We start from the raw sequence: 71,460 nt of genomic DNA on the forward strand, positions 1-71,460 counted from the left end.
ACCTTATTACTTTTAAATTTAATGTTTGCTAAATAAATATTTAACTGAAGTACCAAATTTAAAACAAAATCAATAGTCAAGAGACCATTTATGGTACAATTAAAAATTGTCAAGTATGAAAATTGGTACATGTTAACAATTAAGCGAGTATTTATGCTGGAATTAACTCTTTTGCGAATCTTGATTTAATTTTTATTCCTTTAAAGTAAATTTTGTAACAAATTATGTACTAGGGGGGGAGACAACGCAAATACGCAATGAACGCATGCTTTAGCTTTTTGCAACAATAAAAAAGGAACAACAACATTTTCGTTTCCTCAATTCCTCCATTCTCCTCTCCTTCATCGTCCTCCAATTTCAACAATCACTCGTAAAATGTCGTCGCGGCTTCAACCTCGTCTGCTATTCTTCCTCTTCCTTGTCTCCTTAATCCTAAGACCTCAGCTATCATCTTCCGCTTCATGCACAAACCACAAGTTCTCGCGCAACAGATCGTACGAGAAATGCACCGACCTTCAGTACCTAAACTCGTACATACATTGGACCTATGATTCCGAGAAATCTCTGTTGCGTTTCGCGTTTCTCGCGCCGCCCGGCGCGCCGGAGGGGTGGGTTTCGTGGGCGATTAACCCGAACGGGACGGGAATGGTGGGGGCGCAGTCTCTGATCGCGTTCAAACGGCTCGACGGCTCCATGGCGGTGAAGACGTACAGCCTCAACTCCTATAGGGACATTCGAGAAGGGGAGCTTTCGTTCGAGGTTTCGGATATGGAGGGGGAGTATAGCGGTGGGGTGATGACGATTTTCGCGACGGTGAAGCTGCCGGAAGGGAGTGATGGTAACGTGAATCAGGTGTGGCAGGTCGGGAATAGTGTGGTGAATGGGGAATCGCCGGCGAAACATGAATTCCAGGAGGAGAATCTGAAGGCTTTGGGAAAGCTTGATCTGGTGAAAGGGGAGAGTTTTCGGGACGACGACAGTGGGAATTCCAAACTCCGGAATAAGAATGTAAGTTGAAGGCCGGACTTTAATTATATTCCCATTTCATGGTTGAGCCCGTGTATGTAAATAATAAATTTGGGGCTTTAATTTGCCGGACTAGGTCAAGTGGTAGACCACCTGCTGCCACTCAGCGGTAGAGTATGGGTTTGATTCACACCAGCATCTTAGAGTTAGGGTTCTCCAAGTTAGAGTTTGAGCTCTTGGCTTCCTAGATTAAAGATTAGGCTATCCAAAAGATTGACTAGGAGAGTGCGGCTCCCTGGATTGGAGAATGGGCTTCTGAAGAGACTAATTAGGAAACTGCTAGGGCACTCTTAGTAGGCTTTCTAGAAAACTTTTTTATTTTTTTACTATGTAGTACAAAAAAAATTAGGTGAATTTTTTACTTTCTTGTACATTAAAAGTTAGGCGGTAGATCCAACCTAGGGTTAGTAGGGTACGTAATATCAAATTGAGCATTCTAATAGGTATAGATTTTGCCGGGAAAAAGAAAATGTAAGGGAAGGGAAAAAGGGAAAAAAGAATAGTTGCAGATTAACACGTCCACCGAGACGTGTGGTGTGCACGCGTCTGGATTGGGTGCATTTTGGTGTTTTTCACGTGGTAAGCGGCACTTGTCTTTTTTTTTTTTTGGGCGGGTCCTACTTGGAAGACAAAAAGGTTCTTGTACAAGGACCCATTTCCTTCTCTCCTCCACACATAAGAGCATTACAACTTCAAAAACCTCCTTAAAAATCATTATTGTGGTTACCCTTATTATTAGATGAGACCCTTCATAAAGAAGACTAGCTCAAGCTTTTGTTATATGTTTGCATATTGTAATTGGACAAAATTTTGTTGACATAATTTCCTTGTTTTCATTATAATACTATCTATTCTATTATTAACATTTTTTGTTTTGGGTAAAATTGTGTGAACAGATACATGGAATACTGAACGTTGTGAGTTGGGGGATTTTGTTTCCAGTTGGAATAATAATGGCAAGGTATGTTAAGACATTTTCAGATCCTGCGTGGTTTTATGCTCATGTGACCTGCCAACTGTCTTCATACGTTGTTGGAGTTGGTGGTTGGGGAACTGGAATGAAGCTTGGGAGTCAATCCACTGGGATTGTGTACTCAATCCATAGGAACCTTGGAATTACCCTCTTCTGTTTTGCTACTCTCCAGGTACATCCATCTTTACCACCAATTTTAGGCTTAATTCATTTAATTAATTGGTATGTAAAAATTGTGTTAGGATATATATATATAATGAAATATTGATTATAATTATTTTCTCATACTTTTTTCATAATTTATTGGTATGGTCATTCCATTTATATTGTGATTCTTCAACGACACACATTTCACAATTGTTTTCTTTTACTATACATGCATAATGAATGGTGATTCATAATCATAATTATATATATATTTGTACATTTTATTCACTCTTTATAATTATTCATAACCTGTTCACCTTAATTAATTGACGTTAATAATATGAAATCAAATAATTAGAAGCAATCAGGAAAAATGTAATAATATAATTTTAAGAAAAAATGTAATACTTTAAATAAAAATGTAAAAGTATTATATTTTCTTCAAAAGTATTACAGTAACAAACATTTTATTCCTGATTTAGTATTATATTTTTCAAATAAGTATTACATTTTCATCTTGATCTGCCCTTTTTCACTAACAGGGATCCGTGCAGTGAGACAGTTTCACATAAGTTTTTGGTTTTGTTTGGTAAAATAGTTAGCATATTAGTCAATTTTAGCTTGTTTGACCACTATTAGCTGTTTGACTTGGTTAAACAATCAGTATAAGTATTTGATTAATTAGCTTTTTGTAACAGCTTATTGCTCCAAAACACTAAAATTCAAAAAGCTACTCAAAACAACTTTTTTGATCAGCTTTTAATTTTCAGAAAGTCATTTTGTATATAATCAGCTAACAGCTAATTTACCAAACAATCTTTCTACAATTAGCTAATGTTATCAACTAATCAAACTCACTAACCTAATCAGCTAACAACTAATTAATCTATATATGTTCAGGTATTTGCACTATTTCTACGGCCAAATAAGAATCACAAGTACAGATTGTACTGGAACATATACCACCAAGGGATAGGATATGGAGTGCTCATTCTTGGCATCATCAATGTGTTCAAAGGATTTGAGATACTGCAGCCACAAAGGAAATGGAAGGTGGCATATATCAGCTTGCTTTCAGTGCTTGGAGGAATTGCTCTTGTGTTAGAACTTGTCACATGGACTGTAGTTCTCAAGAGGAAGAAGATGATCAATGATGCTAATAATAATTGATCCACTTGTAGGAATTAACACCCATACTCACCTCCTAATTTGGGTTTATTTTCCTTCAATTATTTTTTACTGTAATGTAATTTTTATCTATACATTTTCCCCCAGCTTGTTGGGTTAAAAGTGTTGAAAAATTAACAAATGTCATGCGAGTAGTCATTTTGAGGCAATATTTTAAATGAGATCCACTTTCATTGGAATCAGGTAGGTCAAAATGGATTAGAATTCTCATAGTTCAGATGTTGAATTTCATATATTTATACACTCAAAATGGATAATAGATGAATGGAAATTTAATTTTTAAGTATACTTGTAAAGTTTAGAAAATAGAGTCTTGAAATGACTAATATAAATATATTTCAACATTTAAAGAGGTTTAAAAATTCCTATGAAATTTGACAGAAAAATACATTCTCTTTTTGGTGTAAGGTTCACCTGTTGCAGCCATGATTAATGTTACACATTGTGGCAAATCGATTTTGGCCTCTAATTCATTGCTCATGTTTGGTGTGTTTATTTTTTCATAATTAATCATGATTTCTTGAGAATCATCATTTGATTTCGATCACACATAATTTCTAAACTTCTTTCACTATATTAATAATTGTAATTGAATACGGGAACATAATATAGTTTTTAATAAAAAATAATTATCAAATTAAATGATATTTATTTTAGGATATGTTATTTGTATCCTCTTAGTATTTTGATTTTTGAAACTAGAACTTAAGTTTTAAATTTTATTATTAATATTATTATTAAAAATTACAATAATTTAACACTTTAACTAATAGTTGACCGAGACGAAAAATCTTCATCCCCACCTAATTTCCTGTGAAGACATGAATGAGAAATATTTTCAATTTCATACCAAGACGGAGACAAAGACTCGGAGAGTATACTCTCATCCCGCGCCGTTGTCATCCCTATTAAAATCTATTAACATACAATTCTCCTATGAAATGAGCTAGACCACCACTTTTGGCCCACAGGAGACCCATGAAATTTAAAAAAAAAAATGATTTAAGTTGTAAATACTCTATTTGATGTATGGCTATTATCCCACTTCTCCTAGTATAATGCTGCTAATATACAATTGTCCCTTTGTATACATATTTACGGTAAATATGCAATCGTTATACCATACACCACGTTGCACGTAGGTCTATGCGCTTACGTGCAAAATGGTGGCGTTTTAATATTACTCCGTTAGTGGATATTTGACGGGACGGGCGCCTCTCCGTCCGTCCAATCACATTTAAAATATATATATATATATATATATATATATATATATATATATATATATATATATATATATATATCAAACCTTTCTTCTTCACGAAGCCTTTCAATTACCACTCCCTGCAATTCAAATTAAAACGATCACATTTTTTCCGCGAACTACGCCAAAAACCGCAAAAACTTCACCACATTCTTCTGCAAAAGGGCATACAACATCGCAAAGTTACAAGTAAGCATAACTACTATTACTTCTCATTCTAAACATTCATGCTATTACTTCATTGTGTTAATACAGCAACGATACCTAGGGTTACATATTACTTAGACTTGTGTATATTCTGGTATAAGATTATGTACATTACTGTTTTCAGGTCCTATGCCTTATCATTGATAACCGCTATTTTTATACTCCATATTATGTGTATTCCTGATATATGTTATGTGTATTCATGGTATATGTTATGTGTATTCATTCATTATATTATGTACATTGGTGTTCTCAGTTGCTATACCTCATCATAGATAGTCATTATTCTTCTATTCCAAAATTATGTGTATCATGGTTATATGTTATGTGTATTTCTTCATAGCATTATGTACATTACACATTTGCATCCCTGCAAACTTCTCAATCCCAGTATATTGTCTGTCTGGTGTTAATATTAGTGTTACCTAATACTTAAAACTGTTATTATGTGTATTATGTTATTATGTCAACTAGGGTTACATATTACTTATACTTGTGTTTATTCTGATATAATATTAAGTACATTAATGTTCTCAGTTCCTATACCTCATCATAGATAACCATTTTTCTTATATTCAACATTATGTGTATCCTAGTTATATATTATGTGTATTCATTCATTAGATTATGTACATTGTATATTTGCACCCCTGTAAAATTCTCAATCCCAATCTACTGCCTGTTTGGTGTTAATATTAGTGTTACGTATTCCTTATATTTGTATTTATGTGTATTGTGTTGTTACAGATATGTCAACCCCTACACCCACTAATCCCCGGAGATCTCCCAGAAAAAGGAATGTTGCACCTACATCAACACCTACAACCACGTCTGATCCTACACTACTACAAATTGCCAGAGAGGGTAAACGAAAGAAAAATACCGCTGCTTCGTCAAAGGGTGCTGAAACATGTTCTGAATCACCAAATGTTGAAACCAGTACAAATGCCGGTGATGCCCCCAAACAGCCTGCTGCCAAAAAACAAAAGAAAACCCATGCCAGTGCAGCTGCTGAACCTGCCAAAAAACAAAAGAAAACCCATGCCAGTGCAGCTGCTGAACCTGCCAAAGCCCCAAAGAGCATAAGAAGTAATGAAAAACAGAAGAGGAGAAAACCAAGAAACAATGATTATTTATCTGTACGGACCTCCCCAAAGCAGCTCTGTGCACTCGTCAGTAGTCTGAGCCCAGAACAGCACCAAGCTGTTCGAGATATGGGATTTGGATCCCTTTTAAATGCAACACTGTCCTTGTGTGATTGTGAACTTCTGAGATACCTTCTAGAGCGCTTTGATGTTGGTAGATGCTCAATACTTCTGGAAGAGGAGGAGCTCCTTCTAGGAGATGATGATGTACAGAAAACACTTGGCATCCCCAGAGGCCAACAGACTGTTGTGGAGGCTGAAATAACAAACAAGGACCCACAGTTCACTGGCTTGGTTGCACTTTGGAGACAGCGGTGGAGAGTGAAGACAGGCACACCAACTACAAGCCAGATGCTGAATGGCATTATTGAGAGGCGTGATCATGGAGACATGTTCAAACGTGACTTCATAATCTATTTTGTTTCCACATTGATAAGAGGCTTCAAGAACATGTTCTACAACTACAGGCTCCTGTATTCACTGCAAGATGTCAGCAAGATCCAAGACTTCAACTGGTGTGCTTACACGATACGATCTCTTGTTGACACCACCACAACATGGAGGGGCAAACGTGATGCAGCCTTCACTGGTCCTGCAACTTTCCTGATGGTATGCACTCTGTATATTGACCTATAACCTTATGTGTATTCATGATATACATTATGTACATTGTAGACTATAATTATGTACATCTTTTAATAACTTTATGTGTATCCTACTCTGCCAACCTAAACATAAACTGATACTGATTTTGAATGGTTTATCTTCTTCTTCTTTTTTTTTTCTTTTTGTTTTGTTTCTCTATTTCAAGCTGGCATACCTAGACAAAGTGCAGGTTAGAGGAGAAATAGTCAGAAAGAGAATTCCCACAATCACTTCATGGACTTCAAGTGATTTGAGGGCAAGGGTCAAGGTTGAAAGAGACATAGGCGGCTTTGGAAAGGGCAAAGTCGTTGAATATATCCCAGATGCACATCAGCCACCACCTCCTCAACTGCCACTGCCCCGTGAACTGCCACAAGGTCAGGAAGTTGAAAAGGTCACCACCGCATTGAAAAAGATGACCACGAGCATTATGGAGTTCGGTGAGGTCATGGCAGGTGTTGGGGCAAACACCTCTGTTGTTGAGATTATAAAAAATGTGTTCAGCAACTTATCCGCCACTACCAACCTCACCCCAAGCCCGAATCCAACCCCACCGGAAAACTTACTGCGAGAGGATGATATCTACAACCAACCCAGTTTCTTGGATGCGGTTGTTGAACTTGAAGCGGCATTCCTGGCAACATTGAAGAACATGACAACTGCTGATATACCCGCACCAACTTTTAATCTCCTGACGCCAACTAGCCGTGATGCTACTCCCGAAGAGGCCCCAAGAAATGCAACTCCACCTGAAACAACACCACCTCCGCCCAAACCCACATCTGAACCCCGAGCAGCAACTCTATCAGCATCACCCACCACACCACCACCACAAACAACCGAAGGAAATACAGCAGCAGCAACACTTACCCCAATTGCAACACTCTTGGAGAATATCGTTGATGACATAGCTGATGGTTCACCCCAATCACTACCAGCAACTGAACAGAGAACTCCAGAACAAATTGAATTTGATAGGTAAAACTCACATATCACTTAACAATATCCTTATGTGCATTTATCCTTGTTAATTATTTAATCATGTTGTTATGCCTACTGCTTAACACATTAAAACATGTTCCTAATTACTTTTCTGTCTCGATAAAGCATCATTGCTGAATCTGAAGATGTCAATGTCCGGAAGAGGCCACAGCGAAAGTTCAAAAACCTCTCTCTGGCTTGTCGATCCCCGTACTGGACAAGCAACATTTCAAAGCTCAAGAATGTTTCCGCCAGGGAAAAACTGATCTCAGACTATGCATTCCTGCCATCAGATGAAACTGAGTACCCTTCTTAGTATGTATTTCATTTATAACTTGTTATAACATATGCTTTCAGTTGATATACCACATTATGTGTATTCATGATATATGTTATGTGTATTCATTCATAATATTATGTACAATGGTGTTCTCAATTGATATACCACATTATGTGTATTCCTGATATATGTTATGTGAATTCATTCATGATATTATGTACATTGGTGTATCCTAGTTATATGTTATGTGTATTACTTCATGACATTATATTACTTTAAATTGTGAAATGTTTATTTTGTAATATCAACTTGTTTTGTTTGTTTCCAGTGAAATGTTGTTTTCTGCCCATGATCTGTTTGCAACGAGGGAGGACATTGCAACATTGGCAAATGGACAACTAGCTACAAATATCCTGCAAATCTGGGCACACAGATTGACGGTGCTTGATATGAAAAGATCAATTGATCAACCAAAAAGGATCTTCTTCTCGGAAGCTGCTTACGTAAGTACACATCTAGAACTAACACATTTTTTAAAACAATGTACTATATGACACACAACCTCTTCTTTACAGATGACGCTTGAAAATGTTGAAATAAAAGCAAGGAATATGGATATAGGTGACTTCTGTGCAAATATTGACTACCAGTTGAGGGAGATTGCAATTGATATCACAGATGCAAGTCTTGTAAGTAAAACAAGTATATATATATATATATATATATATATATATATATATATATATATATATATATATATATATATATATATATATATATGAATTCTAAGATTATTGAATTGATGTCTGTATTTGACACAGTTTGTTAAATACCTTTTAATTATTCATTTCAGGTTTTCTTTACAATCTTGAGGCACAATCACTACTACTTGATGTGCTTTAACATCCCCAAGTCAAAACTTCAGATCATTGATAACAAGCTAATGCCCAAGGGAATACCAAATACGAACAGATATGAGAACTGCCCGGCTAAGTTGGTAAGATAAACTAATACTCCTATTAAATATCTATACCCTATAGTTTAATATTTACATTACTTAAATTAATTAAACACTGCAATTACTATAATGTGCAGAAAACAGCTTTCTACAAATACCTCCAATCGAAGAAAAACCCCCTTGCAAGAAAAGTGAAGAATATCGAAGCTGAGTGCATTCACATGCCATGGCAAGATGAAGAGAACACAACAGATTGTGGTGTGTATTGCATGCGCCACATGGAAACTTACAAAGGGACTGTAGTAGACAAATGGGAAACTGGTTTCGTAGGGGGTGATAGTGATGTAAGTAATAATCAACTTTGTTCTACATTACACATGTTATCTCTTGTTTCTTCTAATTTTAACATGTATCTTTTGTTTACTGTAGGCTGCTTTCATTACATCGCTTAGAGAAAAATATGCAGCAAACATCATCATGTGGAAGAAAAACGAATACATGGAAACAGTCATGCAATCAGCAAGGGACAACTACAAGAAAGAGAAGTGAAACTACTAACCACAATCTGTAAAAATCAGTTCTGCTAATCCAAACACATGGTTACTTGTATTTTTGGTTCAATTTCTAGAAGTTTCAGTTGATAAACAATTATCAGAAATTTGTATATGCTCCTTTTGGTAATCCAATCTAATGTTTACTTGTATTCTATATTTTTCATATTCCCCAATATGATTTTGTGCATAATCAATGCATATACTACACAAACTGTGAACTATCAAAAATTGTACATAATCATATGAAGTAATACACATAACCCATATAATGAATACACATAAACTTTCAAACAGTGCACATACTACTAAAAAAAGTCTAACAAATATTTTGTTTCTGCTAATATATATAATCAAACATCCTACTGAATGTAAACATGTACATAATACACATATGACCAAGCATATCATTTCCCTATATTGATAACTGCAAACCTAAAAAAGAAATGTACATAAATAAATAAAAGTAATTAACACAAATAAAAATGTACATAATCATATGAAGTAATACACATAAAGTATATAAGGAATACACATAAAGTATATAATTAATACACATAAACTTTTAAAACAGCACATATCATAATAAAAGTCTATTTTATTACTGCTGAGTTATGTGATTTAACATCGTTCTGTACGTGATACATATTACTACGATGATTAACACTAACATGTGCTTTAATTATCATCCATGCTTGACATTGTGCTAACGTGACAAAAACTAGAACCTCCGGAACTTGGGTGCACAAGATATCCATCGCATGCAATATTTAAAATATCACCATCAACTTGAGACTGAACAAGTGAACAGCAGATTTTATTTTGGAAGCAACCATATTTACAAGATGCTTCCGTCCCCTTGCTTTGTTATATTTCTTTGAAGTAACGCTGCTCACCCTCCTATTCCGCAACCCTTTCATCCGCCTAGTAGATGGATCCTTTATAACACCACTTGTCGATCCTATGTCACAATCTTCAAATAAACTGCCACCACATTCAGCTTCAAGTCTTCTCTTTGCATCTGCAATTGCTTCTTTACAAATCTTCCGTCCTTCGATATTTTCCTGACTATAAACAGCAAGCCTCTGAAATTTCCTAATGATTTCTAATAACCAAACAGAAGATGCACCATTACCACTATCAACTCTAGACATTATATCAACATTATCAACTTCAACAACTTTTTTAGTCCACCTCTTCAAAATATACTTCTCGGGGACTTCAGAAACACAATGCACATTTAGAATGCGTAAGCAATGACAACACAAAATCCCCAATTCAGTAAACAACTTGCAACTACATCCAATGTCCATTTGTCTACTGTTAAACACCACTTCATGCCTAATAATATCAACATCAGGCCTCCAGACATGATACTTATACACACCATCTTCCAACATCACACACTCTTGATAGCATGATCCACCTTTCAAAAATTGTTCTTCAAACAAATAGTATATCTCAATTGTATAAATTTCCCTAGCATGCAACAGAATCTTAACATTATCCATCACCATTGTGGGTACACCTTGTGAACACCGAACATCTTCCCCATTCTCTCTACTTCTCCACTCTGATATGACCCCAACAAAAGAGTTATAAAAATCACACAAACCAGATGTCTTGGACAACCTTCTAGAAATAGAGTGATTGGTGGTCTCACTCCTTTGAGAAGATAAAATCCCACCCGAAAAATAATCTTTATTAAAAGCAAGACACCATTTTTCTCTACACCCATACAACTTTTCAATCCAGTGATTATTGTGACATTTGTATGTTGTAACCATCCTGAAATAACATGCCATAGATATATTAAAGTAAACCTACAAGCATGTCAGTATATAACATACAGAACAGACTAATGTACATAATCTTATACATGAATACACATAAACTATCAAACAGATACACATAAACTTGATCCAGAAAAATAATTCTGTATTCTGTATAATATAATCTACAACTATTCATTCAATGATAATCCATATGTAAACTAATAATAAAAACAAACAAAAAAAAAAAAAAACAAAACAAAATAACGAAGCATACATCAGACACGTACCTCGTCCAGTAAAATTCAAACTCTGCCTCTGTATCCGTATACTTCAACAAGCAATTGAATATATCTAGGAAATCTTTTTGATTTCTTAACCCTTTAATGTGCTTCTTTGAGTTCTCGCCAATATGCCATATACATAGCCGATGTCGTGAACTTGGAAAAACTTGAACAATTGCAGCAGCCATAGCAGCACATTGATCAGTCATTATGCTTTGTGGACTTTTGTAATCCATAGATCTCAAAAATGTCTTAAACAACCATACAAATGACTCAATCTTCTCATTCATCAAAAAACCGCATCCAAACATAACATTCATGCAATGGTTATTCGTGCCAACAAAAGTTCCACAAATCATGTCATATTTGTTAGTACGATATGTTGTATCGTGAACTAGCAAATCCCCGAACAAATCATAGTCTCTCCTCATCCGTCCATCCCTCCAAAAAAAACTACACAACCTTGACTCCAAATCCACCTCAAAATCAAAGTAAAAATCCCTTTCACTTGACTGCCTCCGTTTGAATATTTCAATCAATGTGTTTGAATCGGTACCATCCAATCTGTTCAATGCATCGGTACATAGAGAGTTATATGCATCCCTACTTGTAAACCCAACAAGTGGTGATCCCCCTGATTGTGTTTTAAGGAATCTTACACCATCTGCAACAGACACACCACTGCTCTTCAAATCAGTAAGATATGATATATGATTCCTAGACACCATCCTATGTGACCTTAGAAGGTAACTCTTGCTTGGTGGAACCAATTCATGATTATGCAACTTCTCATGCTTCGAAACAATCCACATCCCATTCTCATGTAAATCGAATTGGACAAATGCACCACAACCTGTACGACCATCAATTTTAGAATAACACCCTTTTCCTGTACTCCTTTTAAATCCATCCTTCGAACAATGGAACATCTTCGTCTTCATTGTTTTTGTAGCAGAACTATATCTTTGCTTACCCCTCCTCACGCTAAAACCTACTCTAAAGGCATAATCATTATACATGTCATATGCTTCATCAACCGAACACACTGACATCCCTACCAAATCCTGATCAGCTGCAAATCACATACATTTTGACTACCCATACTGTTAATGTACATAATCCATATCTACAATACACATAAACATATGGCACAATACACATAATCATTAAAATACATAAAACCTATATCGCATACTGTTAATGTACATAATCCATAACTACAATACACATACACATATGGCACAATACACATAATCATAAAACCAAACAAATCAAACCATATAATACACGTACAACCTCACTGAAACAACAACTTCAAATCAAACCATACTAACATCCAAAACAACCACAATCAAACAGAAATTCTATATCAATTCTTATATAATTCAACAGCGAGTCCAATATATTCATCATACATCAAACACAAATACAAAATAAAATCTTAAAAATCAAATACCTGGATTAGCATCCTCTGTATCTACCACTCCAACAGGATCAGTTGTATGCTCTGTCTCCGCCACATCTTGCTGCGCAATCGAATTAGACATGGCTTCCATCCAACAATTGCAGAATACGACGCAAATCGAACAATCAGGTCGCTTTCGTGTTCTCTAATCCAATATGCATGATCGGCGCGACGACACCATGTCTTTAGAGCCGCTCTCTCACTTCCCTCTTCTTACCGTTTGACGGCGTTAACAGACTAATAAAAAAAATCCGTTACATAACAATTCCATACGGCGTCGTTTTGATGCTGGGCGTACATAGCTCTATACACCGGGGTGTATGGTATAAATTGCCGTAAATATGTTACCGGAGATATAATATTATAAGAATAGCGAATTGTTGTATTGCAAGTGTTTCAGTACAAAATGTTGAACGTGTCCCTCCTAGCTGAGGTGAGGTCCTATTTATATCAAGCCCTAACGGTAATGACATGATGAGACATAATGAGGAGCCATTATTTCTCTCTCTTCAATGTCACAGTAAATGACCCGTGGTAACGTTCCACCCATTAGTATTCTGCCCGTTGGGTTTCCATGTGGTGCCGGGTCAGGTACCCGTTGACAACCCGGGTCGGGTGCTGGCACCATTACTCTGTCACCAGCCCCCTACTCCCGAGTCTGGGATATTCTTGAGCTGGCTTGGGAGTAAAACTAAATTACTTCGACACTGCATGGAATTCTAGACAATCTAAAATATATGATTTTGTTTTCCAAATCATATATGATTGTAGTTTCCAAATCCTTCTCTGCTTCTAAAATATATGATGGTATTCTCTAAATCATTTTTGCTTCTAAATTATTTACTTTACTTTTTTTATCACGTACATTCATCCCATATAAACCTCAGCATTCAGAGCAGTTTGGACACCTCTCTACCAGCTCTTGTCACCACTTCTGTAAGTTCTCGCACTCTATTTTTATTATTAATTTTCTTTTCTCTTTTTTTTTTTTTTTTTTTTTTTTTGCTTGGCCGAGACGGGCTTCGGCCTAGACTGGCCGAGGTGCGTGCCTCGGCCGATTGTGGCCGAGGCGTGCGTGTAACACCACAATTTTCTAAAACCTTATAATTAAACGCTTAATTAACTTAAATAACACAACTAATCAATCACATTAACTTACTAAGCATCAAAACAAAGGGATGCCACCGCCACAATCACCGTACCCGGTGACTGCACAGGCTAAAAAGGTACTAACTATCTAGAACTTACTACATTAAATTAAACTTGGGGAAAAAATACCCAGGCGTCTATCACCAACAAAACAACAGGTGTCTACATCTATAATCTCAAAAACATCAATAATAAATCAGAGAGTTTAGACTAATAGCAACTAACTACACTAGTCTAACTCGAGCACTCTCAAAAGCTGGGCCCACCTGAAAGGGGTTTTACAAATAGACAAATAGAAAACACCCGTTAGCACGAAGCTAAGTATAACTCCACTCAACCCTATAAAATACTACAGTATATACTTTGAAAAAACATTTGTTCACATTCCAAAATTAAGCAATCTCAATCACTTAGACAAAACCTTAATATAAACCACAAAGCTTTCTATATGCTCACAACCTAAAATATCAAATAGGCATACTTCAACGATATCAAACCTAACAACATGCTCATCATACTTAACATAGCAAAACTCCACCCTGTATAACAACTCAAAAACAATCTCATGCTAACACATAAGCTTAACAAACAATCTCATGTTATCAACTTCTCATCATGCAATTAAGTGTAATCAAATATCCATTATATGATCTATCATGTACATATCATACACACTCGCACAAACATTCTCGATATGCAATCTCGTGCAATACTATACTCAAATGCAATAAGATGCTATAGAATAAATATACATAGATGTACATATACACTCGTTTGTAAATAGAATACTTTTCTGTGGAGGTTTCTTAGAGTCACAATGACTCGCTTTCTTTCTCTTGAGTCTCTTGACTCGATTTCTTTCTTGCTCAAACTTTCTCATACTTCTCGTTTCTCTTATTGTGCGAGGTAGGTACTCCGCCGCAGCGAAGCCCTATCGTACGGTGCAATCTCGTGCATCCACCACATCCGTAGCTACGGAACCTCTATCTCGTGGGGGGAGGTGGGACCTTCACACTCATGAATGGACCTAAACATGCTTGGAAATCTAGCCGGCTTAATACTCAACTCACCCACAGAACCACTCTCTTGGTTCTTAATCTTTCTTTCTTGTTTGCTTTCTCTGTGGAATCAGATATCATACTTTTAGTGTGCAAACCCCCTAACCAGGATTCCAAGCCTGGCGAGCAGTCTCCAACCTTGTAACGTGGGAATACACCGCGTTACATGATAAATCTGTTGAATCGCAATGTCCGTTACTTTACCTTTTACTCCGAAAGGACATAGTCCCAACGGGTCCTCCAAAACCTCACTTATATTGATAACATATATATCTCATGCAATTCCTCTACTTATGCAAACTTATGCACGTAACTTCTCAACAAATTCTCAATGCAACAAGATAATGACTTTCCACATGCTTATGAGTTTTGGAAAATAATACTTAGGCTCACGTTGGCCACTTATGCCCTTTTAAAACATGATATGCTTGGAATGCAATTTACTGTGCAACATACTTCAATTCTGTATTACTGTGAACTCTCAAAAGACACATAATCATGCTTGAAATTCATAATCTGACAAATAACCTCATCAAACACTTATCAATCATTCATCATGCATTTGGAACTCAACTACATCAACTTAGACTCATTCTCTAGATGATAACATTCAAGACTAACATGCTCTGTACACTTCAATACTTGGAATTTGACAAATAATCTCTATGAATCATAACATACACCTTAGGCATGCTTTTCTAACAAGACTTAATCAATTAATGATCATGCTTCTCAATTTAACAATCAAATAGTATCAAGCAGTTCACATAGGCAAAACCAAGTCTGATACTTCTCATTTTCAAACACCGAAACATTACTGTGACACAAATGCTTCACAAAATCTATCATATAATGCTCATTTCTAATCCAAATTCAACGAAATCAAAGTCCAAACGTGCGTCATGACAGCCCCAAGGTTCCGAGCCACAAGGGACCACGACTCCTGATCCGAAACAACATGTAGCTGAGCCACAAGGGCCTGGCCACTGCACAGACAAAATCAAACGGAGCTTACGGCGGGGCTAGAGGAGCCCCGTCGCCTAGGACCGCCTGGCGGCTGCCTAGGGTCGTCCCGTCACGGCTCTAGCCAGCGGCTCCCCTCGTGGGCCGTTGGCTAGGCCCGTGACTCTAGCTGGTGCGCACAGTGTTGTGCACCAGAGGCTTCTTCTTCACCTGTATAGCATTTTCAGACAAAAAATTCCATTTCCAAAACATCAACAACACATTATAAAATATCAGCAAGTCATCTAATAGCTCAAACACACAATATACTAGCATTTCTACACATTTTTATCTACATAACAGTGACTTCACAGAGTCAAAAAGATATTGGGAATCAATAGGGTTATACCTTTGTTGTTTCCTCTTCTTTCTCTTGTGTGCATTCTTCTTCATCTCTCTCTCTACTCAACTTCCACCACCATCACTTCCTAAACTCCTCAAACAAACCACATAAACAACACACAAGGAAAGAACCTCAGAGATTGAAACAAGAAGATGAAAACTAGAAGCAAAATGAGTGAATGAATGGATGAGAATGAGCTTGGGGAAACTTACTGTGATGTTTCTTTCTTCTAGCAGAGGACTCAGGGGAGGAGAGGCAAGGAAAGAGATCATGAAAACAAATGGATAGTGAGGCTTATAAAGGGTGCAAAACCGGATGATTCCCTATGATTGGTGGATGGCAAAGTTGTAAAAAGGACTTGGCAGAGAATGTTTCAGGCATTGTTTTGGATGGCTTGTGGTCCACCATACTCCATGGACCATGGACTAGATTTGCTATTTAAAATAGTTTGGGGTTGAAAGATAATTTTCTCAAAAATGTTTTCTAGTCAAACACTTGACTTAGGCTCCTCGGACTTCTCCTGGTTTCACTCAGATAGTTTTCTCGGTTTAAAACTTGGTACATGAAATACCCGAAAATTTAGAATTTTGGAATTAAAACTCTCGGTGTTGAATTTTTATTTAAAAAGTCACCCGAAATAATTTATTTAAACACCGTCCTTTTGCAAAAAAATTTAGGGAGTAAAAATGGTTATTTTGGAATTTCTTAAAATCGGATTTATAAAATTTTAAAAAATAGTGACAGATTTGTAGTTTGACAATTTTAATGAGGTTGTTTTCAACATTCAATCAAATAACACATCTAAATAAATGAAATAATGATAATTTATAAGTCATAACGTCATAATAATATTAAAATCAATAATTAATGAAAGACGACATCAGTCAAAATCAAACAAAATTGGTCAAAATCAGTCAAAATCGAACGAAATCGGTCAACTCGGCCGAGTTTGACCGTCCAGGTCGAGTTTGGCCGCCCAGGTGGCCGGCCAAGTTTTGGCCGCCTTTAGGCCAAAACGGCAAGGCTCGGTGCCGCCTAGCGCCTAGGTGCCTAGGCAGCCGAGTTTTGTAACCATGATTAATATTCTTTATTATTTAATTTTTTAATTTTAACTTATTAATTCAATTTTGGTCCTATGATTATGGGGGTCCTGTTAATTTCAGTCCACAACTTTCAAAAGTGTTAATTTAGTACTTGATTATGTAATTTTATCAATTTTGGTCAATTCGACCAAATTATATGTCAAATTTTGTCAAAAAATATTAATTAGCAAAATAATGAGGATATTTTTATTATTTCACATCTCATTTTTTTCTTCTCGGAGAGTCCATCTTTTCCGGAGATTCTTCCCTACCAAATTCTCCGATGAGCACACTGCAAAGTCTATTGAAGTAATTAAGGTTGTAATAACTCACCTTAATTTTTGTGAATTCTCGACGAAAAAATACTCGAATTCCGTTCAGATTCTCGGACACCGATCTCCAGCTTAATACCAATGTGATGAATCAAGAGAACCACTAAAATTCCTCATTATTTTTGCATTTTCTCGGTACTCTGCCCAATCTTATTTGTTGGAAAAATAAAGGATTTTGTTGTTTCAGTTGATTCAGAAGTCTTCTTGGTGGATATTAGCTAGCTTGCATTGCATATATTTTTGTTTTATTAGGTTTTTTTCCCATGGATTTTATCTTTTCGGGTTCTCTATGGGTTTGGGGATTTATGGGGAATTTTGATGCTCGGAAGGTGAAATTAGGATCCACATTCGCTGTTTCGTATTCTTGCTTGCTGTTTGTTATAATTTGTGGTGTGAATTGAAAAGATAATGACATTGTAGCTAATTGGTGGTAGTTTTTTATTGAGGAAGAAGCTTGATCAAGATAGTGTTCTGGATTTTTGGATATGGGTCATTGGTTTGGAACCCCGGGTTCGACTACGACGAGAAAATCATTGGTTACATCAAGGATTACAGGCGTGTTTTCGATCAGAGTACTGAGAATTTGGTCGGAGAAGAATAGCCGGAAAAAATAGACTCCTGGAGGAGAAGAAAAGAGGAGTGAAATGACTAAAATATCATCATTAATTTATTAATTAATATTTTTTGGTGAAAATTGACCGACAATTTGATCGGAGTGATCAAAATTAATAAAAATTACATAGTCAAGCTACTAAATTAACACTTTTAAAAGTTGTGGCTTGTAATTAATAAGACCATTATAGTCACAGGACCAAAATTGAAATTTACTCTTAAAAATTGTTAGAAAGATGTTCAATTCGCCATCCCTTTCTAGATTTTAACTTGTTTGGGACCAACACTTTTAGTTTTTCATTTCTACTTTTTTAACAATTGATTTTTTTTTTTACCAAGACTATGTGGTCTAATGGTACCCGAGTTGGACTTCCATTTGGAAGGTTATGAGTTTGAGCCTCAGTGGAGGTGTTCATATACTACAATGTAATAGGGCCAGTAACATTCAAAAACAAATGATTTTTTTTATTAATTAGTTATTTAAAAAAACAATTGATTTTTTTATTAATTAGTTATTTATTTTGAATTTTTTGATAAATCTTGAATGACTGATTTTTATTTTATTATTATCAAGTTAATACTTAAGTAGTTTTTTTTTGTTAATGCTACTAGCTCTATTACAATGTAGTATATGTTCATATACTTTCTCAACCTACTGAAACACAAAGAACCAGTAACGCCTCCACTGAGACTCGAACTCACAACCTTCTAAATAGAAGTCCAACCTGGGTACTTTAGTAGTTAAGTATTGACATATTCTATATTTTATACTTTTAATAATTGTCTACTCCATTCAAGATTAGGGATCTTGGTGAACAGTGAACCTGGATTTTTCCTTGGAATTGAAACAGTTAAATGTGATGATGGTATATTGTTTTCTTAGCAAAGATATATGACAGATATTTTAAAACGTGTTGGTATGACAGATTGTAAATCTCTAGCCACTCCTATTTATGTTTCAAAATCTATTCCTCCCAGCGCAGATTTGAATGATGATCCTACGCAATACATGAGTTTGGCTTGGGCGCTACAATACCTCACAGTCACATGACTTGATATGTCCTTTTGTAGTGAATCAGCTATGTGAACACATGTATGCTCCTACAGTTTCACATTGGGCTCAACTGAAGCAAGTATTGAGGTATGTTAAGGGGAGTATTACTTATGGTCTACGTATGAGAAAGTCTGTGACAAATGATCTACATGTTTTTTCTGATTCTGATTGGGCTGGATGTCCTAAAGACCGCAAGTCAACTAGTGGGTATGTTGTGTTTCTTGGGTTTGTAAGAAACAAAGAACTGTGGCTAGATCTTATATTGAGACCGAATATAAAGCTCCAGCTAATGTCTGTGCTAAGGTAATCTGGATTTTATCATTGCTGCGTGAGATTAATGTTCCAAATATTCATATTCTCAAGCTATGGTGTGATAATCTTGGTGCTACATATATGAGTGCAAATCCAATCTTTCATGCTCGCACAAAAAATGTAGAGATTGATTATCATTTTGTTAGAGACAAAGCTGTTTTTTGAGATATTCAAGTCAATTTTATTTCAACTAAAGATCAACTTGTTGATATTTTTACTAATGCTCTGCCTTATCATAGATTTTCTTTTCTTAGAGGCAAGCTACAGGTTACTAGTTTACCATGTGCTTGAGGGGAAGTATTAAGACTCTATGTATTTGAGTTATGTTAGGACTCTCTATCATAGCCTCCTTGAGATTCCTTCATTGTATATATTCATGTATTCTGTAACTTTATAATTAATTCATTCAATACAATACATTCAGTTCTCATCTAGACTGACATAAAATCAATATGCCATCAAAAATTTCTTTTACAAGCAAAGGGACAAATTTGGGGGTTAAAAGACAATAAATTCCTAATTTATTGTTTGTCTTTCAACTCTCAATCTAGATGCATGTCCATTACTTTTTATTTTTTCTTTTTTAAATGAAAATTGTAATCACTACATATATTCTCTAAAATTTTTGTAATTTTATGAGTTTATTTTAAGGTAAAAAAAATTAAATTGAGTTTATTGTTTAATTTTTCAATTATCATAACGTAGATTTACATTATTTAACTCAGTTATTTGTACCATTATATTGTTGTAAAATTAATTAAAATTTTTAGTATATCAAAGAATTTTTATGTACTTACTGAACACTTATTGTTAATTTATATAAACAATCATGTAATTGGCCAATCAAGTTTGATTCATTTTTTTTGAAGGGTTATGTGTAATATAATGTCGAGTTACTTCATATAATAATTACTTTATATAAGATCTATGTACTTTTACATTTATATTGATCAAGTTTAGCTTCATTTTCATTCATTAGAGATTTTATAATTGAAAAATGCACATATTTATAACTAGTTTATTAATTAAATATGAATCATGTATTCCCATATGGAATGATGAATTTTTTTCCTTATAACATAACCCTTACTCTTGTCACTTCCTACCTACTTACACTCACCCATATCTACATACATATTTATACGAAGAGGAAATTTCAATTTTGGTCCTATGACTATAGGGGTTTTGTTAATTTCAATCCCCGATTTTTAAAAGTGTCTTTTTAGTAGCTTGACTATGCAATTTTTATCAATTTTGGTCACTCCGGCCAAATTACCGGTCAAATAGTGAAAATTCAAGGTTTTTACAGTGAAATTCTGTCTAATACGTGAAGGGTTTCTGGTTTATTAACTTTGCAAGCAAGCTACCGGTGACTTTATTTGCTGTGTCAATTAGGGAGGAGCAGCGGCAATGGGGGGTGAGATGGAATCAACCTCGAATGACGCCGTAGCGAAAAACCCATCCATCGAGCTACTGTGCCTGTGGTGTGGGCCCAAACCCATCACCATCTTCTCTGACGAGAGCGGGGTGGTTGCTCCGCTGTCGACAGCCGACAAAGCACCAACATCAAGACCATCGAAGAAGTCGGAGTCAACGGAAACGCTGCGGAAATGGGTTGGCGATGACGTAGTGGTTGAAGTCTCCTACGACACCGTCGAGCATGATATCATCGTCCAAGTCTGCGAACTGGAAGGACTTGGACTGGGTCCGACGGTGGCCGGGTCGCGATTGGACCCTCCAGAAACCGACGCTGGTAAGTGTCTTCTCCGGCGAAATTTGCAGTATATTTGACGAAAAATGGGGGAGAAAGAAAAGAGAGGCAAGAAGACTAAAATACACTCAATATTTTAACTATAAAAATTTTTTGGTAAAATTTGGCCGACAATTTGACCGGAGTGATAAAAAATAATAAAAATTGCATAGTTAATGTACTAAATTTTGACACTTTTAAAATTCGGGGACTGAAATTAACAAAATCCTATAGTCATAGGACCGAAATTGAAAATTTTTCTTTATACGAATTAATAAGTACTAGTGTACTACTTTGATAAGAGTAATAAGGGTTATGCTATAAGAAAAATTCATCATTCGATATGACAATACATGATTCGTATTTAATTAATAAATAAAATGTGACACCCCAAAAATCCACACTCCAATCCATGAATTAATTGAGTAATTAATTCTATTTCTCTTGAGGAATTGATTCCTAAAATCCTGATTTTTTGATACTCAAGGACTAGTATTTGACTAGTCAATCTTTAAGTTGTGTTGTACCTTGTGCTTTGAGAGGAGTTCCCTTGTTCCTTACACTTTCTAAGAGTTAGTAAGGGTAGCCTTGTCTTTTCACCAAGAGTTAGTTTTGTAACCTAAACCTAGAAGACTTCTTCATTTTCATTCTTTACAATTCCTAGAAAATATCTCTACCTTCTCTCTAGAAAAGAAGAGTAGCTTGTTCTTCAAGCCAAGTGAGACTTTTGTCAAGATTCCAAGTTTTGCTTCCAAGATTCAATCTTTCACCTATTTGGGCATCTAGAAGGGTAAGATCTAAGCTTGTCTAGTCTTTTTGGTTCCATCTTAGTTGTCTTTTTCTTAAAGGTAGGATCTTTATGATCTTTTGGTTTGATCTTGAAGTGGGTTTGGCTAGTGAGCTTAGTGGAGAGCTTGTTGTGGTGTAAGAGGAGTCTTTTGGTCTTCAAGAGGTAACCCATGCTCTACAAAACCTATTTTGCTTATCTATATATGATTTCTTGGCTTCTATTTGTGTTTTGCTATGAAATGTGAGAGTTTATGCATTTATCTTGTGATATTGCATATCTAGAGCTTGTGTTTAGGATTCCTTCGTGCCATTGCTTGGCATGTTCCTTGGTTCAAGTCATTTTGTTGTGTTTGGTGAGATTTGGCATGTTTTGGACTTGAAGTTGTGTTTGGAGAAGAAAATCCCCGAAGGGATTTGTTGTTGTACAGGGATGTACCCGCGGGCGGAACGGCGGGCGGGGCACCACCCGCCGGCCTACCCGCGGGGAACATGTGCCTTGTGGGTAGTGTACCCGCGGGCGGGACCACGGGTGGGGCACTACCCGTGGGTCCACCCGCGGGGTACACGGTGGCGTTTGGTTCGGGATTTGTTCCCCGTGATTTGTTTGTCTCGGTGTTTGATCTTTTGGCTTCCCGTTGTTCTTTTGTGGAACTATTTGAGTGTCTTCTTGATGTTTCGTAGGTCTAGAGCTTTATGGTAGGTATCCATGTAGGATCTTTGGTGTCTTGAATCGTGCTAAGTGTTCAACATTGTGTTTCGTTGAACCAAGAAGTGTCTTGTGTGTTCCTCGGAACTATCTTGAGTTTTCCCGTTGATAAGCATGCTAGTTTGTTGTCTTAATGCTAGCGTGTGTGTTGTTCATACCTTCCGTTGGGTTGATGATAACTTGCGTTATTCATCGTTGTTGTTGTTGGGTGGTGACCCGTTCCTTGATTGAGTATGTTTCATACCTTCGTTGTAATCCGTTGCTTGACTTTCGTGTGAGTGGTGGTGCGTGTGTGGCTCTACCTGGATTGCACGATTAGTGGTATGGGACGCTAGTCACCAAGGTATTGCAGCGGTCCTCGTGGTGGCCGTGACGTGATTATGGAGCTGTGGCTGAGTCCACGTGATTGGGGGATAACATTGTGTTATCCGGGCATGTGTTGCCGTGATTTGTGGGTTTTCGTTGGTGGTTATAGGTGGGGGACGACGGTCCCGGCGGAATAAGGTTGGACTTGGCTGTACAGGGGTTTTCTAGAGGTAATGGTTGGCTTTGAAGGTACAAGGTTGGGGGTAGCCATAAGGTTGGAACAGGGCATAAGGAAGGCATATCAACTCGTGATGGGTGATGTCACAAGGGCTTGTGTAGCCGTTGTTGTGTGATCTTCTCTCGTGACGTGTGTAGTCACGGAGGCTTGTGTTGTTTGGCATGTGTTGCCGTTGGGTGAGTCTTTATCCTTGTGTGTGGTTAACCTTTGTGGTTGGGATGTGTTCCCGGTGTTATCCTTGCGAGTGGTGAGTCTTGTGTTGTCTTTTGATCTTGGCTTTTGACTTATATATATGTATTCTGTTTTGAAAATGGTTTTTATATCTTATATCTACCTATTTATGATACTTAACGGTATTGGTGGGTTACCAGCATCTTTCGCTGACCGGGCGTCGCCCCGATGTTTATCTTTGTGTTCTTTCAGGTGTTGAGTAGTCGAGCGCGATGTCTAGAGCCGGTAACTTAGTACCTGTACCTTTAGACTGTGTTTTTGTGGCCTGCGCGCCAATGGTTTTAGATTGTTCTTAGACTGATGTTTTGGGTTAGTGTGATACACTTGCAGATTGTCGCCTTAGCGTTACCTAGTGTGGTATACATGGCATAACACCCCTGTTTTGGATTTCTTTTATCCAGTTTCCGTTTATCTTCCACTGTGCTAGTTTTGTTGTTAATCTGCATGTGTTAAGACTTGTTTTTAGGTCTTGTTGTTTTGGGGGTGTTACATAAAATCATTTTTGAACGTGAAATGGGGCCCACTTATTCTTGGTAACTAATGAATAAATAAAATTATTACCACATTGGTGATGAAAATTTTGGTTAATTAAATTGTATTGTCCTGGTAGATATAGGGATTTATCGTATAACGCAAATAATTATACTATACATTATATATATGTGTAGACCAATAATTACTATATATTTTTCCGTATTTAATATATGTAGATAACGTAGGCAAACAAATTAAAAAATAGAGAAAAAAAAGTGAAAGGGAAAATATAAAATTCGTTGAATTATATTGTTTCACCATATGACATATATGTAAAATAACAACGAAGCAAATAAAACAATTAATCATTTCTTGATCTTTGAATTGTCATCACCTTAGACCGCCAAAGCTGTAGGTTTATTAATGTTATATCATCCCGTCTTGGCTTGATCAATAAAATTGCGATACAGGTTGAGGATGTCCTGACCCATGGGGGCTAGGACCAGAATTTGTGGGTCTCACATAGGTAAATTCATGATTTTCATGGCCAGTACTAAGATTCAACGCCACTTTGATTGCACTAGTTGTGAACTGATTCAAATCATGCGTCCATCTATTTCCTCTAGCATTAGTATCAGGGCCGGATTTTAGGCTGTGCAAGCTGGGCTACCGCACAGGGCTCCCAATTTTAGAGGGGCCCTAAATTTTAGAGGCTAAATATTTAATATTTACCTAGCTAATTTAGAAATAAAAATTAAAAGTTTTTAATTAAACTTAAAAGGTATCTTGAAGAGATAGTAGCAATGTGAATTTATTGTAATTTAACTTAGAGGGCAAAGGCTCAAAACTTGCATATGTTTGTTTTAAAAATTATGATTTTGGAGGGTCTCAGTTATTTACCAGAACAGGGCCACAAAAACCTAAAATCCCAAAAAGTATAATGAAACTAAAAACTCGAGGACTATTATTGGCCATATATAATTTGTTGAAAGAAAGAGTATTCTACTTTCAAAAAAAAAAAAAAAAGTATTCTAGTATTGAAAAGAGTTTGAAGTTAGTTTAATTATCTGTGCTCTACGTACTATTTATACTTGAAAAGATGGAGAAATTCCCTTAATTTTTATTTATTTTTATTTTTACAAAAAAAGTTACTCATAATTTTAAATTGGTAATTGTGATTACCGCATATTATTTTGTTGTTATTACTATATTGGCTTTACAAAAATCTCCAATTTGAGCCTATTTAGAATCTTAAAATTTATATAATTTCCAAAAAAGGAAAAATAAAATTTTGAAAATTAAATTTGATTGGTTTCTCAAATGGAAATAGAAAATTTAAAAAAGGAAAAAATCTGTTTTTTCTTTCAATCTAAAAGAGAAATTAATGATTTCTTTCAAATTACCATTTTCAAATTATTATTCATATACATACCACCAAAAAAAAAAAAAAAAAAAACATATGAACATAACTAATACAGTTTTTGAATTTTCATTCTCTATGTTTTTCTTTTATATATGTCATTATTTGCTTTATACTTTCCACTTTAGAAATTATATTTACTATCACATATTTTGACATTAATTGTCCAAATTTAATTTAGGAGTTATAACGTTGTAAAAGTAATTAAAATTAAAAAAATTGAGTAATCATTTAAATATTATATTCAAAATATTTTTAGATATATTCAATTTGAATGAACTATATACTTCTTAATTAGTTCTTTTTTTTTTTTTTTTGAATATAATAAATATTACATTTTAACATTTGATCATATTTAAAATAAGGGAAAATTGCACTTTTCTTCTCTAAGTTATAGGGAAATGGTAGAATTCGTCCTTAAGTATTGATCATGCTCACTTTTCGTTCCTAAGTTATTATTAGTGTTGCACTTTTCTTCCCTTCGTGTTCACTTTTCGCCCCTGGGTTATACTGAAATTGTAAATTTCGTCTCTAATGTTTTATTAGTAAAGGGACGAAAAATGCAACGTCAATGATAACTTAGGGACAAAAAGTGAGTATGATCAACACTTAGGGACAAATTTCACAATTACCTTATAACTTAGGTACAAAAATTGCAATTTTTCCTTAAAATAAATTAAAGTATGCGAACTTAACCAATAACATTTCGCCAAGCACCTTGTGCACAGATGGCACCCGGGTTGGACTCTCATATGGGAAGTTGTGAGTTTCAAGCCTTAGTGGAGGCATTATTGGATCTTTATGCTTCGGTAGGTTGAAAAAGTAGTTAGTAACATTTACTATGTTGTAAAAGAATCAGTAGCATTAAAACCAAAAACATTTCAATTTTTGGTTTAAATTTCATGTTTTAATATATGAATTGGTAGGTGGGTAGAAGTACAAAATTTGGGTTCAATTAGATGGGTTTACTAGTTTAACCCATATTTTAGACACTAGTTTTTTATGCGAATTGCGCGATTGGGATAATGCCCAATATATATATTTTTTAAATAAGTACTTTAAAGTATATCAAGACAAAATTATATAGGAATTGTTCATGCATATATAATTGAATGTTAAATTTGTGTACTTAAATAGGTAATTCTAAGTTTACAAATGCAAGATAATATAGTCAAGATTGATTATAATTATCAATAAAATAATTGTATATGTATAGTTGAAACCAAATACAGGACATAAGGGAGAGCAAAATAAAAATTAGGGCATAAAATATTAAATATATACTAATATTGGAGAGCTAACGGTTGATTGCCAAACAAGGACATTGTGCGATGTAGTTTCCCACTTCAATTTGTTGTGTGATTTGAATACTCTTTTTGTCAATAAATCCCCCAAGTAGTTAATATGATTGACTTAATTATATTTTTTTATTTTTTCAAAACAATTATTATTATTATTATTATTATTATTATTATTATTATTATTATTATTATTATTATTATTATTATTATTATTATTATTATTATTATTATTATTATTATTATTATTATTATTATTACTACTACTACTACTACTAGTATTTTCACCCGTGCGATGCACTGAATGAAATTGTTGTAATATATTAAGAATATTTAAATCGATATATAATTATTTAAGAGTTAATTTCACCAGAGGTCGCTTATCTTTCCTGACAATTTCAAATTTAATCCTAGACTATAGTTATTAATTATTACAATTTATTCTATGTTATAATTCTTACGTTAATATTCTTACTATTATTATTATTATTATTATTATTATTATTATTATTATTATTATTATTATTAACACTTAATTACTTTTAGATATTATTTTTACCACTTATATTATTATTATTATTATTATTATTATTATTATTATTATTATTATTATTATTATTATTATTAGTTTCTTTTCAAGTTCTGTTAGTATATAATGGTCGTGAGGCACAATAATAATATAATCATAATTAAATATTCTTATATTGTATTCCGTGAGTCACAATAATAATATAACAATAATTATATATTCTTTAATTCACCAAGATTATGTGGCTTAATGGTACCCAGGTTGGATTTTTATTTGGAAGGTTGTGAGTTCGAACCTCAATGGAGCTGTTATTAGCTCTTTGTGTTTCAGTAGGTTGAGAAAGTGTATGAATAGATACTACATTCTAATAGAGCTAGTAGCATTCAATTCTATATTTTTCTATTACCATCATTAATTATTCCCCTTTTTCTATTACCATCATTAATTATTTCCTAATTTACAATTATTAAATAATGCACGTGACAATTTTTTAATTAAAAATTTTAAAAATTCATTAATAAGACATAAGGTTCTCATAGTTTTTTCTTAGAAACTATATAATAAAGCATTTTTTTTAAGAAATTGGTGGGCCAAACCACCTAGGGCTGTTTGCGGTGGATAGATCTTGAAAAAATTCGCTATTTCAAAAAAATATTTGTCCAAAACGGATAACCGAGTCAAAAGTTATGCCTTGTCGAACTTTTGACACTTAACAACTTAAAAAAAAAAAAAAAAAAAAATTAATCGCCAGTTCAGCCGGTGAGGCGGCCGCGGAGGAGGCTGATTCTGGCCTTCCTCGCTGCGGTCAGCGGTCGCGATTTTTGCAACACTGATATATAGTATAGATAGAATAAGAATAGTATTACACAATTTAAAATTTATGAGATTTTTTAGGAATTGGGCGGGATTCTTTATAAAAATGAAGTTGAAAACCAACTTAATCGTAAGATTAAAAATGTTAGAAGCGATAGAGGTGGTGAGTACGAAACACCTATTGATGACTTCTGCACTAGTATTGGTATCGTACACGAGTGTACGACACCTTATGTACATCAATTGAATGGTGCTGCTGAATGTAATAATCTCACTTTGGAAGATATGATGAATTCAATGCTTATAAGTTTGGGTATACCTCGAAATATGTGGTGTGAGACGATTTTGCATAATTTTAGATCGTGGGTTTCGCGAATCGACTCGCAAAAAAGCTTATGGTGGGGCGGGCCTAATGAAATGGCCGGCGCGCCGCGCACATTAACACTCCTACTTTTGAACATGGTCCATTGTATAACGATGGAAAAATTATTCTGTGGACCCGCGTCCAAAAATACATAATTTATATACTGAATATTCATAATTTACATACTGAATACTCACAATTTACAAACTGAATGTCACAATTTTTTATACTAAATGTTCACAATTGACATATTGAATGTTCACAATTTACATACTGAATATTTACAATTTTATATACTAAATGTTCACAATTGACATATTGAATGTTCACAATTTACAATTCAAATTGTGAACATTCAGTATGTAAATTGTGAACATTTAGTATATAAATTGTGTATTTTGAAACCAGGTCCACATTGTAAGGTGGACCCGGGTCCATGGCATAACTGTTGATAACAATGGTATCAAGAAACAATCGTTATATCGTGCACCAGGGCGCACAATGCATTGTGCGCCCTGCCCTGCCAAAACGACGTTGTTTTGTTAAGTTGTGTGGGGAGTTGACGCGACAGTGTTTATGTATATTCTGTTATACAATCATGTACATTCTATTATACAATTATGTATATTTTATTATACAATTATGTACATTCGAAACATGAGATTTTTTTAAGAGTTAAGAGTTTATGTGTATTATGTTATGAGTTTATCGGCCCGTTTGGTTCACGGAATAGGCCGGGAATGGCATAACATTCCCAGTAATAAGCATATTTCTTTGTTTGGTAACCATGTCTATTACCATGAATAATATTCCTAGTAATAGCCTATTGCCTCAAATAGGGTAATAGTTATTACCAGCGCCCCCCCCCCCCCCCCACCCCCTCCCCCCTTCCTCCCTTTTGGTATTAACTCATTCCTGAGTCCTCAGGAATAGAATTTTTTTTTTTTTCAATTTTAACATTTACCATTCTCTGCGTTCTCTCCCTATGAATCATTCTACATCTACGATTCCTTCCCCGATTCCTTTCATCATCAGCATCAATCAAACAATTTCTTCCGCCATTCTACATCAATCTTTGCAATTCTTTCTACCATCTACATCAAATTAAAGCTTCAAACAAAGGTAATTTTCTGAATTTTATTTTTTACAAATTAATTATTTGGATATTTAGTTATATATATATATATATATATATATATATATATATATATATATATATATATATATATATATATATATACATATATATATATATATATATATATATATATACATATATATATATATATATATATATATATATATATATATATATATATATATATAAACACACACACAAACACACACACACACACACACACACACACACATATATATATATATATATATATATATATATATATATATATATATATATATATATATATATATTACTGTTGCGGCTGCGGCGCGGAGGGTTCCGCAGCCGCAGCAGTTTATTGTTTTATTTATTTTTATTTTTTAAATTTTTTTAGTTTATTGTTTATTGATTTTATATTTTATTTTATTTTATTGCTACAAAAGTGTTATTGTTTTTTTTTTTTGTCACAGTAGTGTTATTTTTTTTCAGTAGTGTTATTGTAATCTGTATAAGTTATTGTAAGTTTTAAATTAAATTTGCAGTTATGGCTCGATTGCGTTTAATTACTCGTACTGAAAGAAGGAAAAGATGTGTAGCTGAGTTGCGTGTATGATTGGATATGTGTGCTTCTGTAAGATTATTGTTTATAATGATGATGTCAACTTTGACAATTTTGTGTTCTAATATAAAACGAGTGAAATCTTATATTATTAATACTTTAGGGTCTCGAGAATATATGTTACGAACTGTGTATTCGTGTGATGAAAAATGCATATCTCAACTTAGGATGAATCGACATGCTTCTGCGAAGTTGTGTGCAATGTTACAAACTGTAGAAGGGTTAAGGCCAACAAGAAATATGCTTGTTGATGAGTAAGTATCAATATTTTTTTACATATTATTGCTCATCACATAAAAAAATATGATCATTCAAAATAATTTTCAAAGGTCGGGGGAAACTATTAGTCGATACTTTAATATAGTATTAAATGCTGTTTTGAAACTCCGAAATCATTTATTCAAAGATCCTGAACCAGTTCCAGCTACCTCTACAGATCATATATGGAAATGGTTTAAGGTAGTTAAACATATCCCCTACACTTGAGTTATAAGTTTAATTACAATGTAAATATATATTTAATAATATTTGATATTGTTTCTAGAATTGTCTAGGCGCTTTAGATGGAACTTTCATTGGAATACAAGTGCCCCTCAGAAGATAAGCCTAGACATCGATCTCACAAGTGTGAATGTACACCTAATATGTAATTTGTGTATGTTCTTGCGGGATGGGAAGGACCTGTAGCAGACAATAGAGTTCTTCGGGATGCATTATCTAGAAGGCATCTACTTAAGGTCCCTAATGGTAAGCATTATAATATTAAATTCCAAATATCATGTAATATAATATGCATTCTTATTAAACTATAAACTTGTGTTTCTAGGTTGTTACTACTTAGTTGACGGAGGATATGCTTATAGTGAAGGATTTTTGGCACCATTTAGAGGTCAAAGGTACAACTTAAATGAATGGCGTCAAGGTCATCAACCGGCAACTCCTCAAGAGTTCTTTAATATGAAACATGCAGCTGCTCACAATGTCATAGAACGTTGTTTTGGGTTATTGAAAATGAGATGGGCTATACTTAGAAGCGAATCATTTTATCCTGTTAGAATACATAACAGAATTATACTGCTTGCATGTTGTTTGCTGCATAATTTTATTAGAAATGAGATGACTGTTGATCTTATGAAAAATGAATTCGTACAATGTAACGACATACATGAAGATGATGATGTTACACAAATAGAGCCTTCAGAAGTTTGGAATAATTGGAGGACAGAATTAGCAAATGACATGTTCAATGAATGGACAACATCTAGAAATTAAGGACATGTGCAAGGCATGTCCGATGTAATGTGTTTGAGTTTGATTAATAATTTATTATTTCAATTTATTTGTAGTTAAGAATGGCTTCTCCCCCTACATTTGCAACCATCGGCTCTCAAAGTGTTAAGAAAACAAAAAGAAAGTGGACACCCGCAGAAGACATTATATTAGTGTCATGTTTGACCAAAATGCATAATGTAGGAAAATATAATTTCGATACATGGTTTAAGACAAGTTATTTATTAGAACTTGAAAGAATGATTTTGGACAAAATACCAAATTGTACCATAAAAGCTAACCCACATATTGAGAGTAGAATTAAAACTTTGAAAAAAGAATGTGGCATTATTCATGATATGGTGCAAGGTAAGAACACTAGTGGATTCGGTTGGAATGACCAAAAGCACATGGTGTATGCTGAAGATGCAATTTGGGAATCATACTTAATTGTAAATATTTACCTTTTTTTTGTACTTTCATTTATTTTTATTAATGTATACATACAAATAATTTATTTATGTTTATTATAGAGTCACAAAGAAGCTGCACCTTTTAGAACAGGAAGCTTTAGGTTTTATAATGAGTTATCTGGAATATATTCTAAAGATCGTGCAACTGGAAAAGATGCACAGACAACAGATGATGTAGTTGAAGAAATACAAGCTGAAGAACATAATGATATAAGAGCTGACACAGAAAATAGTGCATTTGTTGGTTTGGATGATATTGATTTAACGAGTATACAACCTGAGCCACAAAATGATGGTAGAAAAAGAAGCAATTCAAGTAAGATAAAGAGAAGTCATGATGAAGCTATTGAGATATGTGCTGATAATATGCTTAATGCTGCGAAACTAATAAGCAATACAATGTCAGAGGTTGGTAAGAATTTGTCCGATGGTCTTCAATATGATCGTGATATGGATATATTTCAGAAGTCTGAACGTGCATTAAAAGAGGTTGATGGTTTGACAAATGATGAAATGGACCTTGTTTCGTTGAAGCTCACTGATCATCCTAATAAAGTAGCTTTTTTTCTCAGTCTTGATCCTGATCGAAGACTGCCGTGGATCAGAATATTCCTTGCTATCAATTAATCATTCTTCTTCATAGTTATATTTTATGAACATTGTAACTTTCATTGAATTGTTTTGAGTATTTTGTTAAAAATAACATATGTTATGCTTCTTTTGAATATTGTTAAATGTTCTTTAAAAATTTTTGTTATTTATATGACTATTTTGTTTCATAATTTACATATTATTATTTTAATATTATTGATAAAGAATAATGGTGACATAATAATAATAATAATAATAATAATAATAATAATAATAATAATAATAATAATAATAATAATAATAATATTTTTTGTACAAGGGCATTTATGTCTTTTAAACATATATTCTATTCATATTCTTTAACCAACCAAACATTGAAATACAGTTCCTAATGTCTATTCTTTCAGCGAACCAAACAACAGAATACAATTCCTATTCTATTCTTACCTATTCTATTCCTTATGGAATATCATTCCTATTCCCTCCAAATTTATTCTGTGAACCAAACGGGCCATATGTGTATTAGGTTAAGAGTTTATGTGTATTAAATGTATAAGAGTTTATGTGTATTAAATGTATTATGTTAGATTATGTATATTATCCTTTCAAAAAAATTTATGTGTAATTTGTTATACAATTATGTATATTTTATTATACAATTATGTACATTCTATAATATAATTATGTACATTCAAAACATAATTTTTTTTAAGAAGTTAACAGTAAACATGGTGGGAAATGGAATTTCCAAAAAACTATTGGAAATATTTGTTGCATTTTGGGCCTGTTCATTGATCAACATAAAAAGAGGCAAATTATGCTGTGCATCCGTATGCATCATGCAATGGTGCATACGGATGCAAAAACGACGTCGTTTTATTAAAAACGCGCGTCTCCCCTTAAAAAAAAAATTCAGGTCCGATTCCCAGCAACAACATATGAACTAAAATTCCAGAATCGATGAACTATAATTCCAGAATCGATGAACTATAATTCCAGAATCTATGAACTAAAATTCCAGAATCTAATCTATGAACTAAAAATTCCAGAATGAATGAACTAAAATTCCAGAATCTATGAACTAAAATTTCAGAATCCATGAACTACAATTCCAGAATCGATGAACTATAATTCCATAATCTATGAACTAAAATTCCATAATCTATGAACTAAAATTCCATAATGAATGAACAACATAATACTGTTGCTGGGAATCGAACCTGATTTTTTTTTTTAAGGGGAGATGCGCGCTTTTAATAAAACGACGTCGTTTTTGCATCCGTATGCACCATGCATGGTGCATACGGATGCACAACATAAGTACTCAATAGCGCAAATTATGCTGTGCAACCGTGTGCACCATACATGTTAGATTATGTATATTATCCTTTCAAACAAATTTATGTACATTCAAAACATAATTTTTTTTTTTAAGAAGTTAACAGTAGACATGGGAAATGGAATTTCCAAAAAACTATTGGAAATATTTGTTGCATTTTGGGCCTGTTTATTGATCAACATAAAAAGAGGCAAAACGACGTCGTTTTATTAAAAACGCGTGTCTCCCCTTAAAAAAAAAAAAATTCAGGTCCGATTCCCAGCAACAACATATGAACTAAAATTCCAGAATCGATGAACTATAATTCCAGAATCGATGAACTATAATTCCAGAATCTATGAACTAAAATTCCAGAATCTAATCTATGAACTAAAAATTCCAGAATGAATGAACTAAAATTCCAGAATCTATGAACTAAAATTTCAGAATCCATGAACTACAATTCCAGAATCGATGAACTATAATTCCATAATCTATTAACTAAAATTCCATAATCTATGAACTAAAATTCCATAATGAATGAACAATATAATACTGTTGCTGGGAATCGAACCTGATTTTTTTTTAAGGGGAGATGCGCGCTTTTAATAAAACGACGTCGTTTTTGCATCCGTATGCACCATGCATGGTGCATACGGATGCACAACATAAGTACTCAATAGCGCAAATTATGCTGTGCAACCGTGTGCACCATACATGTTAGATTATGTATATTATCCTTTCAAACAAATTTATGTACATTCAAAACATAATTTTTTTTTAAGAAGTTAACAGTAGACATGGGAAATGGAATTTCCAAAAAACTATTGGAAATATTTGTTGCATTTTGGGCCTGTTTATTGATCAACATAAAAAGAGGCAAAACGACGTCGTTTTATTAAAAACGCGTGTCTCCCCTTAAAAAAAAAAAAAGTTCAGGTCCGATTCCCAGCAACAACATATGAACTAAAATTCCAGAATCGATGAACTATAATTCCAGAATCGATGAACTATAATTCCAGAATCTATGAACTAAAATTCCAGAATCTAATCTATGAACTAAAAATTCCAGAACGAATGAACTAAAATTCCAGAATCTATGAACTAAAATTTCAGAATCCATGAACTACAATTCCAGAATCGATGAACTATAATTCCATAATCTATGAACTAAAATTCCATAATGAATGAACAACATAATACTGTTGCTGGGAATCGAACCTGATTTTTTTTTTTAAGGGGAGATGCGCGTTTTTAATAAAACGACGTCGTTTTTGCATCCGTATGCACCATGCATGGTGCATACGGATGCACAACATAAGTACTCAATAGCGCAAATTATGCTGTGTAACCGTGTGCACCATACATGGTGCACACGGTTGTAAAAACGACGTCGTTTTAACTAAAAATGCGCGTTTCATTTAAAAATAATAATTCAGGTTCGATTCTCGGCAATAGTATTTTTTTGTGCATAATTTGAATTATATATTCACAAATTCATAACTATATATCCACTGTGAATGAATAACACAAAATCCACAATGAATGAACTAAATATTCACAATGAATGAACTAAAAATCCACAATGAATGAACAACATAATGCTGTTGAGGAATGAATGAACAACATAATGTTGTTGAGGGGAATCTAAACTGATTTTTTTTTTAAATGGGACGCGCGTTTTTAGTCAAAACGACGTCGTTTTGCAACCGTGTGCACCATGCATGGTCCACACGGTTGCACAACATAACTATTGTAGTAATAGGGCCATGACAGGAACTTGTGTAGGTTATGTTTGACAACCTAGATGAAAGCTGAAAAACTATAAGTTAGGAGCTGAAAATTGAAGAGTTATTAAAAGCTAGCTGTTATGATTGAAAGTATTTGATAAAAATTAACTTTTTGATAAGTTGATAAATGTAAAAATACAAAAAAGAACTTATTCATAAAATTTAAATTAGTGTCTTTATTTATTAAAATTTAACATTTTGAAATACAATTATTAGCATAATCATGATTTAACATTTCATAATGAAATAACAATATTGTTGCAAATTTCCTTCATCTAATAAAAATAAATATAATAATTGTGATGAAAGTTGTGAAGAATAGAAAATGATTTTAATTGGAAAGGATTTATTTTTTTAAAATAACAAGATAAAGATAGAAATAAAATTAGGAAACTACTCCGTATTATTTTATTTTGGAAACAATACCAAACAGAACTTATAAATAACTTAAAATAAGCTATAAACTCCTAACCTTTGCAAGCCAAACAGAGCCGTAGTAAAATATATTTATGACCAAGAGGGGAACGTCCAGGGAGGCCCACCGGCTGCGAGGAGCGGAAAACGGAAGTACTCGAGACGGCACAGGCGACGTCTAGGAATCGGAGCGGCAGTCGAGGAAGAAGTTGAAGAGGCATCGTTTCCGGAGAGTCATCTTCGGTTTCCCGGCGAGGCCGATATCTCTTCCCCAACCGCCGCCATAAAGGAAGTTGGGAACTCAATTGCCCTCCGATTGCCAATAATAGTTCCAGGTCAAAAGGGAATTCTGCGAATCCAAATTCGAATTGGAGCGGGAAAGGGATGAGAGGCTTAATTGGAAACGAATAATTCGGAGGAAGGATGAAATTGAATCTCTTTAGCTTCTTCTGATTGTATTTATACTGTACATGGCCAATCCCGATTCTCAACGTCGCTGTGTTTTTGGTTAGTTCTCTCTCTAGCTCCTTTGTGTTTCTATATTAGAGATGGTGATTTTGCTGTTTAAACTTTCCCTTTTGGGGAACACGGGATGGGAATGAGAATTGAATACTTCAGTTATGTTGTGTTGCAAATGTATAATATTTATAGTACTAAGGAAAGAAACAAACTTTTTGGTTAATTTGCAACCTCTTTGATGGTGATATGTAGTTGGGAATATACCATATGATGCTACTGAGGAGCAGCTAGTTCAAATCTGTGAGGAGGTTGGCCCTGTTGTTTCCTTCAGGTTAGTTTCCTAGTCCATTTCACTTCATTTTGTTAATCCACAATCCTGAGATTTGCACTTTAGATTTTATAGGTAAGGAGAATAGCAAAGTCTTTCAATGAGTTTTTGAATTCATGAAAAAAAAAAAAAGAATCAATTTTGTTAAGCTGTGTAAATATTTAATTGCAGTCATGTTATGTACCAGTCAGGTGTTTTGTGTAATGATGATCTTTCAATAGTTTATTGAATAAGAATATTATTACCCAATTAAGGAAACTGACAGGTTTTGCAAGTGCGACTGGAAATCATTAGGTTTTTCTTGTTGTCGTGTTATGAGTTATTTTACTAAGTGGCCAGGTCACAATCAATAATCTATAGAGCATTAGGGAATGCTTTTCTCTTCCCTCACCCCAAGGTTAATGCCATTGGAAAGTTCTGAGGGTGGCATCTCTAAGACTTCTCTCTAATAAATTCCTCTGTGTCATCTAATTCTTTATGATGGAAGTGATGCTTTCAAGAATGAAAATTGCTGTTATTCTCTATGTGGTTTCTGTATTGCTAAATGCAATTATTGTCCAGGGATACATTTTGAATCCTTTATGCCACCAATAAAAAGCCTTTACTCATCATTTGTTTATGACTAAGAGTTGATCCCATTAGCACTGGAATAAAAATGACCGTGGGAGTCCAATAACTGTACTAAATATATGCCTAAACTCTTGAATGATTTAACTGATTTATCATTCACAATCCAAGTTGTAACAAGTTTTCTAAAAGTAGTTTCTATGCATTATTATGGAGTTTCATCTTTTGTATTATTTGTTGTCAAATGCCTTTCTGGAATCCTAATTTGTACTATTTAAAGCATATGTATGATTTTCAAGAAGTGCTACGATCTTTTTGCCTTGTCTTTTAGCTTTTGGTCCCTAATAGGCTAATAGTGTCATTAAGATTTGCACTACAAACTTTTGATTGTCTATGTTTTTTCTCGTCAGGCTAGTTACTGACAGAGAAACTGGAAAGCCCAAGGGTTATGGATTCTGTGAATACAAGGATGAAGAAACTGCCCTGAGTGCTCGCCGTAATCTCCAGGGATATGAGATCAATGGTCGCCAATTAAGAGTTGATTTTGCTGAGAATGATAAAAATGCTGACAAGAATCGTGAACAAGTAAGATTTTTGGATGTCTAAAATAGATTTAACTCAATTATTTTCTTGACACTGGTTTCTAGTGGGCATTGTTCCTCTGTAATGATCTCTTTATGCTCTGCTTATTTGAATTTAAAGTTTATTTAAAAATTTTGGAGCTTTATATTTTATGACACTCTAGGGTTGGCTATTAATATAGTAGTTGAGTAATGGTTCTACTACTGGATGTCTGGAAATTAGAGTAATTGAATCCTACCACACATAGAATTATAGAGTGACTGTTTTTTTGCTTTGTTAGTTGATGAATTTGTATCAATCCCAATTCCCATCATATTCATGATGTCCAAAATGTAGGCAAGAATGTGGGATCTGCAAAACAAGGCTTTTAGCAATTTTGGGCCTTAGTTTTCCGGTGTGTGCCATTTCCTCAAAAAAAAAGTTGACTTTTTTCTTCTAGACTAGAGTTTGTCTAATATTAATTTCCTAAAAACTTCCAAAATGCCTGTCTGTAAAAGTCACTTTTTTTTTTTTACTCTTTCCTGTTAGACATCCATCTGCTTCTCAACTCTCGTGGTAGATTTGTCCCTTACACCCACTGGATCATTACATTTTCCAGAAATGCTCTTTATATGCTATACTATCGTACTTCACTCCAGTGAATAATTCTTTCTTGTAACACTGAATAAGACATGAAATCTAGCCATGAAATGGAGATATGGAGTGAGAACTTTAGGGTGGCTATACTGCCTAATGATATGAACCCATTCACTTGATTGCTATGTCTTTCTTTCCTTTGGATTCAAGTTGGGATTGGTGGTAAGAACTATTCCATTTGTATCCTTTTAATGCTAAGTCTAGTGTAACCTGTTGGACTAGAATGACTTTATTAACAACTACCCATTAAAATTTGGTCAGTCCCCTCTCTTCCTACTACAGTACTACTACAATGTTATTACTCCTAACTCCTGGGCATAGTTATTGTTTCTCATAAAATTGCTTAGTATAGGACTTTTTGTCTCCCACTACAGTCCCACCTTCTTTTTGCCTACTTGAAGGGAGGAACCTTGTTACTCGAGCAATACATAGATTCTATATCTTTTCAATTAACTTTGGAATCAAGAATGAAAACTAGTAAATTATAGACACTGATTCTTCCCTTCCCTGTAAAGAAAATGGGGTTACCGTAGAGTTATACACTTGCTTTTCATTTCTCATACTTCAACTTCCAATTTCCAAACATAACCTTCATGATTTTGTTTTCTTACAGGGCCGTGGTGGACCTGGTATGGTTGCAGGTGCTGGTGTGTTTCATTCTACTCTCTGTTTAAGCATTTCTTGTTCCCCCCTCCCACCAGTACAAATTTATTATATTTCATTTCTCTTCAACTTGGAATTGCAGATCCACAAAGACTTGGGGGACCAACTGCTCTTGGCAATTCAAGTTTACATCAGCCAATTGGACATGCAGTAGCTACCACTGCTGCTACTGTCATGGCTGGAGCTCTTGGAGCTGCTCAAATGGGTAGCTCACTGACGCAGACAGGTTTACCTAATCAGTTTGGATCTGGCATTGATCCTTTGTCACTTTATCTTTCCAAAATGTCAAGGAGTCAGCTGTATGAAATTATTTCTGATATGAAGGTTTGTATAAAATACTGTGGTTATGGATACCTTGCTTAACCCATTTTTTTTTTTTTTACATCGTTGCTGTTTTCTTTGGGAACAAATAAAAAATATACGAGTATGCACCATTATCATGTCAGTATGTCACACCAATCACCCCCACCTGCCAGCCTCCCACGATGTATACCATACCTCTTGATCCTACCCACCCTAAATAACTATCTCCTCTCAACTTGTCCATTCCAACCACCACTACAAGCAAGAAAAGAAGAGTGAAAACATAAGCATAAAAATGTTACCAAACACACTTAGTTTTGACATTTTGGTTTGCTGAGATGAAACTGATAAAAGGAAAATATGGTCCTTTAAATGCTCAAGTCCTCTTTGGCTCTTTTTAATCATTAAATATTTTGATTGATTTATTTATTGCTTGATGTTATTATGGCAGGCTATAGCAACACAAAACAAGGAACAAGCTCGCCAAATATTACATACAATTCCTAACTTACCTAAAGCAATTTTCCAGGTAGCTAATGATCTTTTACTTTCTTTATTGCAAGATTCTACATGATCACCTATCTTTTGGAGTTAATGACAACAGAAATTTCTGCTTTAATTGTTTATTCACTAGTTTATTTGCCTTTTTTCCCCCTCATCTCAAGCCTTGGATCATCTTAAAAGCGAAGAATGAAATCTATCCCTAATCATTGTAGGAAAATAGTATAGATTCCTTCTATGTCTTGACTTTTGCCATTTTGCTAAGTCTTGATGAATTTGTGAAAATTTGAAGGTGAAAACACCTATCTATGTGAGACAATCCTAACACTCCTGTCTCAGATTCCCCAACTATAAAAGAACTCATTCTTGAGTTCAAGGAATCATTACTCATCATCTTTTTAATAAATATTTGGAGTACAAAGAAATCTTCATGGTTTTCTTAAGTGCTAATAGAACCATTTCAATCTTCCCTAACTTTGGTGGTTTGTGTTTACTTGATTAAACCAAGTGATTCCTTAAGTCATGCATATTTATTCAACTCCAATAAAATCTACTTTCTCATAATTGTGCAAATCCACATCAAAATTATTATTAGGATTTATGGTTCTCTTCTCTAATTAGGCTTCTATCATCAACTGCTCAATTATCTCCATTTTACAAAATCAATCATCTCTTGGAACATCTTTAGAATAACTCATGTGAACATCCAACATGCTACTTTCAAAGTTGTGTTAATGAACATCCAGAACTGTTTGTTTTAATTCTTCTAAAATATCATCAATGAATCTCACTTTCTTCTCTTCATCTACAGCACAGCACATTCATTTCTAACTTGATCAATTAAAACTAAATCCTTACTGACAATGCTTCAAAATATTTCATTTGGAAATTGATCTATATTATGGTGCCTTTAATTCCTTTCACAGTTGGTAATGTAAAAATGCTTCAAAATATTTCATTGGTCTGCACGTCTATTGGCAGTATGACCAGCTTACAATTATAATTACTTGTATGAGTGTGTTCTTATATAGCAGCGGCATAGTCATTTTGTGTGTTTTCACATCCTTAGCAAGTTTGTCTCTTACTTGCAGGCACAACTAATGCTGGGATTGGTTACTCCTCAAATGGTTTGTTCTGTTGAATCTCTGTTGTATTCTATTGGCTGAACTTTCCTTTTTTCCTTTTTGTTTGCTATAACTTTTTTACCCTGGACATGTGGTTATTATCACACCGTATTTAATGATCTTTCAAATTTGCAGTTACAGACGCCTAATATTCGGCAGTCCTCTGTTCCTCCACCTCATTCCATATTGCCAGACAGTCATCGCAATCAACAGCTAGCAGTTCGAACACTTCCTGGGGGGATACCTCCCCCTCACAGTTCATTGGCCCCCCAGACACAACCTCAGGTTCAGCTTCCACAATCAGCTGAAAACAACATTTTGCAACATGGGCGATTGCCAATACATTCTGGAGTTCAAGCTATTCGCCCACAGGGTAATTTGAGTGCTACCCTGCCGATTCAAGTTGGCACTTCCACTTCCTCTTCTTTGAAGCAGCAAATGCATCATCCTTTGTTACCTCAAGCAGGGCTTGTTCCCTCTGCTAATTTGGCATATACTAGTCAACCTGCTGCACCAAATGCTGCATTCCAGCCTTCACCAGCAACAGAAAAGCTTTTTCAGGTAACAATCTTAACCTGTCAGTGTATACATCAACTTGGAGATTGGGTAAAAACTATATTTTGAAATTGCTATATGAACTGGTTTAGCTTAACATTCTTTGGCCCTGTTTGGTAAAATAGTTAGCCTTTCAGCCAATTTTGACTTATTTGACCACTATTAGTTGTTTGACTTGGTTAAACAATCAGCATGAGTGCTTGATTAATTAACTTTTTGTAACACAACTTTTTGCTCCAAAATGCTAAAATTCAAAAAGCTACTCAAAGTAGCTTTTTGAGAAAGTCATTTGTTTGTAATTAGCTAACAGCTAACAGCCAATTTACCAAACACTTTTCTACAATCAACTAATGCTATCAACTAGTTAAACGTACTAACCAAATCAGCTATCAGCTAACAGCCATTTATGAAACACCCTTATGCATTTATCAAATACATGTATTTATGTGAGTAATTGTAGTATCAATGTGGTGGTAGCTCCTTGGTACCTTTTAATGGAACTCTTAAAAAAACATATGTAGAACCGTTTTAGGGTAACATTCTTTATTGACGAAGCCCTAAGGTAATGCATTTATTTGTGCAACTACTATGTTATAAACTGGAGTTCATTGGAGTGTTGATATTTTTAGTTGTGCCAATTTCATACTTATTCATAATGGAAAATGCTATTTTCCCCTCCTGATGTGCGTGCCTTATATTTATTGGGCGCCCATGAATTGGCTGACCCACTTGTAATCAAATACTAAAGAATCCAATCAAATAACTAAAGGTTACTACTTTAGAATGGAATTGTGTTTATTCTTAAACAATGAAACTTAAATGGCTTTAAGTTTTTAATATCTTCAACATTTATTTTTGGATACTTTCAATGGAAATATTGATTACTTCCTGTAAGAGGAAGAGGTAGATCTAACTTGCTTATCTGGTGGATGCCAACTGAATTTGAATTAAGGTGTAGTTGAGCTGAGTTGTACTGAGGTTGAGCTAACACCTAGTGACCTGGGGATGTAATGCTGCGGGTACGAGGGGATTATGGGAATTTAATGTTCATATGAGAAGTAATTTGAGGTAGAATGTGCAAAATAATAAAGATGCCTACCTAACTTGAATAGTTTTTTTTTTTTTTTTTTTTTGTTGATAATTTGCTTTTACAACAGTATGCACGTTTCATGCTTGAAATTTTGGTCATCACGGGATTTTCAGTTCTTCATTGGGGTTTTGATTCTTTTTGACAATATGTGGAAGATGTTTTTTTATTATCTTTTTTTTTTTTTTAACAGCCAAGCTCTTCGGCATTGTCTACTCCTCTGGACAACATTATTAAAGGACGTCTTGAAACCCAAATTGTTGCTAACAATTCTGCTTGGGTCAATAAAACAATTCCCACTTCAGGTTTGGCAGAGAGAGCTAGAGCCCCAAATGATTGTATAGATGCGATGAATCATCGCCCATCAAAGTTGTCAAAACTAAATGATGGAAGGAGTTCCTATTCACCAGCTGAATTAAATGTTGGTACCTTGGTAACAAGGCCTTCAAGGTCAGCTAGCTTATCTGGAAATCAAATTTCTGGAACAGAAGAGGCTTCTAGTTCTGAGAAGCATGCTCTTCAGGTAAGCTTTAATAAACATTCCTGTATTGCATCCATCTTAAGAACTGTTATTATTATTATTCCGAGTGTTTTATATCCATCAAATGCAGGTGAATTACTTATACGACCAGTGTATTATTAGTTGTGTTTCAAACAGTTTAGTATATTGTTCTTAAGGCCCCCATTGATTTCGGTTAATCCTGAATCAATTTTCATCCAAGACCTCTCTTTCACACCTGCAGATAACCCCAGATGTAGAGTCTGCCTTATTGCAGCAAGTGATGAGTCTCACGCCAGAACAATTAAACTCATTGCCCCCGGATCAGCGACAACAGGTTCTTCAGCTTCAACGGATGCTTCGGCAGCCAACATAGGCCAAAGGACCGAGAGTTCGGATCCCCACTTATCAGTGAGTTGCTCTTCCACTCATCCGAACAAATATCAAAAAGGGGTCATCATCAGCACAGCCACGAAGCAGAATGTGTACAAAACGGTTGCCTTTGTGGCCATATAAAGTATGTGTTCAGTGTGGCATGCAATGCTGTTTCTTAAATCAATTTTCCTGTTGTAAATTTGTCTTATTTTTTAAAGATTAGCATAGGATAAATGCTAGAAAGGTTTTTCATTCATGTAACGATGTATTAACACAGATTGAATGAATAGGGAGGAGAAAATTTTGGGATTTTTTGACACTGTTTTGCTCACTATAGTTTGAGATGGACTGAGTTACAAATTCATGTTGAGAACTATATACACAAACTATATTGTTTTCTCTTTTCCCTCCACTCATAATACTTGCCTATTATCCTCCTATGATTATACAGACATGTATGAAAGAACTATTAGTGTATGCTTTAGAGTGAATCAAATAATATTTTGTGAAAACTAAACTTATTTATGAATCTGGTACCTAATTAAAAAACCCAATGGATTTATGGTGAATAGTGAGAAGTCTTGACCACTAAAGGTTTCTTCTGAGGGTGTTGGCTCAAAGATTATTTCTGTTTTGTCTCCCATCAATTCTTTTAGTGCATCCAAAATGGTTGTGCCTACAGAACACAAATCATCTGTTAAATATGCTTAAATGAAACCAGTTCATTGCAAAATACCACCCTACTTAGTGCAGATTAATCCCCAATTCTGACCATTATTGATAAGGCACAAAAAGTAGATGATTTTACATATACTTAAGTACTTGAGAGGAACAAGACAGTTAGATAGAACCCTATATATTTTAAGTTTGAACAAAATAATACTTCTATAGACTTCAAGACTCAAGAATCATTTCTAAGTCTCATGAAAGATTGTCAAGAGGTCATGACCATTCATACTCAAGTCAAAGAGCGCAATAATTTGTTAATCCTTGAAAAGGAAGAAATGACACAAAAATTGCAAAATGCTTTACTTGAATTGAGTAACTCGAAAGCCGAAAATATTCGACTTCAAGAAGAGTGCAAAGCTAGAGAGGTTCGAGAACATAACCTTCGGGAAGTAATCGTATCATTTACGCATTCATCCAAAATAATGGATAAAATGGTAAGCATGCAAAAACCCGTTGGAGATAAAGCCGGACTAGGCTACGATCCATCATGTTCTCAAACCCCTGTGAAACTGACTAATTCTACTACTACTTTAATTAATAAAGTTCCAATGGTAAAATTTGTAAAAAGTCAGTATAGCACAATGAGACAAGGAGTTGGTAATCAAATAAATGCCCAGAAAAATGTTGCAAGGCCGAATCAACATAATAATATCTCGGTAAAGCAACAAAATTTTAAAAGGCAAAAATTTGAATCTCAAAAGAGAGCCAACGAGTCTAGTGCAACAAAACCTCATAGGAATATGGGAAGAATTCCGAGAATTGGGGCTGGGAAATTATATCCCTTAGAACAAGATTGGTCGCTTGAAGACAAACCATGGACCAAGTCCAGATTTTCCCTTTTTTCATAGGATCAAGAAACTATCTGCTTCCCAACCCGCACCAAAGCATTATTCGCAAGTGCGCTATGATTATAGAGTCTTTAATGGTTACAAATCACCTACTCTTGGATCAGTGGGATCTAGGTGGATTTGGATGCCGAAAATCACTAACACAAAAGGACGCAAACAAGTCTATGAACCTAAAAGCAATTAATCTTTTTTGCAGGAAATTTGGTATTTCGATAGTGGATGCTCTCTACACATGACCGACAATAAAGCTAGTCTAGTTGAGTTCAAAAGTGTCGAAGGACCAAAATTAGTTTTCGGAGGAAACGATCGATATGGAATGACAAAAGGAACGGGTACAATTGTGAAAAAATGGTCTACGAATTGAAGACGTATCTTATGTCGAAGGACTAAAATTCAACTTGTTCAGCACAAGTCAATTTTGCGACAAAGGATATCTCGTAGAATTTTTCAAAGGCAAATGTCAAGTCAAGGACGAATCTACGAATGAAGTCGTACTCGCCGCATCAAGAAAGAAGAATATGTATGTTGTAGATTGGAGTACAACAAAGGACTCTGTATGTTTGATGTCAAACAATTCAAATGAAACTAGTTGGAAATGACACAGAAGGCTAAATCATTTGAATTTTAAAACCATCAACAAGCTTGCAAGAAATAAGCTAGTCGAAGGACTACCCAATATTGTGTTAAAAAAGGATCAAATATGTGACGCATGCCAGAAAGAAAACAAATCAAAGCATCCTTCAAAACCAAAGCTCAAGAGTCAACATCAAGACCCCTAAGTCTACTACACATGGATTTATTTGGTCCAATAGACCCAGTAAGTATAAGTGGTAAGAAATACACTTTGGTTGTTGTTGATGATTTTTCCAGGTACACATGGACAATATTCATCAAGAAAAAGGATGAAGTCTTATCAAAGTTGCCAGAGCTATTAAAGCTACTGCAAGTCGAAAAGAACATGAAGATTGCAACAATACGAACCGATCGAGGAACAGAATTTGTGAACAGAGTGATTCAATCATACTGCAATTCACAAGGAATATTACACCAATTATCTGCCGCACGAATGCCGCAACAAAATGGCGTAGCTGAAAGAAGAAATCGAACACTCAAGGAAGCCGCACGAGTCATGATATCAGCCGCCGAACTACCAAAGAGATTTCGGGCCGAAGCTATAAATACGGCGTGCTATACTCGAAATCGCAGTCTAATCCACAAGTCTTATAACAAAACACCATATGAGTTATGAAAAGGGAGAAAACCCAATCTCACCTATTTTCATACATTTGGTTGTAAATGTTTTGTACTTGTTAATGGAAAGTCTCACTTAAAGACTTTTGACGAGCGAGCGGATGAAGGAACATTCTTAGGATATTCATCTACCAGCAAGGCGTACAGAATTTTCAACAAATCAACCATGGTGGTAGAAGAATCGATTCACGTCGTGTTCGACGAAAATCGCGACAAAAATGACATAAATAATGGAGGTAATCGTGATTTAAATAATTCTAATGATATCTTATAAGATAATGTGTTGCAGGAAGTAGAGGAATCAAGTGATATGGGTACTCACCAAGTTGAAACAATGCCAAATGTGACACCTGAATAGAGCTGCCGAAACGGGCCAGCGGGGCGGGGCTCGCCAAGGCCCGCCATATGGCGGGGGCGGGCTAAAAAGCCCGCCAAAATACGAGCCTAGGGGAGGTTGGCCCGCCCTGCCCCGCCTTAAGCCCGCGGGCCTTGGCGGGGCCCCGCCATACGTTAAAAGTTTTAATATTAAATAAAAATTATATTAATATAAAAAACGTAATATGTGACACTAAAATAATTTGGATAGTTTAAACATATATTAATGCATTTGTACTTTTTAAAACATAATAATAACTAATAAATAATCAAATACATAATGTGTTAATCCATAAATTAATAACGAATCATTTATACAATGTACTAAATTTTTTAACTTGATTATATATATATATATATATATATATATATATATATATATATATATATATATATATATATAGAATAACAATCGTATAGGAACTCATTTTTAAATGAGAACTTGAGAACTAATCTGAGCCATTTATTTGAATCAATCTACGCTGTATATTTAATTATTTTTAAAAGTGGGTTTGACACTGCGTATGGGTTTATTTTATCTGTCAGGGGTAGGTTGGTCAGTGGTAGTCTTAGGAGGCGTGTGAGAGTGAGATGTTAGTGTGCAGGTGAGATTACACCGCTGGTTTTTCGCTGCCTTTGTTCCGCTCGAGTACTGCACCGGAGCTCCCGCCCTTCGTATTTTCGCTGTCCTAGGAGTCTACCGTGTGTCGTCTTCGTCGATTGAGTTGCCTTCTGCGATGGCTGGCTCTAATGCTCGGAACCCTAAGCGCTCACGACCGACCACCACGTCCGCCGCTGCCCCAGGTCGGTTCCCCCCCCCCCCCCCCCCCCCTTTTATTGCTATGTGGGTTTTGGGTGAGGGGATGCCGTGCTATGTCTTCCGGCTGGTGGGGGAGGGTGGGGTGGTGTTGCGGGTAAGCATGGTAAATGGGGGTATTGGGTGTGCTTATGGCCGGAAACTATGGGGTTTTTTTTTTTTCCTTTTTTTTTTTTTTTTTTTTTTTTTTTTTTTTTTTTTTTTTTTGTGCTTTGTACCAGTCACGGTGTTGATTGGTGTTTTCAAAGTATTTTTGGTTTCATGCTTTATGGGGATGTTTTTTACCCTAATTTTGTGTTCTGTTTAGGTTTGTGTTACTACTTATCCTTTCTTTCACTTGCAATTATAGAATGAAGAATTATTTGTGGGGTGTGGATGCCATAAACCAAGTAACAGTGTGTGTTTTGAAAGATTATATGAAGAAAAACATATATAAAAATGTTCTTTTTAGCATCTTGAAGTATTGTGTTTGATTCCTTTGGAACTGGAAGAAAAGCATATATAAAAATGCTTTCCCCTAGTGGTGGTTTCTCCATAGCATTTAACTAAGCTTGTTTCATTGTGCTCTTCTTGATTGGCAGAAAGATTTGTTGTCTGTGTTCCTTGATGATGAGGTTGATTTGCGGTATGGGGCTGTTGTACGGAGGATTATCCTGAGAAGGATGCAGATGCGCTGGCGTGATGCACGTAACAAAGTGGATTGTGGAGTCTTCGCAATGCGGCATATGGAGTCCTTTTTGGGCCAATCGGTGAATGCATGGGATTGTGGTCTACAGAAGGGTGATACTATGGGTCTTGATTTGTTGAGGAGGTCTTATATGCGTCAGATTTTGACGAATGAGATTAATGCTCACCATTCCAAGAATATTCGTAGTGTAGTCGAATACCACGATGCCATTAAACAAAGATAGTTTTAGCTTTATGTTTATTAGCTAGTTGATTAGTAGTTTAGTTTAGTTCACTTGGTTATGTTTGGTGAATATGTTCTTTGTTACCGTAACTTAGTTTAATTTATACTGTTTTAATGAGTCTGGTTTTCCTTTATGAGTGTGGTTCATTCTGCCAATACGTAATGGCACACTAATTGCTAACCTAGTGCACGTGAACTATAGTGGACCATTCATGCTTTCGGATTCGGGGGACACTACATGCTCGTACATTAGGTGAACCCATGTGGATACCAACTTCGGTCTGCTCTTCACAATTGTTGTGGGTCAGGCAAAACAGAATGGCACATACAGACCAACGTGTGTGCACATCCGGGCACGACTACAACTATACATCACGTAATGGCACACAATTTGGCCTTCCGGTTCACACGTACTAGTATTAACCATTCATGCTAGTTGCATTATGGTGTAATGGCACACACATGTTTCCCCAACTTGTGTGCACACTATTATCTCTGTTTCTTGATTAACATATCAGCCTAGGTCACCTGGGGGCGGTAAATATGTTCCTTGTTAGTGTTTCCTATAGAAATTTTCTATTTCTTCGGGTGCTTACTCTTCGTTAATGAGTGGTGGTTGGGTTGGCTAGTCCTATCAACCACGATGTCACATGTAGTAATACGCAAGAGCACACTAACTTTAGTTTGACCCTTACTACCGCTTTGGCACGGTCTAACCAGAATGGCACATACGGTTGAATGTGTGTGCACATAGGGTGTGGATACAATTATACAGCACGTAATGGCACACAAGTTGGGGATCCAGTGCACACGTGCTAGTATTAACCATTCTTGGCAGTTGCATTTGGCAGAATGGCACACATGTATTCTTGTGTGCACACTATTATCTCTGTTTCTTGATTAGCATATCAGCCTAAGTCACCTGGGTATGCGCGGTGAATATGTTCCTTGTTAGTGTTTTCAATAGAAATTTTCTATTTTTCTGGGTGCTTACTATTCATTTATGAGTGGTGGTTGGTTTGGCCAATCCTATCGACCATGCTGGCACATGCAGTTTTACGCAAGAGCAAGCCAACTTTAGGTTGGCCCTTACTACCATTTTGGCACGGTCTAACGAGAATGGCACATACGGTTGAGTGTGCGTGCACATAGGGTGTGGCTACAATTATTCAGCACGTAATGGCACACAAGTTGGGGATCCAGTGCACACGTGCTAGTATTAACCATTCTTGGTAATTGCATTTGGCAGAATGGCACACACATGTGTATTCTCGTGTGCACACTATTATCTCTGTTTCTTGATTAGCATATCAGCCTAGGTTATCTGGGTATGCGCGGTGAATATGTTCCTTGTTAGTGTTTCCCTATAGAAATTTTCTATTTTCCCGGGTGCTTACTCTTCATTTATGAGTGGTGGTTGGTTTGGCCAGTCCTATCGACCATGCTGGCACATGCAGTTTTACGCAAGAGCACGCCAACTTTAGGTTGGCACTTACTACCGTTTTGGCACGGTCTAACCAGAATGGCACATATGGTTGAATGTGCGTGCACATTGGGTGTGACTACAATTATTCAACACGTAAAGGCACACAAGTTGGTGATCCAGTGCACACGTGCTAGTATTAACCATTCTTGGCAGTTGCATTTGACAGAATGGAACACACATGTATTCTCGTGTGCACACTATTATCTCTGTTTCTTGATTAGCATATCAGCCTAGGCCACCTGCAGTGGCGGACCCAGAAAATCATCTGAGTGGGGGCGAATATTAAATGATGTTAAAAATGTTAATACCAAAATATCAAACAACCATAAAACAGCCTGTTGAGCCGGGTTCACCTGTAGAGCAGTGAAAAGTTATTAATACAATATTTTGGAAACCAATTAATCCCTAAAGTTTGAGCCATTGTACACTCTCACTGTGAGGTGTTGACCAGTTTGGCACATTCAAGAACACATAGGTGTACACACGCCACCTCGACAGCAGAGATTTGGATTTCAGCCCTAATTGGCATTTACTTGACCGCAATGGGGCACACATGCTACTCGATAATAAGGAGCGTAAGTAACATAAAATGCACCAGATATGTACATTAAAATTTTCTTTCACACAGCCGGGATGCCCAGTTCTGTCCGTGCACTTTAGTGCCGGAGGGTGTGCCGTTGCCCGCAATTATAGGCTGTGATGCCAAGTTCTGTCTGTGCACTTTAGTGCCGAAGGGTGTGCCGTTTCCCACAATTACATTGTGCGTCACAGGTGAAGGCAAAGTCATCCTGCTCCGTATGAAATTGCAGACAACAGCGTGAGTTTTAATATTCTGTCTGGTTGCATGACAGAACCCACCATTCCAAATTCAATCGAATTCTAAAATTGGATTACAAACACGGTCAGACATTGGTTCAGTGGACTTACTTTCGTGATTCTTTGTTGCCGCTATTCTTTCCGGGGGAGTTTCTTGTTCGTTTCACGAGGTCTGCGGTTTCCAGATGCATGAGACTGTCCGTAATTCGCAAGCGTTGTTCGAGGGGAGCCCAGGAGCGGATTTGGCGATCGTAGAATTGGAGTCCAAGTGGAGTCCTTCTTGTTCTAAATTCTAGGGATGAAATCAAATTTATTATTTACTTAATAATTATTGGTGGGTAAAATTACCCTACTAACCTTTTTAATTTTTTATATTAATGATTAATTGACTTAGATCCAAAGGCTAGGATGGGTTCTTATGTTCTCACCTATTGAGTGGTTCTTACTTGAAGGCCACCATCTCTCTCTCTATATATATATATATATATATATATATATATATATATATTAGTAATTGAATTTTGTTTTGGTTACAGTTTAGTAGTTTACAGTGTACAGTTCACTGTAAACTGTAATCAAAACAAAACTCAATTAATATATATATATATATATATATATATATATATATATATATATATATATATATATATATATATATATATATATATATATATATACTATTATAGTAATTATTTATTATAATTTTTTTTTTTTACATTTGGCGGGCCCCCGTCGCCCCGCCAAAGCCCGCGGGTTAGGCGGGGCGGGTGAAAAAGCCCGCCAAAATACGGGAGTGAAATATCAAAGCCCACCCCTCCCTTTTCGCGGGGCGGGGCAGGCTTACCCGGCGGGCTCAGCCCGTTTTGACGGCTCTACACCCGAAGTATCACTTACACCCACAACCGAAATTGCACCCGGAATTTCAACGTTCTTAATTAGTTGTGGAAACAAGCCCCGCGAGCTTGGTATGACACTTTGTCAATGTTCTTAATTAGTTGTGGATTCACCAAAGGTCTAGTCGATAAAACCCTTTTTAGAATTCAAGAAGATAATCACATTTTGTTAGTACAAATTTATGTTGATGATATTATTTTTGGAAGTACTAATAAATCTCTATGTGAGAAATTTTCTAAGCTCATGCAGAACAGGTTCGAGATGAGTATGATGGGAGAATTGAACTACTTTTTAGGACTGCAAGTCAAGCAACTTGAAGAAGGAATTTTCATAAATCAAGCCAAGTAAACAAGAGATCTTATCAAGAAAATTGACATAGATGGAAAATCCTCAGTCAAAATTCTCATGTCAAAAATTGGATAAAGATGATGAATGAAGAGATGTCGACCAAACGATGTTTCGAGGGATGATTGGATCGTTACTATACTTAACCACAAGCAGACCGGACATATCCTACTTGGTTGGCGTATGTGCGAGATTCCAATCAAAGCCCAAAGAAAGTCATCTGATCGCAACCAAGAAGATAATTCGATATCTCAAAGGAACAATTAATGTGGGATTATGGTATCCCAAAGAAGGAGATTTTACACTAACTGGTTATTCAGATGCAGACTTTGCAGGTTGTAAAATGGACGAAAAAGTACCTCAGGGATAGGGGGAAGATTGGTCTCTTGGTTCAGCAAAAAGCAAAACTCCATAGCTACGAGCAAAGCAGAAGCCGAATACATTGCAGTTGGGAGTTGTTGTGCACAAATCTTATGGATGAAGCAATAATTATTGGAGTATGAGATTAAGTGCAAAAACGTTAGCATTTTATGCGATAATACTAGTGCAATCGCTATAACCCAAAATCCAGTGCTTCATTCGCGAACCAAGCATATCGACGTTCGACATCATTTTATTCGAGACCACGTCGAAAAGAAAGATTTAAAAATCGATCATGTTCCCACGGAGAATCAAATTGCCGACATTCTCACAAAACTGTTGTGTGAATCTCGTTTTGCAACTCTAAGGCATGAAATGGGAATGATCGAAATGAGCTAAGTATTTTTCTAATCTTGAAATATGTTCGCACCTTGTGTTAAAATGTGCTACCTATGTGATCTTATGTGTTTTTGTTATATTTGTGTACGTGCGTTATATATTTGGTTGCATGAAATAATTTGCGTACATGTTTTCGTAATTTAATTATGTGAAATTTGAGTACACATGCTTATTTGTCACGTTTCTAGCATAATTAGTATGTGTAATTTAATTGCAATATTATTTTCTAAAGTATGCTTTAATCAGTTTAATTAAGATAAGCTTTGTGTTTTTAAGGATATGCAATTAAGGGGGAATTAATTTTGGTTGGGTTATTATAAGCATATATTAAGGGGGAACTTAACTGGGAGCATATAGGGACTTTATCTTTATTTTTTTTTTGCCTGTGTCATAAAATTGAACCCTCAAAAGTCAAAAAGGTTAGGTTCAGGGTTGTGAAAACTCAAAAATTCATTTAATTTGTTTTAGAAATTGGAAGACATTTTTCAGTCTGTTAGGTTTTTATATGACAATTCAGAAAAATTATCAGCTTTATTGAAATTTGAAATAGAGGTGATAATATTTATCTGGAATATATTTATTGCTCTAACAGATTATTTTTGAGATTTTTTTATCTGATTTGCTCTAGGTTGGCGGTTATTTGAAGCCCAATTTTTGGCGCCATGTACCCATAAATGGAGTATTTAAATCTGAGCTGGCAAATTTAAATCATGTGGAAGGTCGAATTTATCCTCAAAGAGATCAATACTCTCTCTCCATCCACTAAAGGGCAAAGAAGTAATTTCACAAGGATTTTGTCCTCAATCCTAACGGGTAGAAGGAGGAGACCCAAAAGTGAACTCCTCTCTTCTTCTCCATCTCGCCGGCCGACTTCACCAAGAGAAAGAATCCCAATACACTTCCATTGCTTCCACACCCATCCAAAACCTTCTACTCTAAATCATTCTACCCATAAATACCCATCACCCAAACCAAAAGCCTTTAAAACCAAATACCCAAATTCCTCAACCTTTTCGGACATCACCGCCGAAAAACCGGAAAACCTCACAAAAATCAATCAACTCAAGTTCTAATCAATGGAGGTTGATCAATTGGAGACAGAGACTATCACCATCGGAGGAACAAGGAGATCAAGCCGTGTGCTTAGTGGGATGATTCTCGACACCGCCGATTTCACCAACCAAGTTCAAGACAAAGAATTTGGGGTAAAAATTATCAACTCTCTTGAAAGTTGTGGGTTGTTAAATTTTTGCACCTTTAGATATATTGGTTTCTACAAAGATGAAGTGACCGAATTATATTTGCATGCTAAAATTGATAATAATTCGATCAAGTCTATGGTGAAATGAGTAGAGGTGGAAATAAATGTCGATGATTTTCGGAGGTTATTTAATCTTGTAGAGTCGAACTTGAGAGTAGAGACTCATGATTTTGATGTCAATGCTATTTGGACCGAGGTACGCGATGCCAACGCTGTAACACCCTGTGTTACGATCCCTAAAGCCAACCCCTTAGTCCTATAAGAAATAGAATTAGTAAACCCATGCCACCTAGACCCTAATTAGGACTCTTAATTATATAAATAGAGGCATAGGAGGCACCTAGAATTCACACCACAAATAATCCCTTTCCTTGGCCTCCCTCTATATTCTTGTGTCTTGATTGAATTCTTCCATGATAATTATGTTATGTTCTTGATGATTGATAAGATGACTTATATGCTTTCTTGAGAATCTTGATGACCTTGATGTTAGAAAGAAGTTCTTGATTATGATTTGATGATTCTTGACGAATCTTGATATTTTCTTGATGTTAAAAATAAAATATGTTCCTGATGATTTGGGTGGGATTAGAGCCCTAGGTTGGATTGGGAATTTGTATTGAGGATGTTCTTGATTTATATTTGGGTGGGAATTCGCATGATCGGGTGTTGTTTATATTTAAGCCGTAACAGGATAAGTCCTACACGATTCTTGTTTTTGATCCGTTAATTGCTTATGTGATGTCGTTATTAGCGTTTAAAAAGTGTCTAAGCATGGTTTCGGGTTCCACAAAGGATCCCGGGACGAATTTGTGATGAATGAGTCAGTGGGGGGTAGGTGGGGGTGGGGGGAACCCACCACCTACCCGCTACCCGGCAGCGGGCAGCCACCGGGCAGCGGGCTACCCGCTGCCCGGAACAGTGCCCACCGGCGGGCAGCCGGCGGGTGACCCCCACCCACCGGCTACCTGCTGGTCCATACCCCACCCCGGGTCCCCGGCTTCCCCGTTTGATGTTCCCCGTTTCCCATGGTGTCCCAACGGACCCTGTTTGTCGTGCCTGAGTCTAGTTTGAAATTTCGGGTACCATTCGTAGGTTAAACGAGTCTTAGGAATTGCATGCTAGTCAAAATGGTAACCCGTGAACCTAGGTGGAAGTTATATGAGTCCTTAGGAACTATTCTTAGTGTGTGAATGATCACATGTAAGCTTAATTATATGTCTCCTCCTTCCCTATGTGAATTATGTGTTATTACATGCTATTGTGTGTTACGTGATGCATGACCCCAACTTGGTTAAGATCAATTGGGCTATACGGGCAGTTGAATGGGCTGAGAACCATCCCAACTGTTAACCAGGCCGGTTAAGACCGGTCAGGGATATTAATATGATATAGAACTGAGGTCCACTATACGGGCAGTTGAATAGGTTGAGAACTATCCCAACTGTAACCAGGCTGGTAGAGACCGGTCAGGTATATAAAGATTATGTATAGGACTGAAGGTCCACCTGGGCCTCGGTGATATGACCCACCGACCTGGACGCGCCAGGCGGTGTGTAGGGCCAACAAGCCGAGGAAGGCTGTAGTCCACCGACCTGAGTAATCAGGCGGTGTGTAGGGCTACGGCTGGCTGCGATTCACCGAGTGGTGGGACATCGATATGTAGGACCGTAGTCTCCGAGGATCTTTGTCCACCGACTGAGTTTAGCTCAGCGGTGTGTCGGGCTTGATCCGCTACGGCCCACCGATTGTGCGCATCAACGGTGTGTAGGGTCGTAAGTCCCCCCTTGTAAAGCGGATCGCGGTCCACCGACTGGGCGCGTCAACGGTGTGTCGGATCGTGGTCCGACGTTGAGTTCGTCAGCGGTTCTCAAAGGGTTGGTTGCGATCAACTCCCCTTGTACCGCGGTACTGAGGTAGGGTTCCGCGGGGCCGTGTTAATGCTATAAGCATTAACCCTCATGTTCGGGGCATGCGATTGGTCCCGTGGCGCCATCAGTGATTATGTGATATGAATGACGATTGGATGGTGATGTGGATTGGAATTGAGAAGTGGCTTGTGACCGTAAATGCGTATTCCTTATGATGTTATTTCTACTTAACTGCTTATTGTTGTCGGATGTGCGTATCCCTATTTGCTGAGTCTATTCCTGGTTTTTAAAACTAGTGTCTCTTAAGTATATATCTTCCTTCTTCGAAATGATTTTTGTATATCTATATATATATCTATCTATACTATATTTCATCGCGTTGGAGTGGGTTACCAGCATCTCTCGCTGAACAGATATATTTGGTTTTCAGGCACAGAGGAGTAGGCACTGGAGCGCGCTAGAGATTTGGAGCGTAGAGTAGATAGTTTCCATTTTGGCCTGCGTGCCATGCTTATGTATTTACATTATTGAGGATGTTAGTTAGTTAGCCTGTGCACCTGAGTTCTCTAGCTCAGGTGTGGCATAGCACCCCGTACTCTACTATATTATGTTTTGGGATTTAATGCGAATTTACCTTTATTATATAAGTCTTAAAAGTTGAAAAATTTCGGGGTGTTACAGTTGATATTAGAGCCTAAGTTGACCCTAGGATAAGACCCTTAAGACCAAACCTTAGGACATTAGGCTTAAAAGCACTAGGAGTTCAGTAAGATAGGATTTAGTTATTTAAGGACACAGGAACTAGGGGCCTTAAGACACGCGGTGAGATCGTGAGCCTACCTATCATCACGTAACCTCCCCTCACTTTATCCCTCACTAATTTAAAAGACTCCCCTTCGCTTATCACACCAAGGTAAGGGTACAGCACTCTAACTCAAACGTTACTATAAACATTGGCTCTATAGATCAGCATCATGGCACCAACCAGAAGACAATCAAGGACTCCGGAACCCGCTACTCAAGACCCCCTGGCTCAAACCCTACAACAATTAACCCAAGTCGCCCAAGCACTAAGCGACATAGCTCTCCGCAACAACCGACCACCACCACCTCCACCAAATACAAACTCAGAAATCGCCCGACAAGTTTCAAACCACAGACCACCCACTTTCTCAGGAGAAGAAGATCCCGCCATCCTTGAGGAATGGATTCGGACCTTCGACAAAATCCTGGGGCTAGTAGAATGTCCAGAAGAACGTCGTGTAGAGGTAGCCTCATTCTACTTCGGACACGAGGCAGACCTTTGGTGAATCCACGAGGGACCCACTTACAGGCGAGAACCAGGATTCAATTGGGAAAGTCCGAAAACACGACTACGAGAACGATTCTACCCAGCCCACATAAAAGCATCTATGCACGAAGAGTTCCTTCACCTAAAACAAGGAACGGCTACCGTCATGGAATACCATAAACGATTCCTCGAACTGGCACGCTTCGCGCCAGAACTAGTCCCCACAGAGACAACCAAAATAGAGAGATTTGTATCAGGCCTCAACTTCGAAGCCCGAAAAGCCCTAATAGTAAGCGGACCGTGGACCCTCAACGAGGCCTACTCCAGTGCCGCCAATCTCTATCGAATCCAACTACTACAGCGTGGGGTTCAGGAAACAGATTCGAAAAAGGAACACAGGAGGTGGGGCGCCACCCATGAAAAGAACAAGAAACGACGCTAACGCAAGGCCAAGCAATCCAGTGGGACAGAGGTCGCCCCCAAGAAACAGCGAAACTAATACAGGGGGCTTCCCCTGCCCAAAATGCCACCAAAGCCATAGGGGCAAGGACTGTATGGGGAACCCCTTACGATGCTTCAATTGCGGGAAAGAAGGGCACAATGCATTCCTCTGTCCTCAACCCTCAAACTCACGCCCTATGGCCATAGGCCAACACGGGGGCACGAACAATCAAGGAAACTATGGTGCCCCCGGAAAAGTATTTGTCATGAGCCGCACGCAAGCCGAACTCGAGGACGAAGGCGACCCCAACGGAGGAAATATGACCCCAGAAAACGAAAATCACGCAAACCCGCCAGAAGGAAACTAGGAAGATGAATTTTGTTTAGGATAGTGTAACAAAACCCTTTTTTTTTTTGTAAACTACCCCCGTAGTAGAATCGCGTGTTTAGACTAGTCACTTTGGAATTATTATGGATAAAAGCTAGCTCGAAATAATATTAGCTTAAAGAAAACAAGACTACCCAGAAAAAAAAAAAAAAAAAAAAAAAACAAGGACCAACATCTTCTCCCACTAGGAGACAAAAGAAGGAAAGGACAAAGAAATACTCCACAAGGAAAACTAATGTCACCAATGGGAATTGAACACTAAACCCCTCCCTTGAAAACCCAAGCCCTTAACCACTAAACCATAAGTGTTTCTTAGAAACTTAAGGGAACACTCCCTTCTTAAACCACTACAAATTCCTAAAAACCCCAAAACCCCCAAATCAAAAACCCTTCTTCTCCCTCACCATCTTCTTCCCCCACAATCTCTCTCTCTCTCCCTCACCCCACTCATTCCGTCGCCACCCGACACCTACCTCAGCGAGCCACCCCAACCGCCACCAGCCGAAGCCGCCGGTGCCGTCCCCGACGCTTGCCGCCGCCACACCAGGAGCAACCCGCGACGCCACCGTCGACCGCCCGGATCCCCCCCGCTGCCACACGCCACCACGCTCGCGTCGCACGCCAAGCTCCATCGTGAGCCACCGCTGCCACGCTGAGAGCTGACGTCGCCTACGAAGCCGTACCGCCGGAACCCTCGCCGGAATCTCACCGGAATCTCGCCGGAGTCTGCCGGAAAACGCTATCCAGAAGAAAATTCTAAAAATGCTGAAAAAACCCCTCGGAGTCCGCACCCCGGAATGGAGCAATGCCGACTACACCGTGATCGGAGGTAAAGCCCTCGAACCCGATCAATTTTCTCTGGAATTATTCGACATGCTCAATCACCAAGGGCTTTTGGATACGTACCTCACCATAAAAGTGGATACGTACCCCGAATTGGTAAAGGAGTTCTATCGACATTTGGTGGCTGTCAAACGCGGTGATAAACTATAAATCACCACTAAGGTCCGAGGCAAGGAAATCATACTTTCCGAAGGCCGCTTGGCCAAGCTCTTAAAATTGACCACCACGGGTGTGTCAGACTACGACCGAAAAGGGTGTATTGGTACTCAAAACACGGGGTACAAAGACTACCTCGGATACCTACTCGGAAAGGATGAAGGTTTCACTTCGGCCACACGGCCAAACAGGAAATGGCTAACCGCGGAGCAAAAGATATTGGTTATGATTGTGACTGACAGCCTATTGCCCACAAATAATAAAAGCAAGGATGTGGGAAGTTTGGAGTGTACTTTTGCCTATCTCTTAAAACACAAAATTAAGTTCAATCTACCGGCCCTCATGTTGAAACACATGGAATTTTGTAAAACTAGCAACCGACTTAGCCTACCCTACAGGATGATCCTGAGTTGGATCATGGAGAAAAAGGGGGTAGACCTAAGCCACACAGAGGTCAAGACCGCAAATGGCATGGCTTTCAATGCTCAGAATCTCCGTCGCAATGATATCTACTACACCGAAGGGGGACAATACATCACCCTCGAAGAGATTTGCCTTAAGCCCAAAGAGGAACGAAGGGAATTGGTCGATCAACTAAATATCTCCAACAAGAAACTCAAGCGGGCAATGCAAGACTGTGGGGAACCAGGGGAAAATGAGGAGCAAGAAGAAGATAGCGAGCCTAATCCACCGGCACCCACGCGAGCGAGGGGAAACCCAAGGGGCCTAAATGAAGAATCAGTCAACGAACGCATCCTCGCACCGCTCACCCAACAGAACCAAATCATGGACGAGGGATTCTCGTCCCTAATTCGCGCAACACGCGCTTTGGACCAGAGGGTGGCAACCATCGAGGCCATGTTGGGCACTCGCGGTGCATCCAGCTCGGGAGCAGGAAACCAAGGTAGACCCGAACTTTTCAATCACCACTTCACCAAAAATCCAGTCCACCCCAACAAAGACAAACGTGCGGGGCCACACTTCCTGATCGGGAGGCCAAATTACACGACGTCCAGGGGTGAAAGAGTGGATCCACACACCGGCTTCGGGGACGAAGCCTCTTGTAAGGGGGGAGAGTGTAACACCCCGTGTTACGATCCCTAAACCCAAATTAATTAATTAAGTACTCAGCCCAAAAAGGGAGTTAAAATCTACTAATTAGCTAAAAGGGGGTCCACCATGGTCCGTGGGCCTTTATCCCTAAAGCCAACCCCTTAGTCCTATAAGAAATAGAATTAGTAAACCCATGCCACCTAGACCCTAATTAGGACTCTTAATTATATAAATAGAGGCATAGGAGGCACCTAGAATTCACACCACAAATAATCTCTCACCACACAAGAAGTTCCAAGAATTCCCTTAGGAGAAATCAAGAAAGGAAAAATCTTAAAGAAAGTCCCTTCATAGCCAAGGAAATTAATTAAGGCTAAGAGGTAACCCATGTCTCAACAAAACCTATTTTCTTCGCTATAATCCCTTTCCTTGGCCTCCCTCTATATTCTTGTGTCTTGATTGAATTCTTCCATGATAATTATGTTATGTTCTTGATGATTGATAAGATGACTTATATGCTTTCTTGAGAATCTTGATGACCTTGATGTTAGAAAGAAGTTCTTGATTATGATTTGATGATTCTTGACGAATCTTGATATTTTCTTGATGTTAAAAATAAAATATGTTCCTGATGATTTGGGTGGGATTAGAGCCCTAGGTTGGATTGGGAATTTGTATTGAGGATGTTCTTGATTTATATTTGGGTGGGAATTCGCATGATCGGGTGTTGTTTATATTTAAGCCGTAACAGGATAAGTCCTACACGATTCTTGTTTTTGATCCGTTAATTGCTTATGTGATGTCGTTATTAGCATTTAAAAAGTGTCTAAGCATGGTTTCGGGTTCCACAAAGGATCCCGGGACGAATTTGTGATGAATGAGTCAGTGGGGGGTAGGTGGGGGTGGGGGAACCCACCACCTACCCGCTTCTCAAAGGGTACTGCCCGGCAGCGGGCAGCCACCGGGCAGCCGGCTACCCGCTGCCCGGAACAGTGCCCACCAGCGGGCAGCCGGCGGGTGACCCCCACCCACCGGCTACCCGCTGGTCCATACCCCACCCCGGGTCCCCGGCTTCCCCGTTTGATGTTCCCCGTTCCCCATGGTGTCCAAACGGACCCCGTTTGTCGTGCCTGAGTCTAGTTTGGAATTTCGGGTACCATTCGTAGGTTAAACGAGTCTTAGGAATTGCATGCTAGTCAAATTGGTAACCCGTGAACCTAGGTAGAAGTTATATGAGTCCTTATGAACTATCCTTAGTGTGTGAATGATCACATGTAAGCTTAATTATATGTCTCCCCCTTCCCTATGTGAATTATGTGTTATTATGTACTATTGTGTGTTACGTGATGTATGACCCCAACTTGGTTAAGATCAATTGGGCTATACGGGCAGTTGAATGGGCTGAGAACCATCCCAACTGTTAACCAGGCCGGTTAAGACCAGTCAGGGATATTAATATGATATAGGACTGAGGTCCACTATACGGGCAGTTGAATGGGTTGAGAACTATCCCAACTGTTAACCAGGCTGGTAGAGACCGGTCAGGTATATAAAGATTATGTATAGGACTGAAGGTCCACATGGGCCTCGGTGATATGACCCACCGACCTGGATGCGCCAGGCGGTGTGTAGGGCCAACAAGCCGAGGAAGGCTGTAGTCCACCGACCTGAGTAATCAGGCGGTGTGTAGGGCTACGGCTGGCTGCGATCCACCGAGTGGTGGGACATCGGTATGTAGGACCGTAGTCTCCGAGGATCTTTGCCCACCGACTGAGTTTAGCTCAGCGGTGTGTCGGGCTTGATCCGCTACGGCCCACCGATTGTGCGCATCAACGGTGTGTAGGGTCGTAAGTCCCCCCTTGTAAAGGGGATCGCGGTCCACCGACTGGGCGCGTCAACGGTGTGTCGGATCGTGGTCCGACGTTGAGTTCGTCAGCGGTTCTCAAAGGGTTGGTTGCGATCAACTCCCCTCGTACCGCGGTACTGAGGTAGGGTGCCGCGGGGCCGTGTTAATGCTATAAGCATTAACCCTCATGTTCGGGGCATGCGATTGGTCCCGTGGCGCCATCAGTGATTATGTGATATGAATGATGATTGGATGATGATGTAGATTGGAATTGAGAAGTGGCTTGTGACCGTAAATGCGTATTCCTTATGATGTTATTTCTACTTAACTGCTTATTGTTGTCGGATGTGCGTATCCCTATTTGCTGAGTCTATTCCTGGTTTTTAAAATTAGTGTCTCTTAAGTATATATCTTCCTGCTTCGAAATGATTTTTGTATATATATATATATATATATATATATATATATATATATATATATATATATATATATATATATATATATATTTCAACGCGTTGGAGTGTGCTACCAGCATCTCTCGCTGAACAGATATATTTGGCTTTCAGGCACATAGGAGTAGGCACTGGAGCGCGCTAGAGATTTGGAGCGTAGAGTAGATAGTTTCCCTTTCGGCCTGCGTGCCATGCTTATGTATTTACATTATTGAGGATGTTAGTTAGTTAGCCTGTGCACCTGAGTTCTCTAGCTCAGGTGTGGCATAGCACCCCGTACTCTACTATATTATGTTTTGGGATTTAATGAGAATTTACCTTTATTATATAAGTCTTAAAAGTTTAAAAATTTCGGGGTGTTACAAACGCACCGCTAACTCCTAAGATAAACGGCAAGAAACTTGATCTTAAAAAGGAATATGGACTCTTGTTGGATATTGTACACAAGTGTGTTGAGTCTAGATATTATTGCCATGACAAATTGTCCAAGGAGAAGCTCATGATTATGAGTGTTATTATGAACAATGTGTGTTGATTGGGGAGCATTCTTGTTTGAAAAGTTGTGTGATCAACTAGTGAAGGCCAAGCCGTTGGTGGATGGATGGTTCCAACCGGAGGTTGGATTTGGTTTTGCAGTTGGAGAGATCCTAAGAACAAAAAATGTAACCCTATCCAAAGCTAGACTTGTCCTTAACCATAACCATGTTTTTAGACCAAACTCCACTGAACCCAAAGCCCCCACCGTACCCAAACTTACCCGAAAAAGAAAAGTCGTCAACCCTCCTAATCCTTCCTTAACAATAGGAGCTTGTGAAAAACCTTGGTGGAGTGTAGCTTTGTGCGAAGCACTCGGGAAGTGTCAGTGGACACTTATTCACTATTGTATCTGGGTGATCGAAGAATAGTGAATTTCCTCCTTGAAGTGAAAGGAGAAGAGTGGAGTAGGAGAATTACACCATCTCCGAACCACTATAAATCTCTCTCTCTCTCTTTACATACTGCTCATATATTTTGTGCATGCTTATTCTAATTGTGAACTAACCCGATTACGATTTATCGCATATCTTTAACTGTCTGGGTTTAATAATTCCCACGTTTGCATGCAAGCCAAGCTTTACGTACATCATCCTTGAGCTATATCAAGTGTTTCTAACGTGTTGCATGTTTAGAATCTCTCTTTGAGCACTACACAATTAAGCATAACACTTTACCGCTATCTATTCCGCTGCACACTCTAAGTTGTTTAACTTGTTGATGCTTGTTACTTAGAGTTGAAATTACCAAAGTGTTATTTGCCTTGTGTGTTTTGCAAAAGAAGTGAAAAATTTAGAGAAGTCTATTCACCCCCCCCCCCTCTAGACTTCTCAGCTCGCCACCCTTTCGGGACCAACAAAACCCTAACCCTATATTCTTTCGGATATTTCAAGCGGGTCGGGTGTAAACATATACACCCCTCCCCGAAATAAATAAACCGAGAGCAAAGACAAATTCGGTCGGTTTAAGCCATTCGGATACAGATCGGATCGGAGCTCCTTTGATCGGTTCTCAGGCCAGACGGAGTTTTCGGGTGGGTCAGGTCTTGCACATCCCTACTTTTTATAGACTATATAGCACTGTGTGGATTATGATCCACATAATAATTTGCCTTTTCTGTGACCACTAAAGGTTTTCTATCACGAAAAGTTTTGTTTCAATGTAGGTGCCCAAACCGCCAAATGAGGACCGCCAATAGCACCTACTTGGCCCATTTTCTACCTCTACAATTATACAACACGGTAGTGGCGTGGTGATGACAATTTATATCATGGATTATGGTCCACATTGCATTATGGATATTGTATCAAAATAATGAGATACAAAATTCATACTTGTAATTATGATATTAAATTTCATAACACAAGAAACAAAAAATCACAACACAAGACACGTAGACATGTTATATATTTACTTAATTATTTTTCAAATTTAGGTACATAATTTGTGTTAATAGGCACAAAATTTCACAATATAAGACATAAATTCATAACATAAGACAAAATTATTAATTTGTTTCAGTTACAAAATTCATACTCTTAAAGTACAGAATTTCATAATGATGGAATTAATTAACCCGGGGGTCCGTGTTAATTAATCCAATTAATGAATAAACATCTCCATGGAGAAAATATAAATGATAAAAGGATTGCAGGGAATCAATAAATAAGAAACAAATATGCAGGACACAAAGATATTTAACGTGGAAACCAATATGGTGAAAACCACGAGCCTTTTTGGGCTAAGCCAAGCCGAAATCTACTAATTTGTAGGTGTAGTACATGTACACAGGTATGTAGGCCATGCCCCTGAAATATATGGAAGAAGAAAGGAGAGTATATGTAGAAGAGAAGTTTAATATTTGAGACTGGCTCCCCATCTCTGTCTTCCTGAGCCTTTATATAAAGTAACTTCCTGACAGTTATAACTTCCCGTAGCCTTTCCTATTTGCTTGCCATGATGACCTCTTCTCTTTGACTAATATATTATTATTATTATAAAATAATAATAATAATAATAATAATAATAATAATAATAATAATAATAATAATAATAATATGGCATGCATATTATATTATTCCATCATGAGTCCCCCACTTTCTTAACCGCAAGTATTTTTCGGTATAAGAAAGTAGAAAAACAGATGTTCACCGAATAAAAATGATCACACTCGGAGTGCATTCTTAACGAGCAGCGTAGTCTGGACTGCATGTTTTGCGCAGAGCTCCAAGGTATGTTTGTACGCGGAGCACCAGATTAAAGTATGTTTGTGCGCGGATCACCAAAGTTCTTACTTCCCTGCTCGGAGCATTGAAGATGATAATGAGACTCGCAGTTAGGTACACGGAGTACCTAGGGGTTCATTATGGCCATTTCCTATAATTGACATATGTTTGACAAATGATTAACGGCATGCACTTAGCGATTTAAATGTGAAATTAAAAGTGAAGATAGGTTCGGAAATCCCTATATCTTCCTTTAATTTAATGTGACCAACACCAAACTTATTCTTCGGAATTGTTGTTGTAAGAGGTAGCGCGAAGCTACCGTGAAATTTAAGAGGTAGCGCTGAGCTTACCGTAAAATTTCGGTGGTGGCAGCGCAGAACTTGCCTCGCAATATAATTGGTAGCACAGAGCTTACCATATTACGTTATATAAGTGACAACAGTAATTTTCGAATAAATTAGTAATTGGTCACATTCACAAATCAACTAATAATAATAATAATAATAATAATAATAATAATAATAATAATAATAATAATAATAATAATATAATAGTAATAATAAATGATAATAAAACTTATCTTTACTAATCGTAACAGATACGCGACCCATGAGAAGATAATGAACTGCATATCACGTCACTATCCTTCCCTTGCAGAATACCGATCCGCGTCAACTTTGTATTCTCCGGAAATTCTTTCGGCATCCACCGGTCGAACATCGCAGGATCACCTACGGCCAACGAACTTTCATCTTCTCCTTGCCGGACAAGATATGCCAGCATGCGAGGTGGATAAAGCAAACCGTGCGCCCTCACCATCTTGCTCATGCGTGGCCGACCGGTGATACTCCCTGCACAGCCAACCACCGAAACTGCATCCGCGGAGGCAGCAGTCGACCACTAAGACGCGAGCCTCGACTCCGCAGGGCCTAACACTGATATTTGCTGCCTTGTGACGTCCAATGGCAATCAATGAATCTGGAGGCGAAGCACCAACACAGCAGTAGACGGGCGCAATCCGATGTGCACCCGAACTGGAGAACCGAAGCCGCCGCCCCACCTTGCCTTTGCGCGGAACCCACCTCGGCACTGGTATAACGCCAATGCTCCGATGAAGAACGGCACTAAACAGATTAACCATGCGGCGTTGAAGAGATTTGAGAGCTGCATGTATTCCGAAGCTGTCACGGATGGAGGCGAATTGTAGTGTGGAAATGCAACAAAGCTTTAGATATTAGAGACATGTGTGGGATGAATGAATGGGAATTGGATGGAGTAATGAGGTTTGGTTATGCATGTGAAAAGATGAACAATATAATTATATGAATATTATAGAGATGAATGATATATTTCGCGGTTGTGATATATGAAAGGAAGAGCAAATTAATCTTGAGCACTTAATCAGCTAAGGGTAGATAGGAGAGAGCACGCTTAAACTTGTACAGCCGCTCTCAACAAGAGCACCATTGATGGAATTAATTAACCCGGAGGTCCGTGTTAATTAATCCAATTAATGAATAAACATCTCCATGGAGAAAATATAAATGATAAAAGGATTGCAGGGAATCAATAAATAAGAAACAAATATGCAGGACACAAAGATATTTAACGTGGAAACCAATATGGTGAAAACCACGAGCCTTTTTGGGCTAAGCCAAGCCGAAATCTACTAATTTGTAGGTGTAGTACATATACACAGGTATGTAGGCCATGACCCTGAAATATATGGAAGAAGAAAAGAGAGTATATGTAGAAGAGAAGTTTAATATTTGAGACTGGCCCCTATCTCTGTATTCCTGAGCCTTTATATAAAGTAACTTCCTGACAGTTATAACTTCCCGTAGCCTTTCCTATTTGCTTGCCATGATGACCTCTTCTCTTTGACTAATATATTATTATTATTATTATAATAATAATAATAATAATAATAATAATAATAATAATAATAATAATAATAATATGGCATGCATATTATATTATTCCATCACATAATACAAGAAACAAAAATACACAATATAAGACAGATACACATGTATTAAGATCCATAGTGCACTATAAACCCTGATCGATGGTTTAAGGATTAGGTAGTGACACTCCAATAAAAGGATATTAATTCTTCACATATAACCTACATCCCTTTTCAGAATTTTAAACTTGAGCGCCTAATTCATCATAATTATTGTCATTTGAGAGAGATCTTAAATAGCTTTGCAGAATTCCCCTCTGTTTTCCATTTTTCATTTCTTGAATTTTTCATTTCTCTTGTTTTCAAATTTTCTAAGAAAAAAGGGTTAGAAATGTTGTTGTAAGGGATTGAAGTGTAGATCTACTTTCTCCATTTCTTCAAATTTGGAGATCGAATTAGTTAAATGAATTCTTCAAATTCTAGAAAAATGTTCTCATTTTTGAATTTGGAAAAAATGTTTTAGCAGTGTTGCAAAAATCGCGCCTAGGCGCCAGGCGGTGGGAGGCCGCCGCGAGGAAGGGCCTCCGCGGCCGGCCGGTTCGGGATTTTTTTTTTTTTTTTTTTTTTTTTTGAAAATGTGGGAAAAGTTTCGGAAGGCATAACGTTTGACTCGGTTGGTCCACTAATTTCTCAAAAAACTGCTTCTTTAGCTCTTAATTTTAGTGTTTTTTTTTTTATGTATTTAGATGGTTTAAACAATCTTTTGAATAATTTTATAACCACTTTCGTAAATAGTTTCTAAGAAATAACTATAGAAACCTTATGTTTTATTACTAAATTTTGAAAATTTTTAATTTTTAATTTTATTTTTAATTAAAAAAATAAAAAAATAAAAAATAAAAAATCGGCGCCTAGGCGCTAGGCGCCCCCTTGGCGCCTAGGGGGCGCCTAACGTTTTTTGCAACATTGAGTTTTAATAAATAAATTTGGCCATCTTCTGTTTTCAATTTCTCCATTTTTTTTTTAAATGACTCATTTCTTCAAAGTATGAAATTGTCTTCCTTAATTTTGCCATGATGTCACCCAAGCAAATTCAAGCTGAGCAGCGTGACTATGGAAACAACACAGTAAAGATATCTCACCCTTACTCTTTCTCAATTGCTTTTCATTTCACTCTCAACACACCATTTAAAGTGTGTTTGGTTCATGGATTTACACACTAGCAATGTGAATCAAAATCATATATAGTTAGTGTTCTGTTGACAATTTTTTAAAGCAAAATTATGTGATTTGATTAACCCTTCAATTAAAAACTCCATTCCATAATTAAAAAAAAGGGTATCATTTCATCTTGTTGGTAATATAATTTTTAAGTTTGGATTAGTGCTTTTATATTTTTGTTTTGATTTTTTTTTTTGTTCATATTAGTGTTTTGGATATCATTATATATATTAAGATCAATTGCCTTAATTTTTTATTTTTGTATTTTCAAAACCTTTATTCCCATTATAGAGTCGTACACAACCAAACATCAATATTGATAATCATTCCAATTCCATTACATTACCAAACATATAAAATACTTTCACCAAAACACATTACTTTTACCAAGTATTTGATTCTCATCCCGATTCTGAATTCCTTATGCGAACTAAATACACCCTTAGTTTCATCATATTATTCACTCTCGAAATTATGCACCGAACTTCTAAACGACGTCGTTTTTTTTAATGAAAAGAAACGGCGCCCGTTTCGCGTCGGTCCGCGCGGTTCCGCAAAAAGTAACTCTGTTATTCAGTTTCATTTTGTATACACTGTAGTTTCATTTCAACACAACTACAGTTTCATTTCAATATAACTACAGTTTCATTCGATATTTATTCACTCAAATAAGTGAAATTTTTATTTAATTTTATTTTATATACACCATAGTTTCATTAAAACACAACTACATAATCATTTTAATATAACTACAGCTTCATTGCACAAATATACACTCAAATATGTGAAATGTTATTCAGTTTCATTTTATATACACTGCAGTTTCATTTCAACAAAACTACAGTTTGATTTCAATTCAATTGCAGTTTCAGTTGATAATATAAAAATAATACATGAGACAGTGTCAGTTTAGATACACTGTAGTTTCATTTCAACACAACTACAATTTCATTTCAATTCAATTCAATTGCAGTTTCAGTTGATAATATAAAAATAATACGTGAGGCGGTATCAGTTTAGATACACTGTAGTTTCAGTTCGTAATTAATATATCAAACATGCACGCCACGTCAATGTATTGTACACCGCAGTCCACAGTATAATTGCTACATGCCAATAGTATTGACATAACTTTATTTAATTAACTCACAATAGTGATTTAGCGTTGAGAAACGCAAATTATGCTGTGCAACCGAATGCACCATGCGCATGGTGCATTCGATCCAAAACGACGTCGTTTTAGTTAAAAAACGCGCGTCCCACTTAAAGAAGAAATCAAGTTCGATTCCCGGCAATAGCATTTTTATATATCCATAAATTCATAACTATATATCCATAAATTCATAACTATATATCCACAAATTCATAACTATATATCCACAGTGAATGAATGAAGTAAAAATCCACAACTATATATCCACAGTGAATGAATGAAGTAAAAATCCACAATGAATGAACTAAATATCCATAAAATCATAACTATATATCCAGAAATTCATAACTATATATCCATAAATTCATAACTATATATCCACAGTGAATGAATGAAGTAAATATCTACAATGAATGAACTAAATATCCACAATGAATGAACTAAATATCCATAAATTCATAACTATATATCCAGAAATTCATAACTATATATCCACAATAATGCTATTGCTGAGAATCGAACCTGATTTTTTTTTTTCTTTTAAGTGGGACGCGCGTTTTTAGTCAAAACGACGTCGTTTTGCATCGTATGCACCATGCGCATGGTGCATTCGGTTGCACAGCATAACTATTGGTTGAGAAAGTGGTGGGTACAAGCCATGAAAAGTCTATGGGTTTAATTGTTTAATATAATTTATTTAACAACTGTGCACATGGACAACTAACACATGGCACATAAAAAATTCACACATTTAATTATAGAGAAAATTACACTTTTGGTCCTATGACTATAGGGGGTGGTAATTTCAGTTCGTGACTTTTAAAACTAACAGATTTAGTCCTTTTAGTATGCTTTTTTTTACACATTAAGTCCTTCCGGCCAAATCATAGGCCAAAAGTCACCGGAAATATGTAAATCATTTTTTATTAGTTAACTATGAGGATAAATTGGTCATTTCCAAGTCATTTCTTCTTCTTTCTGCTTCGGCTCGCCTTCTTTCTGCACGTCTCACCATCTCTGCGCTAAAATTCTCGAACATCAGTACATCACGACCGACGCTGAGGTTGGTTCCTTGATGAACATCACAATCGGCGTCGCACAGCTATTTGTTCTTCTTCCTGCTCTATTTTCTCTTCCGATACATGCAAATCGAAGCCACCATTACATCCCGTATACTATGTAGCCACGCATTCGGGGCAAACCGTCACGTCCGGCTTCAATCCGGCGGGAACTCCGCCGTTGATACCCGACCCGGAACTGCCAGTCCCCTCCCAGAAGCCGTTGCGCTCCATTTTGACCGGGCCCCATGACCTGGTTTGTTTCCCGCGGTGTTGTTGACGTACTTGAGCGCCGACCAGCAGTTGTAGTGGTACACGAGGACGGCGGTCATCCACGCCCGGGCGTCTTTGATCTTGCCCGCCCGCTGCGGAGATGGAGCCGGCTACGGAGGCTCCTGCGGAGCGCACATTAGATGAAACCGTCTTGACACAAGAGGATATGAACTTGAGGGAATTCGGAAGAAATCCATTCGTCCCACTCTTAGCCTTGCGATTCGTGCTACTACT

At 36.8% G+C, this 71,460-nt stretch overlaps 3 protein-coding genes and 1 long non-coding RNA gene across 5 annotated transcripts; 3 read left to right on the plus strand and 1 right to left on the minus strand.

The window, feature by feature from the left end:
- Positions 1-342: 342 nt before the first annotated feature.
- On the plus strand, positions 343-3,464 carry LOC109175148 (cytochrome b561 and DOMON domain-containing protein At3g25290-like). Its single transcript, XM_019324402.1, has 3 exons — positions 343-1,008; positions 1,923-2,171; positions 3,047-3,464. The coding sequence occupies exons 1-3, from the start codon at positions 376-378 to the stop codon at positions 3,314-3,316; spliced, it is 1,152 nt and encodes a 383-aa protein (XP_019179947.1). The 5' UTR covers positions 343-375; the 3' UTR covers positions 3,317-3,464.
- Positions 3,465-8,517: 5,053 nt separating this feature from the next.
- On the plus strand, positions 8,518-9,106 carry LOC109175149. The gene is made up of 3 exons (XR_002053249.1): positions 8,518-8,545; positions 8,710-8,853; positions 8,952-9,106. It is a non-coding gene; the product is annotated as an uncharacterized LOC109175149 (long non-coding RNA).
- An 88-nt stretch (positions 9,107-9,194) lies between these two features.
- On the minus strand, positions 9,195-12,968 carry LOC109175139 (protein FAR1-RELATED SEQUENCE 7-like). Its single transcript, XM_019324390.1, has 4 exons — positions 12,878-12,968; positions 11,428-12,493; positions 10,148-11,153; positions 9,195-9,344 (listed from the first exon to the last, which is right to left on the minus strand). Exons 1-4 carry the CDS (start codon positions 12,966-12,968, stop codon positions 9,195-9,197), a joined length of 2,313 nt encoding a protein of 770 aa, XP_019179935.1.
- A 23,463-nt stretch (positions 12,969-36,431) lies between these two features.
- LOC109175157 (cleavage stimulating factor 64) lies at positions 36,432-44,424 on the plus strand. Of its 2 annotated transcripts, none has more exons than XM_019324410.1 (10): positions 36,432-36,849; positions 37,054-37,132; positions 38,107-38,281; positions 39,528-39,561; positions 39,660-39,901; positions 40,332-40,409; positions 41,473-41,508; positions 41,641-42,066; positions 43,341-43,670; positions 43,891-44,424. In XM_019324410.1, the coding sequence occupies exons 1-10, from the start codon at positions 36,813-36,815 to the stop codon at positions 44,020-44,022; spliced, it is 1,569 nt and encodes a 522-aa protein (XP_019179955.1). In that variant the 5' UTR covers positions 36,432-36,812; the 3' UTR covers positions 44,023-44,424. The 2 variants fall into 2 exon arrangements, with proteins under 2 accessions (XP_019179955.1, XP_019179956.1); XM_019324411.1 differs by having other exon boundaries at positions 39,528-39,555.
- Positions 44,425-71,460: the final 27,036 nt, after the last annotated feature.

The sequence above is a fragment of the Ipomoea nil genome, unplaced genomic scaffold (genome assembly GCF_001879475.1).
Source record: "Ipomoea nil cultivar Tokyo-kokei standard unplaced genomic scaffold, Asagao_1.1 scaffold0684, whole genome shotgun sequence".
NCBI classification, from domain to species: domain Eukaryota; kingdom Viridiplantae; phylum Streptophyta; class Magnoliopsida; order Solanales; family Convolvulaceae; genus Ipomoea; species Ipomoea nil.

Bases quoted from the DNA above. Each gene is read 5' to 3' on its own strand.
- LOC109175157 (XM_019324410.1), top strand. From the start codon at position 36,813: ATGGCCAATCCCGATTCTCAACGTCGCTGTGTTTTTG. The intron at 38,282-39,527 runs GTAAGATTTTTG...GTTTTCTTACAG, and splicing joins CTGACAAGAATCGTGAACAA to GGCCGTGGTGGACCTGGTAT. The intron at 43,671-43,890 runs GTAAGCTTTAAT...TCACACCTGCAG, and splicing joins CTGAGAAGCATGCTCTTCAG to ATAACCCCAGATGTAGAGTC.
- LOC109175139 (XM_019324390.1), bottom strand. From the start codon at position 12,968: ATGTCTAATTCGATTGCGCAGCAAGATGTGGCGGAGACAGAGCATACA. The intron at 11,154-11,427 runs GTACGTGTCTGA...ATGTTATTTCAG, and splicing joins TTTGAATTTTACTGGACGAG to GATGGTTACAACATACAAAT. The intron at 9,345-10,147 runs GTGATATTTTAA...TCTTTCTTGTAG, and splicing joins TGTTCAGTCTCAAGTTGATG to TTGTCCCTTGCTGATTGCAT.
- LOC109175148 (XM_019324402.1), top strand. From the start codon at position 376: ATGTCGTCGCGGCTTCAACCTCGTCTGCTATTCTTCCTCTTCCTTGTC. The intron at 1,009-1,922 runs GTAAGTTGAAGG...TTGTGTGAACAG, and splicing joins CCAAACTCCGGAATAAGAAT to ATACATGGAATACTGAACGT. The intron at 2,172-3,046 runs GTACATCCATCT...ATATATGTTCAG, and splicing joins TCTGTTTTGCTACTCTCCAG to GTATTTGCACTATTTCTACG.